This window comes from Zingiber officinale, chromosome 7A (assembly GCF_018446385.1).
Source record: "Zingiber officinale cultivar Zhangliang chromosome 7A, Zo_v1.1, whole genome shotgun sequence".
NCBI classification, from domain to species: domain Eukaryota; kingdom Viridiplantae; phylum Streptophyta; class Magnoliopsida; order Zingiberales; family Zingiberaceae; genus Zingiber; species Zingiber officinale.
The window spans coordinates 26070576-26141607 of NC_055998.1; the positions used below are offsets into that span (position 1 = coordinate 26070576).

The 71032-nt window shown below is 40.0% G+C and overlaps 6 protein-coding genes and 1 long non-coding RNA gene across 10 annotated transcripts; 3 read left to right on the plus strand and 4 right to left on the minus strand.

Annotated features, from left to right (window-relative positions):
* The first annotated feature begins 6287 nt into the window (after positions 1–6287).
* On the plus strand, positions 6288–16844 carry LOC122000008. Its single transcript, XR_006116887.1, has 2 exons — positions 6288–6802; positions 16605–16844. It is a non-coding gene; the product is annotated as an uncharacterized LOC122000008 (long non-coding RNA).
* A 752-nt stretch (positions 16845–17596) lies between these two features.
* Positions 17597–18810, minus strand: LOC122000009. The gene has a single exon (XM_042554590.1). The coding sequence runs from the start codon at positions 18799–18801 to the stop codon at positions 17659–17661; it is 1143 nt and encodes a 380-aa protein (XP_042410524.1). The 5' UTR covers positions 18802–18810; the 3' UTR covers positions 17597–17658.
* Positions 18811–20575: 1765 nt separating this feature from the next.
* LOC122001203 (protein SODIUM POTASSIUM ROOT DEFECTIVE 2-like) lies at positions 20576–22288 on the plus strand. 2 transcript variants are annotated; one of them, XR_006117296.1, is made up of 4 exons: positions 20576–21132; positions 21271–21346; positions 21443–21831; positions 21909–22288. XR_006117296.1 is itself a non-coding variant. In XM_042555828.1 (3 exons), the coding sequence occupies exons 1-3, from the start codon at positions 20635–20637 to the stop codon at positions 21595–21597; spliced, it is 729 nt and encodes a 242-aa protein (XP_042411762.1). In that variant the 5' UTR covers positions 20576–20634; the 3' UTR covers positions 21598–21907. The 2 variants fall into 2 exon arrangements, 1 of the variants encoding a protein (XP_042411762.1); XM_042555828.1 differs by lacking the exon at positions 21909–22288 and having other exon boundaries at positions 21443–21907.
* A 1213-nt stretch (positions 22289–23501) lies between these two features.
* LOC121999291 lies at positions 23502–27312 on the minus strand. Its single transcript, XM_042553991.1, has 3 exons — positions 26920–27312; positions 23682–24217; positions 23502–23526 (listed from the first exon to the last, which is right to left on the minus strand). Exons 1-3 carry the CDS (start codon positions 27310–27312, stop codon positions 23502–23504), a joined length of 954 nt encoding a protein of 317 aa, XP_042409925.1.
* Positions 27313–29761: 2449 nt separating this feature from the next.
* Positions 29762–32449, plus strand: LOC122001205 (glycine-rich protein A3-like). Of its 3 annotated transcripts, none has more exons than XM_042555833.1 (3): positions 29762–29917; positions 31580–31940; positions 32026–32449. In XM_042555833.1, the coding sequence occupies exons 2-3, from the start codon at positions 31592–31594 to the stop codon at positions 32265–32267; spliced, it is 591 nt and encodes a 196-aa protein (XP_042411767.1). In that variant the 5' UTR covers positions 29762–29917; positions 31580–31591; the 3' UTR covers positions 32268–32449. The 3 variants fall into 3 exon arrangements, with proteins under 3 accessions (XP_042411767.1, XP_042411765.1, XP_042411766.1); XM_042555831.1 differs by having other exon boundaries at positions 29798–29952; XM_042555832.1 differs by having other exon boundaries at positions 29800–29957.
* A 662-nt stretch (positions 32450–33111) lies between these two features.
* On the minus strand, positions 33112–34480 carry LOC122001204. Its single transcript, XM_042555829.1, has one exon. The coding sequence runs from the start codon at positions 34313–34315 to the stop codon at positions 33182–33184; it is 1134 nt and encodes a 377-aa protein (XP_042411763.1). The 5' UTR covers positions 34316–34480; the 3' UTR covers positions 33112–33181.
* A 1942-nt stretch (positions 34481–36422) lies between these two features.
* Positions 36423–39446, minus strand: LOC122000010. The gene is made up of 2 exons (XM_042554591.1): positions 39358–39446; positions 36423–36736 (listed from the first exon to the last, which is right to left on the minus strand). The coding sequence occupies exon 2, from the start codon at positions 36725–36727 to the stop codon at positions 36566–36568; it is 162 nt and encodes a 53-aa protein (XP_042410525.1). The 5' UTR covers positions 36728–36736; positions 39358–39446; the 3' UTR covers positions 36423–36565.
* Between the last annotated feature and the right edge of the window lie 31586 nt (positions 39447–71032).

Here is a 71032-nt window from a genome sequence, read left to right on the forward strand (position 1 = left end):
AATCCAAGATCCTTTGATGCCTACAAAATAAGAATTAAATATTAGCACCAAATAACACTAAAAATAAGATAATTTGTAATTAGGTCCAAAAATACACACAATGCACAAAATATGATGTAACCATGATTTAAACCTATAAAATTAACATCAAACCATGCATATATGAATCAAAATAATGTAGCAAAATCATGGTTATCAGGGCGCAATCTGGGTTTACGTCACCCATATTTCAGGGAGATCGTGCAAATCCCTACTCATCATGGCTAAGTGTGCCTCCATGCCTCTTAATTGCATTCATTAAATGTCATCTCGTGGCCAAGCGCCACGTGCCCCTCCTGCTGCCATCGCACGCTTGACGTGACAGACGGATATCCGCTGGTGATGTGACTTTTGGCGTTTTGAATTCAACGGCAAGATTTCTGCTTAGGTTTTCGTGACCTTAGATCGGACGACCCCGATTGACCGACCCTGGGGTTTATAAACCCGTGAGCGTCGTCTTCTCCTTTTGCGCACCTCTGTCCTGGAGCTCTTTAGCGATAAGCTCGTGCGTTTCTCGGTGACTTCCTTCCTCTTCTGTTCTTCCGGCAACATCCCAATAAACTTTCCTTCCCTTCAATCGCATCTTCTAGCCGCCTTCTTTGCTTTTTGAGATGGCGAGTTCTTCACAGGCCCCCGTCGCCACCTCTGGGCCTTGGTACACCTCTACTGAGTTCAGGTTTGACACCGGTGACGCTGAGAGCCTGATAGCCGCCTTTAAGTTTCCTTCCGATTACCAAGTTCTTCCTTCTCCTTCTGATCCATCAAACGCTCCATCGCGCGCGACTGTCTTTGTTTCTTTAGGGATCAGTTTACCGTCGGTCTACAGTTTCCCATTCACCCCTTCTTTCCTACCGTATGTAAATATTTTCGCTTCTCTCTTCATCAACTATTGTCGAACTCCTTTCGGCTGCTGTGCGAGGTCGTGGTTCTATTCTGCCTACACGACATTTCTCTCACTCACCAGCTTTTTCATTATTTTTATTATCCCAAATTATCCGAGCCGAGGACTTTTCTTTTCCAAGCCCGAGTGGGCTTTGTTTTCTTTGATAAAATGTCGACCTCTAACAAGCATTGGAGGGAGTGCTTCTTCTTTGTACGTTTCCCAGAGCGACCAGACTTTTTGACCAACTCGCAACTCGAAGTGGCGAGTCAACCTTCACTAAAAAAGTACAAGAGCCGATCGGACTACCTCAATGCAGCTTTAATGTTGCCCGGTCAAAAATATGAGATCCACAAGTTGTTGCTGGAAGGTGCCCTCTACATTTTTAGCTCGAGTCCGATCCACACAAGGCTTCTGTCCAACCTAGGTATGCAGCTCCTTCACTTTTTCCTTTGATTCTAATTGATTTCTCTTCTTTTTTCGCAGTTGACATCATGCTGCGTATGCTTCTGGCCAGAAAGGCCAAGCTTACGGATGCCGAGATCAACGCAGCGGCCACAGCAGAGTTGGAGAGCCGCGGTCTGAAGCCAATCGGCACACATGAAGACTTGCATGGCGAGAGTGAGGGGGCTCCAGATTTAGTCAACCAAGGGATAGCCAGCCGGACGCCCAGCGGTGGAGCAGTTGGTACATCGAACCCTCCCTCCGAACGACTACAGGTGATTCCGGTGGAGCAGGCGTCGGATTTGGCCTCCTCTGGGGAACCACTGATACGACACAATAGGCGCCGGGCGGAGGTATTATGTTTCATTTATTAATGACTACACTCGTTACTCTTGAGTCTATCTTATGAAATACATGTCTGATTATCTTACAATTTTCAATAACTTTAGAGCTCTTGTGAAAACTCGACAATCGAGTGTCATAAAGTGTTTTCGTTGAGATTTGGGAGGTAAATACACTTCGAATCAATTTTCACATTTACTTGCTTCTGATAGTACTATTCATCAAATCTCCTGTACAGATACTCTTGAATAAAATGGCATGGTTGAACGGAAACATAGACATCTTGTTGAAATATCCCGTTCATTTTTATTGTCTGCCAATGTTCCTAGTGCCTTTTGGGGGGAAGCAATTCTTACTACTTCTCATATCATTAATAGAATTCTAACCTCACACAATTCAGATTTGTCACATTTTGAAAATTTGTATGGGTATGCTCCTGTCTATTCCTCTTTGCATGTTTTTGGTTGTACTTACTTTGTCCTTCGTCCACATGCAAAGTGTAATAAGTTAGCCTCTTGGTCTGCTCTTTGTGTCTTTCTAGGTTATGGTGTTAGTCAGAAAGGATATTGTTGCTTTGATCCCATTAGTTAAAAATTATATGTCTCTTGTCATGTTGTGTTTTTTGAGCATATTCTATTCTTTTCTATTCTAGTTAGTTCACATAATATGACAAAGTCATATCTGCTTTGCATTGATCCTTTTAATACCGATACTGAGGAAGATTCACCCACAAATTCTACTAGTAGTTCAACTGAATCTGGTACTTTAGTTCCTGAGATATCCACTCCACATGTTTCTCCTTCTGCCACTACCCAATTATCCCTTGAGGTTGTGGATGATCCTTCTTTCCACCGTCGTCAATCCACTCGTGTTCGTAAGCCTACTAAACTACCAGATTTTGCTTACGCTTCTTATTCTCGTTCTTTTTCTTCATTTGTTGCATCTATTCATTGTCTTTCTGAGCCTAAATCCTAAAGAGAAGTTATCTATAACCCACTTTGGCATAGTATTATGGCTAAGGAACTAACTGCTTTGCATCAGAATCATACATGCGATTTGGTTCCATTGCCACCAGGAAAACATATTATTGGTTTTCATTGGGTATATAAGATCAAAACTAAATCTAATGGATCTATCAAATGATACAAAGCTTGTCTTATTACTAAAGGTTATTCTCAGGAGTATGGTGTGGATTATGAAGAAATATTTGCTCATGTTGTAAAAATAACAACTGTTCGTACTCTGATTGCTATTGCTTTTGTTTGTCGATGGAGAATATCTCAGATGGATGTCAAGCATGCATTTCTAAATGGTGATCTTCATGAAGAAGTTTATATGACACATCCTCCTGGTATTTCACACAAACCTGGTGAAGTTTGTAGGCTTCGTAAAGCGCTTTATGGTATCAAACAAGCACCTCGTGCTTAGTTTGAGAAGTTCTCTACAATGATTACTTCGTTTGGTTTTCATCCTAGTAATCATGATTCAGCATTGTTTATCAAATGTATGAGTACAGGTCGTATTCTTTTATCATTATATGTTGATGACATGATTATTACTGGTGATGATTCTGATGGAATTGCTTCCTTGAAGTCTGAGTTAGCTCATTATTTTGCTATGAAAGACTTGGGTATACTACGCTACTTTCTGGGCATTGAGGTTGCTTATTTCTCGAAAAGTTATCTTTTATATCAATTAAAGTATATATCTAATCTGTTTGAGCATGCTCGTCTTACTGATAATAGAGTTGTTGATACTCCTATTAAGATTAATGCTCGATATTCTCTATCTGATGGCTCACATTTGCCATATCTTAGTTTGTACAGAACTAATGTTGGAAGCTTGGTTTATCTCACCGTGACTCATCTGGATATTGCGTATGTTGTTCATGTGGTTAATCAATTTGTCGCTGCACCAACTACAGTTCATAGGACGGTTGTTCTTCGTATTCTCAAGTATCTTCGGGGCACTAAATTTCAAAGCCTTTTATTTTCTTCTACTTCATCTCTTAAGCTGTGTGCATACTCTAATGTGGATTGGGCTGGTGATCCTATGGATCACAAATCTACTACTGGCTTATGTATTTTTCTTGGTGATTCCCTCATTTCTTGAAAGAGTAAAAAGCAAGATGTTATTTCTAAATCTTCCACGGAACTTGAGTATCGTGCCACGATCTCAACTACTTGTGAGATAGTTTAGTTGCATTGGTTGCTTGAGGATATGAGTGTCTCTCTTCATCAACCTACTTCGTTATATTGTGATAATCAGAGTGTCATTCAAATTACACGTAATTCAATTTTTCATGAACAGATGAAACATGTTGAAATTGATTATCACATTACTCATCATCTTCAGATTAGTACCATCACATTGCCTTTTGTTTCTTAAAAACTACAGATTGCTGATATGTTTACCAAGACACATTCCGCTTCACGTTTTCGTTTCTTATCTGACAAACTCTCAATGCTTCTAGCTGTAGCATCGTGAATTTAAGAGGGATATTAGATTATATATTTATTTGTTTATAGTTTTTAGGACAATTTGAACTTTTTTCTTTTTTTTATAGAGTTTAAGATTTCTTTAACTTAACTATATAAGACCTTATACTCTGTATCAATTTTAAGATCCAATAATATGATTAGTTTTTTTTCCTTCTCTTAATTTCTACTATGATCATTAAAATTAAAATAAAAATAAAAAAAAAAAACTATTTTAACGATGAAAATAATTCATCATAAATTAGCAACACGATTTACGATTGAAAAACAAACAGTTATATCAGTAAAAAAAATTTACAACAAAAATAAATTTATCCCAAAAATTACAATAAACTTATTTCTTCGCTAAAAAAAAAATTGTCACAAAACTACACTGTAAACTGGTGACTAATATGTTTGATTTATTGTATTTGGTCAAATTTGATAACAATTTAGAATTCGTCGTCAAACTTAAATATAAGAGATCAGACGAATTTGGATGGATAGCGGGTGACTAAATTTTACGATGGATTTCAAATTCAATACTAATTTGACGACAAATTTTAAATTGGTTATCAATTTAGCGATAAATTCAAGATTAATTATCCATTTGACGACAAATTCTAAAATTATAGGAATAGGACGGGAAAAAAATAACTTTCTATGAATTCGTAAATACATATGCCCTTTAGAGACACAGAAAAAAGAAAAAAAATAATTTTTTCTTACAAAACAAATAAGAGGATTTGTCACGGTAGAAAATTTTATATAATTTTTATTTTCATTCTATCACATAAACAGGTGTTTCTTCAATTAAATGGATGAATAAGTGGACGAATAATTAAATTTTATAAAAAAAAATATCTTATTGTCTCTATGACTATGATGTCACGATAAACATCTAGACTATAAATATTTATAGTTCGATTCTAACTATAACTTATTTATAAAAAAAGAAATTTCAAATAGGAAGTAGATACTGAGATTCACCTTAAAAGTTAATGAAAAACTTAAGGGGCTGAATTAGTCATCCACAAATAATCAATAAGAGTGATCATGTTCGAACGCTGAATCAATGGATGCTAGGCACGTGGCGTTTTCCGAAATACTGATGTAGATCTCCGACCGGTCGCACTAGTTTCCGATGAACCTGCAAGGAAGTCAGGCCGGGAAGGGGTTCCCGGCGACGACTCTCCGACGCTCAAGTCAGGCAAGAGGAAATGCAAGTGGCTTCGAATACGGGAGAATGTGTGATCGCGTGAATGCGTACCTCCGATGAAGAATGAGTACCCTTATATAGGGCTATGGAGAAGTGGGTGCACATATACCGAGGTGAATACGTGTCCTCTTACCATACCTCGGTATGAGCTTGTCAGAAGAGCTTGCCTGACACCATACTGCTACAGTCCGAGCACCTCTCTGATGGGACAGCGGAACCCTCTGTCGTAAGATCCTGCGTATGGCCTAGTCGTTGAACATACCTGCTGTCAGAAGATGTTTCCCCGCGTCCCCTTGTCTTTGTCTCCTTTTCCTCGAGCCGAGCATCCATCCGCTCGGCAAGCATCGGCCCGACCGGGCGTAAATATCGGTCCGACCGGGAAGATTCTCCCGGCCACGTGCTCGGATGAGACTGTTCACAGTATAGCTGCCTTATGCCTTCGGTCGAGCGGGCTATCCGCTCGGCCAATCAACCCTGTTTAACATGAGCGTCGGAACCCCGACTCCCCGTCGAGGTGTCTTTGCTTCCTCTCGGGCCCATTCAGCCAGTCGCCCCAACTGCTCTTCGGTCGGCTGAACCCCATGTTGCCCTTGGTACTTTTGACCCCCATGTGTCATTGACTTCCCTCAAAGGGAGTCCCCCATCGTTATCGCCGGATCAAATAGTATATAGATTTATTAATTTATTTTAATCTTGTTTTTTTACTTTGTCATTTTATCTAACCAACTTCTATATAATAATTCAAAATCACGATAGTATTTATTTTTTTAAATGTTTTTATGAAAAAATTTAATTAGCATTAACTATGAATTAATTTAACAACAAAATAAATTTAAATAATTCCTTGTAACAAAATATAAATTATGACTTAATTTGAAAAAGAATAAACCAGTAAAAATTCAACCTAAATCCAATTTGACACGAACTTCACGAATTGGGAGTTCGGCACCAAATCAACCTAAAATCTCGACCCATTTTCCTCTCCCCCATCACGAAAATTCGTGAAGGGAATTTGGCGACGAACTCCAAATTCCTTGCCAATTTGGCGACGTGTTCGGAGTTCGGAGTTCGTCGCCAAATCAACCTAAAACCCTGATCCACCTCACCACCTGTCTTTGGCGAAGACAACGCTTCCCCCTCCCTCTTTGGCGACGGCGACAACCCTCCCCCTCCTTCTTGCGACGGCGACGGTGACAACCTTTCCCCCTTCCCCTTTGGCGACGGCGACATCTTGGTCCCACCAAAAGCCCACGTACCAACCCTAATCGCGTCAGAGTCACTCCATCGGTTGCTTCTACCCAACGGCGTCGCCATCTTCTCTCCTTCTACTCCACTCTACTCCGGTCCCAAATTAGCGATCGCCGTCGCTCGCCAACGTCCCAGACGAGGCGTCGATCCGAGGTGCGTTTTTCTTCTTCTGATCTGGCGAAGAATCACAGCTCCCGAGCGCTTTTCTCTTCGCTTTTTTTCGTCGGGTCTCATTTTCCCCAACTGTCATCGCTTTTCCGATTGTTCTCTTTTGCTCACTTCTTGCTCGGAAGCATAAAAATGTGTTTTTTTCCTTTGAAATCTTGTTTCTGAATGATCTAATTGGTGGACTCAGAATAGTGCACTGGTATTGATTCTTTTAGAATTCCTGGGTAGGTTTAGAGGCTTTCCCTTTGCAAATTGGCCCCCCCCCAGCCCCGGCCCCGGCCTCAGCCAACGCGCACCTCCTCCACTTCCCCTCTCTCCCCCGCCAAAAAAGACGCATGTACCCCCTCCACCTCCCCTTTTTGTTTTTTAGTTTTTATTTTATTTTTATTTTTTTTTAACACATACTTATATATACATACTTATATATTTTTAATTTTTAATTTTTTTTAATTTTTAATTAATTTTATTTTAAAATTTTTTTATTCATACTTATATATTTTAAATTTTTTTTTAATTTCATTTTTAAAATTAATTTTATTTTTAATTTTTTTCATTCATACTTATATATTTTAAAATTTTTATTTAGTTTAAATTTTTAATAATTTTATTTATTATTTTTCATTAATATTTATATATATTTTTAATTTTATTTAATTTTATTTAGTTTTATTTTTTAATTAATTTTGTTTATTATTATTTTCATTAATACTTATATATTTTTTTATTTTATTTAGTTTTATTTTTAATTAATTTTATTTATTATTTTTTAAAAATGTTATTTAATTTTATTTTTTAATCAATTTTGTTTATTATTTATTTATAAATTTTTTAATTTTTTCAAAACACCCTCTCCCTTTAAATAACGCATCTTCAATTTCCTTGATACATGTCAAAATCTTTCATCCTTTAAATTACTCTACTTCCAATCCTTGATACATATTAAAAAATTTTCATCCTTTTAAATTATCCCACTTCCAACTCTTGATATATGTCAAAACTTTTTACTTTCTGTAAATTATCTATCCTCCAAATTTTGACACATGTTAAAACACCTCTCTCCTTTTAAATTATCCATTCCAACATTTGACACATGTCTGAACCTCTCCTTCCTTTAAATTATCCATCCTTCGAGCTTTGAGTGTTGAATAACTCCTAAAATTTATAACTAAAACTGACACACGATTATAAATATATAATAAAAAATTATTGAAATAAAACATCTCCCTTTAAATCCTCCTCTCACACTTCATTTTAGTCACTCTTCATTCACACCTCCTTCACTGACATTTCATTTCTCCTTCTTCTCTAAAATATGGATGACTATTTGGGCTTATTTTCGGATAGTTGGTCGATTGAGAATGATGTTCTAGTCGAGATATCTCCAATGACAATCGCGATTATCTGATCGAATTTACCGGATCGAGTTAGTTATTATCATTGTTTTATGTATATTCATTATTTATTTTATAAGTAGAAATTATATTAAGATTGATAATGTCATACTTATCATCTTTGTTATATTTTTATATAGATATTTAAAAGTAGAAGATATGATAAATTGGGTAAAGGCAGTTGGTTTGAAGAATGGTATTGTAGTGGTTATTAAAAATTATGCTAATTTAAAAGGTGGTAAGTTACCAAAGTGTCATCTTATGTGTGAAAGAGGTGGAAAGTATAAACCGCCACGATATCTAGTTGATGGGCGATCCTTAAAAAGAAATCTGGGACTAAAAATGTGAATGCCCATTTGAGTTGCGAGGTATACCAATACCTCCGGATGGTGTGATGTGGGGTTTAAGGGTTGTTTGTGGTTTCATAATCATCGATTAGCAGAATATATTGATGGACATGAGTACCCGAGTAGGTTAAAACCAAAGAAAAAAAACAACAGCACCACATCTCGTGAAATTCTTAGTATTTTGAAGGAAAGAGATCCATCAAACACTACGGGGATCAGCGTTTATAATGCTATTTTCACAAATAAATCCGCTAAGCGGGGTGGCCTAAATTCTATTAGGTATGTCTTGGACCAATTAATCGAGAAAGAATACCTCCATAAATACCGTACAAATCCAGGCACCAACGAAATCACGGATATTATTTAGGTTCATCCAAAAGTCTAAAGTGTCTGTCGACTTTTCATCTGTGTTGATCGTTGATGCCACATACAAGACCGATGAGTATCGGATACCACTATTGGAGGTTGTGGGTATCACATCCACAATGCGAACTTACTCACTTATGTTTGCGTATCTTAGTAATGAGAAGACAGAGCAACTGACATGGGCATTAGGTACCTTAAAAAGTGGATGGTTGAAAGAAGGCATCGTTGCCATTGGTATTTGTTTCAGATCGGTTTGCGCTTATTAATGCAATTGAAACATGTTTTCCCAATGCACGTCACATCCTTTGTATTTGCACGTAAACCGGTGCGTAATGAAGAAATGTGCCCCTATGCTTGGTCCGGGTGGCAACATTTTTATCGTCGTGACACTCACTCGTTAATTCATCGACACGATGGTCTTATCGGCATAAGTGGGATGTCGTGCGCAAAGAGTATCAACGATTCGAGGGTGCTCTAAATTATCTTTGGAATACGTGGTTACACCCTTACAAAGAGCGGTTTTTTTCAGCATGGGTTGATACATGTATGCACCTCGGGAGCGATTCGAATCAAAGGTATAGTCGTTTTATAGTTTTATTATTTAAATTTTGTTCGTTATTGTAGTATTTGACTTCTTTTCAATATTTAAACACAATGCATTTTTTATATTACAGGGCAGAATCTGCACATGCGAGATTGAAGTTATATTTGGGAGATACCGTATCATCCCTACAGACGTCTTTTGAAAAAATACATAAGATGTTGAGAATTCGGTTTGGGGATATTAAAGTCGTTCGAAAAATCTCTAAACATTCCACGCCATCAACATTTACATGATGACATTTTCGATCGAATAAGGTGTCGGATTTCATTAGTGGCGATGGAGTTGATTTACGGTCAGCTAAAATGTATTGAGAAGCATCTCACGCTATCCGTCAGATGAACTGTTCTATCAAAATTGTATACGGATTGTCGTGCGGCGTGATCTTGCACATTACTTTCAGAGTAACGCTCATTGGAGGAGATTGTCGATGCACGCACGTCAGTTTAATGACGAGGGAGCGAGCGTAACAGACATCCCGTTGTTGAGATATTAGATGGGATGGATCCGTATATCGAGAGCGTATGATAAACAAGTTTCTTGATATGATTGATCCATCTCGAAGTACATTGCGAGCTCCTTCATACAACACAGAACATACGGGTAGAGATGAGCAAAGTGGACGCCGCATATCTTCTTTCGGAGAAGCATCCACTTCGGGATCTAGGGTCTCTCAACCGATTGCAACATCTCGAGGAGAGGAAGGCGTGGAAGAGGGTCGAAGGTTCTCGATACTCAAGCGACCCATGATCACTCTCCGGTTCCACCCAGTGATACTTATATTGAGAAATTACATGCCTCTGCGGCGTTATATTTCTCACATTGACTGATGGTCATTGTGGATTCGAGCAATAGCTGCACTAATTGGATATGGTGAAGAAGATTGGGTTAAAGTACGATTTGAGCTTATGAAGAGATTCAACAAAATAAGGATATATATGATCAACTTTATCCGGATCTAAATTTGGTAACCAATCTATTATTCTCGTTGAATTATTTGACGGTGGGCACGAAATATATTGGATGGACGATATGCCTTTGGGAATTGTCATCGCATCAAGGCATACATTTGGTGAGAATATTGGGAGTTGTTTTACTCACTTGCCATTAAGAACTCCTCAGGTTCGAACCAAGCGCTGGCGATCACTGAGTTTTCTTATATCCTCGTTATCACCGTTCCGACTTGGTGGTGGCGTTCGTCGTATGAAGCTAAGGATGGGTCGCTCGATATAGGCACCACCACCAAATCGTCGGGAGGCGAATTTGGAAGCGATATTGATTAAGATTTCTATTTTATATGTTTTATGTTTTTTGTATTATTGCGTACTCTTCGTTTGTAAAAATTATATTTGTTCTAAGTTATGAATGTTCATTATTAATTGGTAGTATTTTTTAGTTTTAAATATAAACTAAAATAAATAAAAGATTATAAACATATAAAAAAATATTGAAAAAAATAAAACTGAAAAAAATTTGATAAAGAAATTGATTAAAAAAATTAATAAAAAATTAAAATTTAAAAAAATCAATTGAAAAAATATAAGTATTATGAAAAAAATAATAAATTAAATTATTTAAAAAATAAAAATAAATAAAATTTATATAAAATTGAAAAATAAAGTATTGATAAAAAATAATAAATTAAATTAATTAAAAAAATAAAAACTAAATAAAATTTATATAAAATTGAAAAATAAAGTATTGATATAAAATAATAAATTAAATTAATTAAAAAAGTAAAATTAAATAAAATTAAAAATATAATTGTATGAGAGTTATTTTTAAATAAAATTAATTAAAAAATTAAAACAAAATGAGAATTAAAAAAAAAACAAAAAAACAAAAAGGGGAAGTGGAGGGGGTACATGCGTCTTTTGGCAGGGAGAGAGGGGGAGGTGGAGGAGGTGTGGGTTGACCACCCCTCTTTTTTTTTACTCATAAGACTAATCCATTACTTCGTTCTCCAGTGTTTTAATCAATATTTTTTAATTCAGTTTAATTAATTTTAAAAATACTGTTTTTTATTTTTTTTTAATTAATTTTATTTAAAAATAACTCTCATACAATTATATTTTCAATTTTATTTAATTTTATTTTTAATTAATTTAATTTATTATTTTTTATCAATACTTTATTTTTCAATTTTATATAAATTTTATTTATTTTTTTTTTAAATAATTTAATTTATTATTTTTTCATAATACTTATATTTTTTCAATTGATTTTTTAAATTTTAATTTTTATTAATTTTTTAATCAATTTCTTTATCAATTTTTTTCAATTTTATTTTTTTCAATAATTTTTTATATGTTTATAATCTTTTATTTATTTTTAGTTTATATTTAAAACTAAAAAAAATACTATCAATTAATAATGAACACATTCATAACTTAGGAACAAATATATTTTTTCCAAATGAAGAGTACATGTAATAATACAAAAAAAACATAAAATCATATAAAAATAGAAATACTTCGTATCACAAATGAGTGCGTGTCCTGTAATGAGTGACCCATCCTTTAGCTTCATACGATGAATGTTGCCACCACCAAGTTGGAATGGGTGGTGCAGGATAATGAGGATATAAGAAAACTTATATGAAGTGATTGCCGATATGAGCGATAGCTATTTCTCGACGCTCTTGATAATATTCTCACCAAATGTATGAAGTACAAGATTGTACCTTGATGCGATGACAATTCCCAAAGGCATAGCGTCCATCCAATATATTTCTGGTGCCCATTGCTCGAAATAATTCAATAAGAATAATAGATTGGTTACAATTTGGATCTGGATAAAGTTGATCATATAGATCCTTATTTTGTTGAATCTCTTCTATAAGCTCAAATCGTACTTGAACCCAACCTTCTTCACCATACCCAATTAGTGCAACTATTAGTGTGAGAAATATAACGCTGCAGAGGCACAGGTAATTTCTCAATATAAGTATCACGGATGGGTGGAACTGGAGAGTGATCATGGGTCGTTTGAGTATTGAGAACCTTTGACCCTCTTCCACGTCTTCCTCTCCCTTGAGATGTTGCAATCGGTTGAGAGACCCTAGATCCTGAAGTGGATGCTTCTCCGAAAAAAGATATGCGGCGTCCACTTTGCTCATCTCTACCCGTAGGTCGACCTCTATGTTCTGTGTTGTATGAAGGAGCTCGCAATGTACTTTGAGATGGATCAATCATATCAAGAAACTTGTTTATCATATGCTCTCGCATATATGGATCCAACCCATCTAATATCTCAACAACGTGGGATGTCCTGTTAGGTTCTGCTCCCTCGTCATTAAACTGATGTGCATGCATCGACAATCTCCTCCAATGAGCGTTGATACTCTGAAGCGGAATTGGAATGAAAAAGTAATGGTAATGTGCAAGATCATGCTCGCATGGCAATCTGTATACAATTTTGATAGAACAGTTGCATCTGCCGGATAGCTGGTGAGATGCTTCCTCAATACATTTTAGCTGACCAGAAATCAACAGAGATTTTTTGAACGACTCTTAATATCCCCGAACTGAATTCTCAACATCTTATGTATTTTTTCAAAAGATGTCTGTAGGGATGACATGATATCTCCCAAATATAACTTCAATCTCGCATGTGCAGATTCTGCCCTGTAATAAAAAAAATGCATTGTGTTTAAATACTGAAAAGAATTGAAATACTACAATAATGAACAAAATTTAAATAATAAAACTATAAAATGACTATACCTTTGATTTGAATTGCTCCCGAGGTGCATACATGTATCAACCCATGCTGAAACAAACCGCTCTTTGTAAGGGTGTAACCATGTATTCCAAAGATAATTTTGATACTCCTCGCGCATGACATCCCACTTATGCTGATAAGACCATTGTGTCGATGAATTAATGAGTGAGTGCCATGATGCATAAAAATGTTGCCACTCCAGACCAAGCATAGGGGCACATTTCTTCATTACGCATTGGTTTATGTGCCAAATACAAAGGATGTGACGTGCATTGGGAAAACATGTTTCAATTGCATTAATAAGCGATAAATCCCGATGGCAACGATGCCTTCTTTTCAACCATCCACTTCTTTAAGGTACCTAATGCCCATGTCGGTTGCTATGTCTTCTCATTACTAAGATATGCAAACATAAGTGAGTAAGTTCGCATTGTGGATGTGATATCCACAACCTTCTATGTGGCATCGATATTCATTGGACAGCTCTAGACTTTTTGGATGAACCCAAATAATATCTGTGATTTCGTTGGTGTCTGGATTTGTACGGTATTTATGGAGGTATTCTTTCTTGATTAATTGGTCCAAGACATACTGAATAGAATTTAGGCCACCCCGTTTAGCGGATTTATTTGTGAAAATAGCATTATAAATGCTTTTGATCCCCGTAGTGTTTGATGGGTCTCTTTCCTTCAAAATACTAAGAATTTCACGAGGTGTGGTGCTGTTGGCCATGTCAAGCACAAATTCTTTTTCTTTTGGTTTTAACCTACTCGGGTACTCATGTCCATCAATATATTCTGCTAATTGATGATTATGAAAACCACAAACAACCCTTAAACCCCACATCACACCATCTGGAGGTATTGGTATACCTCGCAGCTCAAATGGGCATTCACATTTTTTAGTCCCAGTATTTCTTTTTAAGGATTGCCCATCAACTAAATATCGTGGCGGTTTATACTTTCCACCTCTTTCACACATAAGATGACACTTTGGTAACTTACCACCTTTTAAATTAGCAGAATTTTTAATAACCACTACAATACCATTCTTCAAACCAACTGTCTTTACCCAATTTATCATATCTTCTCTACTTTTAAATATCTATATAAAAAAATATAACAAAGATGCATAAGTATGACATTATCAATCTTAATATAATTTCTCTACTTATAAAATAAATAATGAATATACATAAAACAATGATAATAACTAACCTGATCTGTGGTAAATTCGATTGTATAATCGCGATTGTTGTTGGAGATATCTTGACTAGGAACATCATTCTCAATTGACCAACTATCTGAAAATAAGCCCAAATAGTCATCCATATTTTCAGGAAGAGAGAAGGAGAAGCTGAGAGGGAGATATCAGTGAAGGGAGGTGTGAATGAAGAGTGACTAAAAATGAAGTGTGAGAGGAGGATTTAAAGGGAGATGTTTTGACACGTGTCAAAAGTTGAAGGGTGGGTAATTTAAGGGGAGGGGAGGTTCTGACATGTGTCAAGAGTTTAAGGGTGGGTAATTTAAGGGGAGGGGAACATGTCAGTTGAAAGGGGACCATTTAAAGTTATGAGAGATTTTGACATGTGTCGAGGGTTGGAAGGGGTCGTTTAAAGGGATAAAAGATTTTGACATGTGTCGAGGGTTAAGTGGGGTAATTTAAAGGGAGGGAGGTTTTGACATATGTCAAACATTGATGGAGGGGGTGTTTTGACAGGTGTCAATGGTTGAAGAATGACGAATTTAAATGAAGGGAGTGTTTTGACAGGTGTCAATGGTTGGATGATGGGTAATTTAAAGAGGGTGAGAGATTCTGACATGTGTTATATGTCAATGGTTGGAGGGAGGGATGATTTAAAGGGAGAAAAGATTATGATATGTGTTAATAGTTGGATGCGGATAATTTAAGTGTCAAATTAGGAATGTAATTTAAAGGAATGGAATAATTTAAAAATTATATAAAATAAAAAAAATTTGATAAAAAAATAATAAACAAAATTGATTAAAGAAATAAAATTAAAAAAATATTTAAAAATTAAAAAAATAATAAATAAAATTAATTAAAAATAAAACTAAATAAAAATTAAAAAAATATAAGTATTAATGAAAAAATAATAAACAAAATTAATTAAAAAATAAAACTAAATAAAATTAAAAATATATATAAATATTAATGAAAAATAATAAATAAAATTGATTAAAAATTTAAACTAAATAAAAATTTTAAAATATATAAACTAAATAAAAATTTTAAAATATATAAGTATGAATGAAAAAAATTAAAAATAAAATTAATTTTAAAAATGAAATTAAAAAAAAATTAAAATATATAAGTATGAATAAAAAAAATTTAAAATAAAATTAATTAAAAATTAAAAATTAAAATTAATTAAAAATTAAAAATTAAAAATATATAAGTATGTATATATATGTATGAGTTAAAAAAAAATTAAAAATAAAATAAAAACAAAAAAACAAAAAAACAAAAAAAACAAAAAGGGGAGGTGGCACATGTTCTTGATTAGCTCTAAACGATCCAACTTTATACTTCGGTTCATTGTATCGGCTTTGTACCAAGTATTTTTGAACAGACAATATAATGATAACATTGTTGAGGCCAACCGTAGATTGGGGTGCTCAATCTGACAGTTGTACATTTCCCTGATGGAGTTGTGATGTTTAAATGATCAAACTTTATACTACAATTCATTGTATCGACTTTCTACAAAGTCAGCATATTCAGTTCTATCCTTAAGTGATCTCCTGAAAGTACTCATGATGTATAATGATAATATCTTTAAGGCCACTAGGAGTTTTTCAGTTTTTGATTTGTGGGAATGGTAGACAAAAGTAGTGTCAGTTTACTAGTTATAGTAATTGTCATTGTTGATCTGCCTCATTTATTGCAAACTTGAGATTTGTTGGTTGACATTAGTTGATGAATAAAAAGTTTGAGATGGTTCAGGCTTGTCTATTTGCTATTGTTCCCAAGGACGATTTATTAAACCGAACTTGTATCGTGACTTTGATAGGATCAAGCTTATAGAAAGCTTGCTCTCTTTGGGCAAAAATAAAAAAATAAAAAAAATGAAGAGTCACTTATTTCAATAGTTTAGTTACTTGATTGATTCTGATTGTTTATTTGGGAATTCTTGTGTTAATGGAATTATTAACATGTTCTAATCAACATAGTTCGCCTCGATAAGATGTGCCTTGATTATTACTCTTGTAATTATTAATGCACTGTATTTTTTCCTCTTAAGTCATTACATGTGATATCTTAATGTTTTATTTTGTGCTGTCTGATCTATTAGCAAATATGATAAGTTTACGACCCTCCCTTTTCTTCTGATGCAGGAAGTATGGAAGGAGAGTGAAGTATCTGCCGAGGAAGAAGAGAATGATCACCTTTTGTATCTTTTCCTTGTGTTGAGACTTATCGGATAGTTTGGGATATTTGATTACGGAATATTTTGTGAATTTGCTTTATGAGTCTTGTAGAACTTGGTTTGGATCTTGTTGAATTTTTTGTATTGGTTATGTTGTGATGTGGTATTGTGTTGTTGAACTTGGTTAATTGAATATTTTGCATTGTTACTTGGTTGTGGTTATATTGTTTGATTTGAAATTATCGTTACAAATCCACGATGAAAATGGGATTCGTTGTAAATTTACAACAAAAATGAATTCGTCTTAGATTTGGCGATGAATTTGTTTTCGTCGTAAATTTGTAGCGAATCCATTTCCGTTACAAATTGTGATGAAAACATGATTTGTCCTCAAATTCGGGATGAAAATTTATTTTCATCAAAGAATTGTGTTTGGTGAATTATGTAACAAATTTTATTTTTGTTGTAAAATTATAATGAATTTGGCGATAAAATAATACTCATTATATAATTGATGACAAATTTACACATTTTTATCACAGAGTTTGACAATGACTTATTCGTGATGAAAAATTTTTTGTCATAAAGTTGGTCGCAAATTGTCTAGTAGATGTTCATACATAGTTTACCATTTATGTTCTGCATTGTATCCAAATGATTTAAGATTAGAAGCTTATTGGGATTGATTATGTTCCACAAGTAATCGAGTGCAAAAATGATCATCTCTTCTTTGATGAAAACTTTCAGAAAGAATTTGTAAAACCAATCACGGTATTTTTGTTTTAGTCTAAAACAAATCACGGTAGTGATTAAATTGAGACAACATGAGAGGTAATATAATAATATGTACATTAATTTTGAGTTCTAGTGAGTCTAATCAGCAATCGAAGTTGTTGTTGAAGAGGACCAACGGAGCTTGCCATGGAGGATGATCCTGCTCCACCGACTCGGGCTCAAAGCAAGACAAAGGCACGGCGCCAAACATTTTCTCCACAAATTCCATCCATGGATCCTCCGACTCCTCATTCCACCGACTCGGGCTCAAAGCAAGACAAAGGCACGGCGCCAAACATTTTCTCCACAAATTCCATCCATGGATCCTCCGACTCCTCATCAATGCAGCATAAAGCCATGACTTCTTGTTCCCCAACATCCCACGGCTCCTGATCAATGCACGGCTCCTGATCAATGCAGCTTAATGCCCCAACATCCCACGGCTCCTGATCAATGCAGCTTAATGTCCCAACATCCCACGGCTCCTGATCAATGCAGCTTAATGCCACAACATCCCACGGCTCCTGATCAATGCACGGTTCCTGATCAATGCAGCTTAATGCCATGGCTTCTTGTTCCCCAACGTCGGCGAACGGTGCAATTTCGCCGGCGCTCAAGGCCTCCACGAGCCAGTTTAGGGTTTCGTCCTCCGCCACTGTCTCCACCGTGCCTACCGCCTGTTCGACCGCCTGCAGCGGCGGCAACACAAATCCTATCCATGGATTCTCCGCCATGTCCACCACCTGTTCGACCGCCGGCAGCGGCGGCAACACAAATCCTATCCATGGATCCTCCGCCATGTTCACCACCTGTTCGACCGCCTGCAGCGGCGGCAACACAAATCCTATCCATGGATCCCCCGCCATGCCCACCACCTGTTCGGCCGCCTGCCGAGGCAGCTCCACCGCGGTCCTCGCCTTCTCCCTCTCGACCCTGTTGCGCACCAGCGCCAGCTTCATCTCCGCCAACCGCACGAGCTCCGCGGCCTGCTCGATTCCCACGTCGCGCATCCTCCATCCGCCTCCGGACAGCACTTCGTGCATGAGCAGGCTCGCCTCCAGCTCCCTGTTGCCGCGATCCTGCCGGATGAGCTGCTCCCGCAGCTTGGCCGCCCGCTGGCGGAGGAACCCTTCCTGGTCCGTCTTCTTGCGACTCTGATCCGATTCCGGCACCGCCCTGAACCGCGCCGTCACGCGCGCGGCCTCCGCAGGCGAAGGCCACACCTCCGGCGCCTCATCCTCCAGTCCGTAAACGACGGCGCAGGCGTCGATGCTACAGAGGGTGGCGAGCTCGCTCACCTTCTTGAGGAGACTCCGCTTCCGCTTCTTGAAGGTGGCGCGGCGCGTGGCGTCGTGGGCGATCCACCCGAGCGTAACCTTCTTCCTCGGCATTCTCCCAAGAATTCTAAACCTTCTCCGATCATCGAAGCCTAATTTATAGGCAACGGGCCGACTCCTAATTCCCGTTGGATTGAGAAAACAATCCAGGTAGAATTCTTGATTCACAAAATAAAATCTTTTAGGCAACGGTCACAAATTCTAATTCCGTTAGGATTCAAGAAAGAATTCTTATTCCGGTAAGATTCAAGGAAGAATTCAGTCTAAAAACATGATTAAAAAAATTAAAATCTTTTTGAATCTAACAATAATGATTAACTCGGCATTAATAGTTGTGTACAAGTGATGTTTAGTGTCATGCGAAATTCTGCAGTAACCAAATATAACAGCACTGTTTCGCATTCTGATTTAGTGTTGTTTAGTCCATCGTTTTCCTTCCATTTTCTATTAATGATCTAAAAATTAGAACCCCAATTGTCTTTATCCTTAAGCCATAATCTAGTGTTTCCACAACTAAACGGGGCAACTTCTTATATGAGTTCTCTCTTTTCTAGTCCTTCAAATTTTGGGAACACATGAGTGCATCACTTCTGTATCTGTATTTAGTTGCCATTGATGTTCTTTTACACCAGTTCAAATTAATTAGAGGCATTGCTTGTGATTCTAACCATTGCCATTCGAAGTGGATCGCTTAACAGTGTTAGTAAAAGACTTTGAAAACGTTTGTGAACATTGCATATTTGCATTCAGGTTTATGGAGTGCTTTCTTCAGAGTTCAGCCTTGCTATTCGAACTGTAGTTCATCCGATGATTTTTTTTTTCCTGAAACATGGAATTAAAGTGAAATAACCGAATCCTTGTAAGTATAATTTTTGTAAGGTTAAGGTGCCATCCTCAATTCCTCATTAAGCCTTCACAATTTTATTAAAATATTGACATTTTGAGTTCAAGCTCCGCATCAAGCTCAGTGTCCTGCCTAAATTTTCTTCCATTCGATGCATCTGTAAAATTTCCCTTTTCCAGGCGAAAATAGTCTCATAGTTCCCTGAATTATTTGGGACAAGAATCTGATGATGGGGAAGGGAAAGGAGAGGCATCTGATTCCTTAAGAATGATGGACCAAAATTCTCAGATAATGGAGGAGAAAGGCCACCCACTGTCTTCATCAATTTCTTCCTCCCTCTTCATCGCAGTATAAGTGGAGCAGGAATATCATTGTTCTCAGCAGTTCCTTGGAATATATTCTGAGTGACCGAAGAGTCACTATGAATCTCTGCACAGAGCATGCATGATCTTGTTCTTGATGGTGCATTAGAAAAGCAGGCATATGCAGTCCAGTAACTATTTTGTTCTATCAGAAAAAAAGAAGAAGAAGAAAGCCATTGGATTCTGCTGTGAAATCTAGGCCTGATATCATATGAAAATCCAGTGTTTAAATTTTATGACTAGTTAAACTTTGACAGCTTGCTGTTGCTCCTCAATCATATGTTCTCTTCTGGGGTTGTGTCCCTTGAACAGTCCAAGCAGCATTAAATTGAAATTAAGACTGGTGGAACATGACCAAGGGGGAAGTAAGCTGGTAAAATGGATATTGTAGAAAAATAAAAAAGAATGTATACTTGTTATGTTTATCGATGTAGATCCCGTCACGTAACGACTATTAGAATATAAAATTGTGGAGCATTTTAAGTGGATTAGGAGAGAATATTAATTATAGGCGAGGAAAATGTTTTTTAGGCCTATATGTAGGCATGTAGCTGAAAAATAATTAAAATTCGTGAGCTAAAAAAAATATTGAAAATTGACGGATATATAGGAGGAGAAGTCTTCATCCTTTGGCTACGTCTTCCTCTTTGCTTTGGACTTGTGTGAGCGCCGCCGCCAGCCATGGCTTCCCTGCTCTTCAAGGACAAGAAAGGCGGCGGCGGAGGTGTCAACTTCTCCTGCGTTTCCCCTGCCTCCGCCGCCATCTGCACCAGCATCGACCTTCGGTCCACGGTTCAGCCTGCCGGCGGCGGCAGCCGAGCCCTCGACCGGCACACGCTCCACCTCCGCGACCCACGCCGGCGGCCCAAGTCCACCGCGGTTGCGTCTGTGTCCCAGGTGCCGTTGAGGTCCAAGACAGTCCGGCTCAAGAGCTCGGAGAGACCGCGCGGCGGTACGGTCAGCGTCCCGGGGTCAGCGCGGTACCTGCTCGGCGGCGACGAGGAGGAGGAGGACGGCGTCACCATCGACGGCGACGCCTACTTGGAGGAAACAGAGAAGGATTTGGCTCCCTTGGTGTCGCTAGACCCGCCGACGCTGAGAGCGCTGATGAGCGAACCGGTTGGATTTAACGCCTGCTCTGTTTCCGCCGCCGCCGCCGCCACTAAAAGGCAAAACCAGGTTCGCTACTCTCCCAAGTTGAGATTCTTTTTTTTCCTGAAAAAAAAAACAAAAATTTACGCGACAAAATCCGATCTTTTAAGCTCCAAACGAGGAATTAACTGATTTTTCCCATCCATTAATTTGGATTCACGTCAGGTTGTGGCGCTGAGAGTGTCATTGCACTGCAAGGGGTGTGAAGGGAAGGTGAGGAAGCACATTTCCAAGATGGAAGGTGAATGATACCGATCGATCATCCCAAATTAAGCTACAGCATGATCTCAGTTCTCGAAGTTTAATCTCCATTTACTCCTTTTGGCTTCGTGATTAGGAGTGACATCATTCGAGATCGACTTCGCGTCCAAGAAGGTGACGGTCGTGGGCGACGTGACGCCACTGGGAGTCCTCAGCAGCATCTCCAAGGTGAAGCACGCCCAGTTCTGGCCATCTCCTGCTCCACCATCGGATTCCCTGTTACCACAGTAATTTCAGAGCTCGATTTCTGTTTTTTTTTTTTTAAAAAAAAAAAAAAGCAAAATATTGCTGATGATCGTCCAAAAGAAGGAAGAAGATGAATTGATGGAGTAGAACAGGGCTGGACCAAAGGTGAAGGAAGCAGGACGCTGGATTGTAGGTTAAAAGAAACAAGAGAAAAACAGAGGCAGAGTCGGTTTGTTCAGGTTTCAGTCGTTTGTCTAATCTTGTTGCTTTGGGAGACGAGTGAGTGTGTGCCAATATCAATTTAACTTGTAGTTGCTTCTTTCGATGAACTTATAATCTATCAAAATCTGAGTCAGGATCAGTGTGACGGGTTGAGTTGGCCTGGAGAGGATCGCATCGAAACAGGCAAATAGTAAGGTTGAACGGGTGTCATGGTTCGTACACTGTGCTAAATCGAGGACCATGAGGGCAAGAAAACAGAGCAGACGTTTTGGATCGTAGCTCATGCATTGAAGGAAGCATTCATGTTTGTTTGGTGGTACAATCGCATATAATTCCCTCATCAGCCTTCAATTATTAATTTTCTGACTGTTAGCTGGTGAATTCTGCAGGAATGTTAATGACTGTTTACTCGGCAATTTTATTTTATTTACTTGTGCACAGTTCAAGTACAAATGTAATTAAAAAATTAATTATGTGAAGGTCGATTATTCCGTAATTTATTTCTTTCGTATAATTCGGGATATGTATTTTTTTCTATAAAAGTACAAATCTAACCTCAGGCGATTCCTGAAGAGAAAAATAAATAAATAGTTGATGAGGAGTTCTTTTCCTGGAAAGTAATGCATGAACAACAGGATCAATCAAGACGTTACAGATAAGCACGAACGCTTCAACAGCTAAGCATTCATTTCAAATGGAACGCTTGGGTACCAATTTTTGTGTTTTTATTTTTTGATTAAAGGAAAATTAATAAATATTTGTGGTTGAAAGGAATAATAATGGATAAAAATTAAATAGATGTACTTTTTATTGAAATCGTGCATTTATTATATGATAGTATCCCATTTAGTCGGTCCATTTTTATTTTTAAAAAATATTTTTTTAATTTTCTATTATAGTATCTGTTATAATTTTATAGTTGCTATATAATTATATCTTCTAGTGTGGTTAAAGGTGATGCGTTGGCATGGCTCTATGTCCGTCTCAAGGTATTTAAAAGGGAAATAGAAATCAAGCAAAGTCTCGTTAGATAGGATAAACTTTATTCCACTAGGGATTGTTCCTTGGGATGTTTCGTGACACAATTAGATCCTCTGTGAAAGATGAATATGGTAACATTAAATTTGGCATGATTTATTTAATTATATAAATATTTTTCATCGATCATTAGGATTAATCAAGATTAATCAAGAGGAGATAAATTGGGAAGTTATAGTTGACGATTAACCTTACCATTATAGCAATATCTACTTCACCCAACTCAACTGAGGGCACAATTGTATCATCAATAAAAAGAAATAATTAATTAATTAATTGGGTAACATTGAGCTTGGCATGATAGTATAATTGTATCATCTATGTGGTAAAAAGTAATTCGCTCATCTCTAGTGCCCCCACCAATTCGTCTCTATGCCAATACGGAAGAGGTAAATTACAAATGACTAGTAGCCATTAGTGTAAATGACCAAAGTATGAAAGAAGACATATCGTAAAATTTTGACGCAAGACCTCACACAATTGTATCATCTATGGTGGCAAAAGATGAATACGCTTGCCCCTAGCGCCCCCGTCAATCCGTCCTAAGACCAATACGGAGGAGGTAAATCATGAACGGTTACTAGTCTTGGGAATAACGACTAGCACATAAAAGAGGTATTTAAACCTCGATTATATCGAGATTCGAACCCCTGACCTTATTATGATAATACAATGGCGGATCTAGGAATTTAATCATGGAGGGGCGGCCGCGATCTGAGCATGGCGAATTTTTTTTAACAGTTAATAACTTCTATGTAATTAAAAAAAATAATTTAAATAACTTGGCATACAGGAGAAAAAGGTATAATATTATGAAAAAAAACTCATACAATAATATTAAAATATTAAAGCAGTCTACTAACGAATACGTGACAATTGCATTCTTCGAGACTCCATGTTCTGAAAAAGACTGTAAAATTAGCTCATTGTCGACAGTATTAAAAACATCTTTCTCGATATAGACTGCTAAACTATCATTCATCCATTCATCTCCAATCTTGTTTCGCAAATCTGTTTTGACAATATTCATTGCCGAAAACACTCTTTCAACGGTTGCAGTAGCAACTAGAAGAAGTAAGGCTAGCTCAATCATCCGATAAACCAAAGGAAACACACGGTTCTTCATTGTTTCAATCATTTTCTTTGCAAGAGCTCCCAAATCTGAAATGCCTTCAAACCATTCATCTGATCTGACGTCATCAATATATGTTTCAAGCTCTTGTTCAACCAACATACGCTCATTCCAAGAAAAATCATCCTCATAAAAATGAGCCAGACGCACTAACTTCTGTGCATCAAATCTAGAGAACGAGTTCCTAGGATCAAGGCATGACATATTAATCAACAAATCTGTAGTTGTTTCAGAGAAACGGCTATCCATCTCCTGTAGAATAATATCGATAACCTATAATTTAAAAATCAAACAACAAAAGTAAAAATTAATAAATATTCTACAGTTTAAAAGAATTTAATTGACGGTAAACAAAAAAAGAATTATGAAATTACCTCACAAAAGATTTCAACATGGCAGTAGTGATAAAAATTAACATTTTTTCCATCTCTCTTCAAACGTCTACGGCTGTTGATATTATCTGTCATATTAATTATTTCAATGGAATGAGTATTACAAAACTTCTTCACATCCTCAAGTAAAATATCCCATCCAGAATCTCTCAACTTTTGCAATTTGCATTTCACATTATTGATCAAACGCATCGCATTCACAATATTTTGATCTTTCTCTTGTAGAACGGTTGACAAATGATTTGTGATTGTCAATATATGTTTCATCAATAGTAGAATATGTTGGTGCAACCTTAGGTCAAGGTTGACCTGGTTGACCCGACTCGAGGTGACTTGACTCGAGTTGTATTTTGATGTTTGACTTGGGAAGATTGTCGGTGCAATTAGGTCAAGGTTGACCTAGTTGAGTTGCATGTCGATGTTTGACGAGAAGAGAGTTGTATTCTTGATGTTTGACAAGAATAGGTGTTTGGGAGATTGTAGGTGCAACCTTAGGTCAAGGTTGACCTGGTTGACCTGATTCGTGAAAAGTCCAAGTATGGAGACTTGGCACTGGAAAAGTCCAAGTACGGAGACTTGGCACGGGGAAAAGTCCAAGCAGGTAGCTTGGCACGCGGAAAGTCCAAGTATGGAGACTTGGCACGGGGAAAGTCCTAACTGGGATGTTAGGCAGTGTGGAAAGTCCTGGTGAGTGAAGCCAGGCAGTGGGAAAGTCCTAACTGGGATGTTAGGCAGTTGGAAAGTCCTGGTGAGTGAAGCCAGGCAGTGGGAAAGTCCTAACTGGGATGTTAGGCAGTTGGAAAGTCCTGGTGAGTAAAGCCAGACAGTGAGAAAGTCCTAACTGGGATGCTAGGCAGTGTGAAAATCCTAGTGAGTGAAGCTAGGTGAAAGTCCTGGTGAGTGAAGCCGGGCAAGGGAAAATCCAGATGGATCAAGGATGATCGGACATCTGGTGTTGAGAAGGTCAAGTAGGTCAAGGGAGTGACCGGATACTTGACACGAAGAGAAAAGTCCAAGTGGGTCAAAGGGATTGACCGGACACTTGGTGAGGAGTCTTAGCAGGTCAAGGGAGTGACCGGATGCTAAGCATGATGTACCAATAGGTCAAGGTTGACCGGATATTGGTTTGGAAGATTTGGGACTTGGTTTGGGCAAAAACCAAGTTCTGGATCGGTCTGCAGACCGATCCAGCGATACGTTTGTGTATCTGATCGATCTGGTGACCGATCAGATAACAAACAGAAGGCAAAGCGCAGTTCTGTGAGCTTATTGATCGGTCTGGGGACTGATCAGCATGAAGTCTGATCGGTCTCCACGACCGATCAGAGACGCAGCCGAGAGAGGTGGGATCGGTCTGTGGACCGATCCAGCTGTGGCCTGATCGGTCCACAGACCGATCAGGAAACGAACAGAAAGTTGGGAAACTTTCTGTGGAGCAATCTGATCGGTCTAGGGACCGATCAGCCCAGGGCCTGATCGGTCCCCAGACCGATCAGAAGGGTCCTGGACCGATCAGGGTGGAGCCTGATCGGTCCACGATTCGACCGTTGAGTCACAACGGTCGCTCCGTCTTCTCCGCTGGTTTCTGTCTTCACTGTGCAGGCTCGCAGGTTATAAAAGGAGATCAAGGCTTTGGTGCTTCTTCTACTTTTCTTTTTCCTTCTCTTCTGCTGAAGATTTGTGAGCTGCGATAAGAGCTCTGTTGAGTTCCTTCCGAAAGCTTCGCGTGAGCTTCCCCGACTGGAACAGCTGCTGCTGTTAGGGTTTTTGAAGCTGCTGCTTCATCCGGACTCCAGTCGACGAGAAAGCAAGTTTGGTAGAGTGCTTGTGTATTCTTATTGTATTTCTTGCTTATTCTTTGTACTTGTACTCCTGTTTGCTGTTGCAAACAAGTGTGGCGAGGTTTCTCCACCCAGAAGGAGTTTTTATTAGCCGGTTTTCCGGGGACTCATCCACCGACGGATTGATTGGGTTCGTCCACCTTACGGACACGCCGAGGAGTAGGAGCATCATCTCCGAACCTCGTACATCACTGTGTTAAGGTTTGATATTTTTCCTTTCGTTTCTAGTTTATTTTTCCGCTGCGCTAACGAATTGTAGGAAGAAACGAGCGATTTGGGGCGGCTATTCACACCCCCCTCTCTAGCCGTGTCCATCGATCCTAACAGAATAAACACAAATTCATACCTCTCCATTCTTTCAACCAAAGTTCTACTTAAACCCTTAGAAGAACGATCACCATCATCAATCAAATTTTGAAGAACTTCTATAACAGATGGCCACATTTGTTCAATACGACATAAAGTTGAATGATGAGACCCCCATCGTGTATCTCCAGGTCTAGCAAGACTAGTTTCTTGGTTTAGTCCTCTACCAGAACTAATCTCTCATCTTTCAAGAAGTTTAACTTTTCTGTCATGTTCAAATTGTCGAAGTTTGTCGGCCCTTTTGCAAGATGATGCAGATGTATTCACAATCGAACCAACAATCCACATGAAATCACAAACATATTGATTTGCTTGAGCAACAGCTACAACCACTAGCTGGAGTTGATGAGCAAAACAATGAGCATACAATGCATACGGATTTTTTTTCCATTATCAGTGATTTTAATCCATTAAATTCTCCAGACATATTAGAAGCACCATCATATCCTTGACCCCTCAATCTCGCCACTGACAAACCATACTTAGCAAATAAAGAGTCGATTGCCTCCTTCAAACAAGCAGTTGTAGTTGTTGCAACATGAACTACAGCCATAAATCGTTCAATCACCTCTCCATATTTGTTCACATATCTAATAACAACTTCCATTTGCTCTTTCACTGAACAGTCACGAGCCTCATCAAGTAGTAAAGTGAACCACCTATCTCCAAGATCAGCTAGAATAGTATTTGTGGTCTCAACTGCACAAGCATTCACCAATTGCTTATGAATTTTTGGGGCAATCATTTGATTATTTCCAGGTGCATTCATTCCAACAACTGCCGCAACTTCTGGACACTCTGAGCTATACCATTTGAGCAATTCTAAAAAATTTCCTCTATTGGATGCTGTCGAAGACTCATCGTGCCCCCGAAAAGGAAATCCTTGTAACAACAAAAATCGAATTACTTTTAAAATGGAAGTCAAGCGTTTGCGATAAGCAACTTCAAGCTCATGTTTCCCCGATGAAAATGAATACTCCACACTTTGTCTTTGATTCTTGAAACCTTCAAATTGTATTCTTGCCTCATTGTGCGCACTACCAACTCCACCTACATGCTCATTGAATTTTTCAATTGCTTTTTTCCAATTTATGAAACCAGATCTTGTAAACACATCATCTCCTCCAAATCCTATATTACTAGGTCTAAAAAGATAACACCAGAAACAAAAGGCTGCATCCTTTGAAACACTATACTCCAACCAATCACGGTCTTTAAACCAAATCTCTCTGAAACATCTATTGTCTTTACCCATTTTTTTTCTTGGAAAATTATGGGCTCGAGGTTGACAAGGGTCCATAGCAACATATTCTTTTCGAATACGATCTCTAGCACCAACATCATACTCTTCAATCAATTTTCGTAAACCAGGATCAGCAACAATTTCTACTTCACTACTCAGATTTTCAATATTTTCAAATAAAATTTGCGGAGGAGGAGGAGGTGGTGGTAGTTGTGGTGCAGGAGTAGATTCTTCATCCCGAACACTAGACGATTCAATTGAACTCCTATGCCTCTTTGCAAAATATTTCAACATTTTCTATAAATTATAATGTATGGGAAAAAATTATCAATATAAAGTGATGTGAACAATTTAACAATAACACAATTAAATTATTTAGTATCATTCGACACAATTCTTTTAAAAAATAAAATTAATTTAACATAAATTATCAATATTCACAAATTACAATTAACTAACAACTAATAAAAAAACTAATTACATATTTAGAGTTTATACAAAAATTAAATTACAAATTATCCAACCATTAAATATACAAAATCTAAATTTTTAATTATCCAACAATCAAATATAAAAAACAACTAAACATTTAAACAATCAAAATTTTAGCTTGTTAATTGTATCATACATTGTAATCAAGAAACAATCAAACAATTATTAATAAAATAAAATAAAATCTACTTACCTGAATGAAGGCTGAAGGCGTTTGGACTTTTTTCGCAAGTAAGAAGATGGATCAGAAAGGGTTCCTCTTTTGTCGGCACTCGGCAGAGAGAAAAAGGCGCAAGAAGATGGACCTGGAAAGGTTCCTCCTTTGATCGGCACTCGGCAGAGAGAAAAAAAGCTCTGGGCGCAGGGCTTTCAGTTTCAACTTTGCCGCTTTAGTCGGCGCTCGGCGGAGAGAAAAAACAAAGGGCAAATCGTAAATCACACGGTTCTGTGAGAGATAAATAAAAATATCAAAAATATAAAAAATAAATTGAGGAAATGTGTCAACATGACAACATGCTTCACAATTAACAAAACGGAGGAGAGAAATAAAAATATTAAAAAGAAACCTTTGTATATGGAATTATGGAAACGTGTCAACGTGGACGTGGACCACGTGGTTCACAATTAAAAAAAAGGAACCGGCTTCAACTCTTTGTTTTCTTCGCTAATCGCTCGATGGCCGACGCTCGTGTTTTTTCTCCGGCTGGAGGCTGCTGCGGCCTGCCGCCTGCTTGTGAAGAGTTTCTTACCTCCCCTGCTCCTCAATTTTTTTTTTTGCTCCGCAAGCAAGGGGGGGCGACCGCCGACGCTGCCCCCCCCGGTACATTCGTCCCTGTGATAATACTTTATGTACTAGCCACTAAATTATCCTGAGAAGACATAACTATAGTATTTATAGTGACAAAAAATGAATACATTCGCCCTCAAGACTCCCGTCAATCCATTCATGGGAAAGAGGTAAATCTATGATCCTATGCATGGTATATAACGATCTGATTTTCTAAGTGCCGTAACATAATATTCGCTGACAATATCATAGTTATCAATATTAATTACAAATATTTTTTTTTATTTAATAACCGATAGAAATCATAACTGATGAATTATTCGTATTATAACAATTATGATTAGCATGGGTGAGAATTGGAGTATTTATTTTATAACGGTTACGAAAAATAAAAATATACGGAAATGAAATAGTATTATAAATAAAAAAAAAACATTCTTTTAATTATTTCAAAAAAATACAGTGCTTTTTTTATTTTTTGTTTTTGTTTTTTATCCAATAATTGTTTTTCTTTGTCCCGAAGATAATAATAATAATAACGACGATAACAATGATATTTGGATATGTTTGCTTCGTCTCGACGTTACGCGTGGCGAGCCAAAAGGTTTACTGAACTCGCTTTATTTCTACCCGAAAGGTACCTCTCTTTCCTCGTCGGTCCCGCGCGTTGGGTCACTGAGATGAGGGAACGTAGAGTGCCGATCATGGAAGTTCTTAGAGAGTACGCGTCGAGTGCGCGTTACCAAAAAATAGTGGCGGTGCCTCTTTCGTCTCCATCTATTCCTCTTGTTCTTCTATATCTTAGCACAGCGGGTTGATCCATTTTCTCTGATAAGCGAGGAGAAAACTTAGGTAGCCGATCGGTATCGTATCGTCAGAAATAGCCTGTTAGGTTTCTCTCTTCTTGTTGCTTCTATTGGATTAAACTCTGTATTTGTTCCGCGATGATCTGGTTTTCGAGATCGTGACATTAGGGTTTTTTTTCTGTTATTTACTTCTTAGATCATGACTGGTATTCCAAAAGTTTGATTTTGATGAGAAAATCTATTTTCAAAGATTGAAATCTGCCGAGCCCTAGACGAATCTATATCTCGTCGTCCTCTAGCTTGCCACTCGAAAGCCGATGCCTTTTTCCCTTCTTTGATTTATCTCTAGATGCAAACCGTTTTCCTTCTCATCATAAAAATGTGATTTTTTTTTTTTTTTTGCTTCTGTTTTGTTGAAGTTGAATGGGTAGCAAGCAATGAGAGTCCGGATAATGGGTTTGGTAGGATCACTTGTATTGTTTTGGTGACCAATTCTATTACCTTTCGCTACGACTTGCAAGTGGCACAAATAAAGCTTGAAAACGAGTGCCAATTTTAACTAAAACTATCTTGATGTTTATCTCTTTATAGTTTATTGTTTTATGTCTCTTTCAATCTATTTAATTATTAGGATATGGGTTAGAATCTGGAAATATATTTGCCAAGCCTTACTGAATACTGCCGATGAAAGACTGCTCATCATCCATACGAATTGTTGACCCTTCCTTTTTGTTTGGTTTTCTTTTTAACTCCTTCAATACTTTGTCCTGGTGAATAGAAGCCTTTTAGTTTGGGTTTGCCTCTCTATTGCTATTATATTTCTGTTCACTGTTGATGCTGTCTTAGTGTAATTTTGCTATGTAATAGTATCATATGAATGTAATGAATACAATAGGGGGAATGGATAGATTGGAAGTGATTCATTTCAGGAGTAATATTCAAGATTTTTGAGTTTTGCACAGTTGGATTGTAAATCTTAAGCTAGTGGAGAATTTAAACAATCTAATCTGTGTAGAATTTGTTTCGAGTTCATACCACTTTTTAAGTTTGGTAAGATATTGCTAAATCAACGGCTTAGATGATTATAAACAAAATCCCTTTGCATGGGACTTTGATTCTTGTAGCTGAATAGCTGATCCTGAATTTCTGTTAGGTATGTGCAATGTTTTGTCGTTGAACTAATGCTCAAAAGGCTCAATATCGTCCTCATATGATGTTAATTCTCTGATCATCTTTATAGTGCGCCTCTTCTTGCAAGTGATGTGTAATTCTACGTTAGCTTTGTGTTTATTGCAAATGCTTTTCGTTTATAACATTTCGGAGACGGGATAAAAAAAAATTATATTCAAACATGATAAAAATATTCTCCAGTTGCTCTAATTGAATTGGATAGTTAGGGGATAGATAGAACAAAGAGAATTCTTACCATGGAAGTAGTTTAAGCGATTGAATACAGTGTCTCATTGAACAACTAAGATCGATCAGGTGATACCAAATAGTTGTAAACCGACATGGCTTGATGATAATGATGGTGATGGTGCTTTTGAACATGCTTCTCTCACACAAGTAAATTGGTCTCTGTTTGGAGTCTACATTGATTTTGCACTGTTTTATCTTCAATGTTTCATATAATATTTATCCTAATTGGTAAGAACTTTCTTGGAAATCACTGACAACAAAGTTATATATATATATTTCCTTTTTGTAGTGAAGATTGAACATGGGAGGTGGAAAAGATAAGCATGATGAATCAGACAAGGGTTTATTTTCAAACTTAGCACACACTATTGGTGGGCAAGGATACTACCCTGGAGGCTACCCTCCTCCTCCAGGGGCATATCCACCACCACCTGGTGCATACCCACCGCAAGGGTATCCACCTCAGGGATATCCTCAAGGCCATGGCTATCCTCCATCGGGATATCCGCCTGCCGGATACCCGCCATCAGGATATCCCCCTGCCGGATACCCGCCATCAGGATATCCCCCTGCCGGATACCCGCCATCAGGATATCCGCCTTCCGGATATCCACCGGCTGGATATCCTGGTCCATCAGCTCCACACCACGGTGAGTCCCATTCTTGATGACCAACATTCACATACCAAGTTTATAGGTGACATGGTGTTTACCTGTGGGCATATTCTGGATACAGGAGGACATGGATCCAACCACACGGGGGCATTGCTGGCCGGTGGAGCAGCAGCAGCAGCTGCTGCCTATGGCGTGCACCATTTGTCACATGGGCATCATGGGCAAGGGATGTATCCCCACGGATTCGGCCACCATGGAAAGTTCAAGCACCACAAGCACTACGGCAAGTTCAAGCATGGGAAATTTATGGGAAAGCATGGCATGTTCGGAGGCAAGCACAAGTTTTTCAAGAAGTGGAAGTGATGCAAGTTAATATCCTGATGCTTGGTTTGGAAACTATGGCTGTATATCCATACGTTTCATTGTTGGAGAGTGTTGCGCTTTAAATTTATTCAGTTGGGATTTAGCAATCTGGATGCTCGTAATTAACTCTGTTTTCTATTTTTAATACAATAGATAATATATCTCGTGAACTTTATATTCTACGGAGTTGGTTATCCTCCTGCTATGCTTGACGATCTGGACCATTTTGTTATATTTGTAGTGTCATGCTCTGCCAATTGATTAATGTTTATCATCTGTTTGATAAATGGTACTTTGTATGTAAATTGGTTTTATATTCACCGATACGTCTGAATCGTCTTGAATTCTGACATTGATACACAACGATATCACTCATCTACAAAAGGTATTAGACGATAAAAAAAAACTGAATAATTTAGTTGAGGGAAATAATACAAACCTCATTATTTGAATCAATATAAAATTATATAAAACTAATTTCATATCTTTAAAAATAATTGAGTAAAATATATGATAAAAAATGTTAAGTTATTGCACAAAAAACTTCTTTCATGAATAAATTCCTGGCATGTTCTATCGTTTTTATATTTTATGTTTGTTTAATGTTCAAGTTGAAAAGAGTAGTGTCATATTGTCGACTCATTTAGTCCAACGAAAAACGAGAGAGCCTTCATGGGTCATTTTTGAACAGATAAACTCAAAATTCTTCCTAAGCAGGTCCGAATCCGAGTATTTGCCCAAGTTAACAAGAAACAAACAAGATAGCATGCCAAACACAAAAATTATACAAAAATATGAAGAAAAACTTGTACTCCAAGTGACAACATTTTGTTTTGGTCTAAAACAAATCACGGTAGTGATTAAATTGAGAGTATAATAATATGTACATTAATTTCGAGTTCTAGTGAGTCTCATCAGCAATCGAAGTTGCTGTTGAAGAGGACCAACGGAGCTTGCCATGGAGGGTGATCCTGCTCCACCGACTCGGGCTCAAAGCAAGACAAAGGCACGGCGCCAAACATTTTCTCCACAAATTCCATCCATGGATCCACCGCGTCCTCAGCAATGCAGCATAAAGCCATGACTTCTTGTTTCCCAACATCCCACGGCTCCTGATCAATGCACGGCTCCTGATCAATGCAGCTTAATGCCCCAACATCCCACGGCTCCTGATCAATGCACGGCTCCTGATCAACGCAGCTTAATGCCCCAACATCCCACGGCTCCTGATCAACGCAGCTTAATGCCCCAACATCCCACGGCTCCTGATCAACGCAGCTTAATGCCATGGCTTCTTGTTCCCCAACGTCGGCGAACGGTGCAATTTCGCCGGCGCTCAAGGCCTCCACGAGCCAGTTTAGGGTTTCGTCCTCCGCCACTGTCTCCACCGTGCCTACCGCCTGTTCGACCGCCTGCAGCGGCGGCAACACAAATCCTATCCATGGATCCTCCGCCATGTCCACCACCTGTTCGGCCGCCTGCCACGGCGTCTTCACAAATTCTATCGATGGACCCACCGCCATGCACACCACCTGTTCGACCGCCTGCGGAGGCGGCTCCACCGCGGTCCTCGCCTTCTCCCTCTCGACCCTGTTGCGCACCAGCGCCAGCTTTATCTCCGCCAACCGCACGAGCTCCGCGGCCTGCTCGATGCCCACGTCGCACATCCTCCATCCGCCGCCGGACAGCATTTCGTGCATGAGCAGGCTCGCCTCCAGCTCCCTGTTCCGGCGATCCTGCCGGCTGAGCTGCTCCCGCAGCTTGGCCACCCGCTCGCGGAGGAACCCTTCCTGGTCCGTCTTCTTGCGACTCTGATCCGATTCCGGCATTGCCCTGAACCGCGCCGCCATGCGCGCCGTCTCCGCAGGCGAAGGCCACGCCTCCGGCGCCTCATCCTCCGGTCCGTAGACGACGGCACAGGCGTCGATGGCGCAGAGGGTGGCGAGCTCGCTCACCTTCTTGAGTAGACTCTGCTTCCGTTTCTTGAAGGTGGTGCGGCGCGTGGCGTCGTGCGCGATCCACCCGAGCGTAACCTTCTTCCTCGCCATTCTATTCTGCAATTAACCTTCTCCTGTGACATCCAAGCCTAATTTATAGGCAACGGACTCCTAATTCCCGTTGGATTGAGAAAACAATCCCGTTAGAATCCTTGATTCACAAAATAAAATCTTTTAGGCAACGGTCACAAATTTTAATTCCGTTAGGATTCAAGAAAGAATTCAGTCTAAAAACATGATTAAAAAAATTAAAATCTTTTGAATCTAATAGTGATGATTAACTCGGCATTAATAATTGTGTACAAGTGTTTACTGTCATGCGAAATTTTGCAGTAACCAGATACAACCGCACTGCTTCGCATTCTGATATAGTGTTGTTTAGTCCACCCTTTTCGTTCCATTTTCTATAAATGATCTAAAAATTAGAACCCCAATTTTCTTTATCCTTAATCATTTTCTATAAATGATTTCTCTCTTTTCTACGTCAGCGTCCCGGGGTCAGCGCGGTACCTGCTCGGCGGCGACGAGGAGGAGGACGACGGCGTCACCATCGACGGCGACGCCTACTTGGAGGAAACAGAGAAGGATTTGGCTCCCTTGGTGTCGCTCGACCCGCCGACGCTGAGAGCGCTGATGAGCGAACCGGTTGGATTTAACGCCTGCTCTGTTTCCGCCGCCGCCGCCGCCGCCGCCGCCACTAAAAGGCAAGTGATCCAAATAAAGCTTGAAAACGAGTGCCAATTTTAACTAAAATTATCTTGATTTTATCTCTTTATAGTTTATTGTTTTATGTCTCTTTCAATCTATTTAATTATTAGGATATGGGTTAGAATCTGGAAATATATTTGCCAAGCCTTACTGAATACTGCCGATGAAAGACTGCTCATCATCCATACGAATTGTTGACCCTTCCTTTTTGTTTGGTTTTCTTTTTAACTCCTTCGATACTTTGTCCTGGTGAATAGAAGCCTTTTAGTTTGGGTTTGCCTCTCTCTTGCTATTATTTTTCTGTTCACTGTTGATGCTGTCTTAGTGTAATTTTGATATGTACTAGTATCATATGAATGTAATGAATACAATAGGGGGAATGGATAGATTGGAAGTGATTCATTACAGGAGTAATATTCAAGATTTTTGAGCTTTGATTTTTGCACAGTTGGATTGTAAATCTTAGCTGGTGCAGAATTTAAACAATCTAATGTGGGTAGAATTTGTTTCGAGTTCATACCACTTTTTAAGTTTGGCACTACGGCAAGTTCAAGCATTGGAAATTTATGGGGAAGCATGGCATGTTCGGAGGCAAGCACAAGTTTTTCAAGAAGTGGATCGAAGTGATGCAAGTTAATATCCTGATGTTTGGTTTGGAAACTATGGTTGTATATCCATACGTTTCATTGTTGGAGACTGTTGCGCTTTAAATTTATTCAGTTGGGATTTAGCGATCTGGATGCTCGTAATTAACTTTGTTGTCTATTTTTAATGCAATAGATAATATATCTCGTGAACTTTATATTCTACTGAACTGGTTGTACATGGTGATGTTATCCTCCTGCTATGCTTGACAATCTGGACGATTTTGTTATATTTGTAGTGTCATGCTCGGCCAATATTGAAAGATTAATGTTTAATAAACAGGACAGATACTTTGTGTTTATCATTTGTTTGATAAATGGTATTTTGTATGAAAATTGTTTTGATATTCACTAATACGTCTGAATCGCCTTGAATTCTGGCATATCGATACACAACGATATCACTCATCTACAAAAGGTATTAGACGATAAAAAAAATGAATAATTTAGTTGAGGGAAATAATACAAGGCATACTAATTTTATATCTTTAAAAATAATTAAGTAAAATATATGATGAAAAATGTTAAGTTCCTACGCAAACACCTTAACTTCTATCATTCATTTGAATAAATTCCTGGCATGTTCTATCGTTTTTATATCTTATGTTTGTTTAATGTTTAAGTTGAAAAGAGTAGTGTCTTATTGTCGAATCATTAGTCAAACGAAAAAGAGAGAGCTTTCATGGGTCATTTTTGAACAGATAAACTCAAAATTCTTCCTAAGCAGCTCCGAATCCGAGTATTTGCCCACGTTAACAAGAAACAAACAAGATAGTATGCCGAAGCTCAAAAATCATACAAAAATATGAAGAAAAACTTGTCCTCCAACTGACAAAATTTTGTTATTCACAAAAACGTGAAATCATACTCAAGAATCCCTGCACGTAAGGTATTGTTGTGCGTGTGAATTGGCACCACAACAACGATACGGAAAAGAAAGACATTACGGCTAATCTCTATCCCTCTTCCTGTATTTGTCTTCCCATCCCTTCGCCTTGTAAACCCATGTATTGACCAGCTCCTTCACATTGGGGACGTTGTAATTTTGGGCAATGTAAATGCCGCAACCTGTTCCCAGTAAGAAAGACAAGCTGCTTGTTATTATTCCCATCTGACTGTTCTGAAATCAAAATAAAAAAAAAATCGTTAAAACCAGGAGAATCGAGGGGCACAAATCAAGTTCAAACATATGCCTCAATTGGACTGGTTTCTATGTTAGCAATGGTAAACATTACTGTATCACGGGTATCAATAGTTGATACAATGTTGTCTTCATATGAGAGGAGGGAAAACACTAGTAATAAGGATGCTACAAAAACTAGTATTCTCAGATACATGAAAATCATTTTGGCATTATTAAGCTCTAATTATTAGTCAACAGCTTTGATAAACTTTGGTAACCCATTTGTTTTAAAATTTTAATTCAATACTTTTTATTGTTATGTGTTGGAAAGTGGGCAATGTCCCAGATGACTCAGTATGTTGATAGGAGAGCTCAGATCAATGGATTGTAATTTGTTGTTGTTATTAGAATTTCTGTACAGACCTATTTATTCTCCTATGGTTATGAGATTTACTTCTAGTTTAGGGATCATTTCTATTTCTTAGTTTCTTTTTTGAATAATTATCCTGTATTTATTCCTTTTAAAATGATGAAATAGATGTGCCAGTTATTTCCCAAGATCCAATTCTCAATTGTGAGATAAATGAGCTAAGTGGAAGAGAATTATAAGATTAACACTGATTTGAAGTATGCAGAAGCCTACTAAATGTGACATGGAATGGTAGCAACTTGTACTTTTCTGGCCGAAGATCAAAATTCTAACACAACACAACAATATTGACCATGCAATTTGGCCACCATGTAATTTAATGGGAAGGCATAGCCGTAAAATGCAGAGATTATACCTTCAGCTACTAGTTCCTGCTTCTTAGCTTGTTTAGCCACACTAACAATTAAAAAGATTGAATAACCTAGAAATTCCACTCAAATGTTCCCCACATAAGGAAGCAATAGAAAAAATAAAGTGTTATAAGACAGCTCTACTCAATCTCCAGATTGATTTAATAGCGTTACCCAACTTAATCTAAGGCTTTGCAGTTAAGAAGCTTGTTCTAATCTCTGAAATGCTGCAGTGAATAAGATCAGCTATTGAAGTGAATACCTTACATAGTTTTGACTTAGAGTAGAAGTTCAGAAAACCAATAATTTGGTTTGATTTATGACAAGAATTCAACCAAACGGATCACAGGAGACAGGACCTAGGGCGGAAGCATGTCCCCGATCAATTGTTGCATTGTTAACATGTCTGTACCAAATATTGTTTGATAAGGTATTACAAAGAACTAGGTTTTGACAAATGCTTGTTATCAAGAAATATCAAGCATAGCCATTACATAAGAACACAACGTAAAGCTAAACAAAATTGACTCAGAAAATGATAAGCTGACATTCAGAACCAAGAAAAAAGCCTTTGTTCAGAAATTGAATGCATTTGTTCAACCTGAAGAATCTCACCAAGCTTAAAAAGTTATTCACTGCAACATTTCTCATCTAAAGGTTAAGGAACATAAGTTTCTTTATGTGGTTGAATGGAGTTGGCAGAGAATGCATGCCTAAGGCATACAGGTGATTTTGTGTGGGATGGTAGATTGGCAAGAGATGTATAGTAACCATGGGAAAACAAATGAGAATGATGAAAGAGAAATTATTCTCTAAGTTGTGTCATGAACTGATTTCAAATAATTGTAGATTTAGATGCGCTTGGAGTGCCACATTGATCTTTTCTTTGAGTTGTGTGATTTCAATATCACAACTTCAGCATCTGTTCAATGCTAGGTTGCCTTCCAGCTCCTGTTTCTACCAAAGTTTAGGCTCCACTCTTCTCCTAGAACCCACTCCTACCCATCGACGACAATTCCTCCCTCTTCCATCCTACTCATTTCGTCCTCCCCTCGTGCATATATATATATATAGAGAGAGAGAGAGAGAGAGAGCAAGAGAGAAAGGGTGAATAATCTATTATCCAACAAGTTTTAATTAACTTTCCATACAAATGCTAAAATTGATCTACTCAGCCATTCATCTTTTCATCACAACTAACAAAGTCAAAATGACCCATATGGGACTTATTCCTCTCAATTTCAAAGTATCTTTCAATCCATCGTTCAACTTATCTGTTCATGTAAGAATTTTATTTAACTTTTCCTCTTCTTTTTAGGTTTATTTTGATTGGCGAAAATTAAAATTTTTGCTTTCCTACGAGAAATTTCAGGGATTCCATGATATCATGATAGCCTTGGTTATTTAACATCACAAAGAGAACTCCAAACATCAACGACAAATTACATGAAAATATCATCCAAAACCAATCATGGAGTAATAGTATTCCCAGAGAGATCCATGAACCAAGCTCTAAATTCGATTCGGATTTGATAAATCTCTCAGGTGTTCGGCGGAGATGGGAGATCTATGAAATACAAAATTTGAATTCTCATTCAATACCCACAAACTTCAACATGGATAAAAAAAGAGGCCAGGAAATAGCATGAATCCAGCAAGAATAAATTCTATGCAAATCGACATGAATAACCGCATTAAGAATTTACAACAACAACAACAACAATTAAGCTAGCCTCCCTTTACTTCTACCAGAGAGAGAGATCAAAATCACTTCCCCCCCTTTTTCAAGCAAGCAAACCACGCAAGCAATAAATCGAGAAAGTGAATAGAAATCTCACCCCTTCCTCAGGTGGCTAAAGAGAGGAATTCGCTAGAACGCCGCCGCTCGTCGCTGCCGCCGCCGCTGGTGGTGCTGCGCGTGCGTATGTAATCGATGATGCCACCCATTATTAATACGAGTTGGGTTCTCCACGGGCCGGGCCCATAAATGGACCTATATACTTCATCATGTCGTACAAGTCCGAAATCGGGCTTAAATTTTTTTTTTTCCAAAATAAAATCTGTTTCCAAACTTATTATTTGAATTTATCGATTGCCATCAACAAATCAATAGAATTGCTTTGATCTCATCAACAAATACCATGATCTTCTTGATTGTCAACTATTAACATAAAGACCGTTAATTTAACATTCACGAAACAACAAATATCTATGCCTAAGTAGTACTTCTTCCTCTAATTTGAGCATGCATAGACATGCATGACTGCGTGCCTCAAGCTGTGTGCATTCTTTTCAGCTTCCGACCTGGAGAATGAAGCGACGACGACGACGACGACGTCCCTCTCACACTTAAGTCTGTCGATCTTTGCTCAGAAATCATGCATCGAGGAGTCTGCGAATGGGCTCCCAATGCGATCTCGTCGAAGGGCGAGAGCAGGCTGCTAAATACGTGTATTTGCGACGTGGGTCCGTCTCTTGCTCCTGCTTATTGACACGTAGCGAGAGCAGGAGGCTCGTTCGCTGCATGCACTACGCCGCCACAGCCGACTTTAGAATTGTAAAGAGCCAGATAGGATGATTGGCCCACAGCAAACTTCTTGTGTAATCCAAAATTTAATCCTAGATTCTGAAAAAGAACAAACTACAGTTTTATAAATTAAATTAAATTAAAATTTAAATTTAAATTAGGCTTTTTCTTATAAAATATGTTTTTCAATGGGAAAACAGTCGCAAAAATGATTTCCAGATGACACGACGGACTTGTTCGGTGGGCCGTATGCATATTTGGAAGGCGGTGGTAAGGTTGTTAATTTTCTCAAAGATAATGGGCAGTGGCGTAATGGCGATAATAATAATAAAAATGGATAAAGAAAAAAAAATGATAATCTCAATTAGGGAAATATGTATTTGATTTTTTCGATGATAAAAAAATGTGTGGCTGATATTCATGCTTAAGTTGATAGGAGACAATACCTTTGCTCTTTCAATTACTTTTTCTCGAAATAATTTAATGTAAGTATTTTGGATTAATTTTAATGTGGTCAACTAAATTAAGTTATATTTTATTATGTTTAATATCTTATGTCTAAGTGTGCAGAAGCTTAGGAACACAGGAGTCAAGCAGAAGATGCGGCTAGCGAGAAGGATGACACGGAAAGTGAGTTGACGAGCTCAGCGCATCTGAAGGACGACGTGCTACATAGGAGTACACCGGTGGACAAGAAAGATATGTACGACGTTTGAGGAACGAGAAGGCGGGGAGAAAGCCTATTCGAAGAAGGTTGAAAATGGGTTCGGGTGAGCCCAATTTCAGACGATCGGAATATCATCCAAGCAAGCAGGATCGAAAAAGATCAACTTGGAGGTTGATCTTAAAGACCTGAGGCGCCTCATTTGTGATTAAGGACGCCTCAGGTACTAGAGTAAATCTGCAAAATTTCAGTGTCTGAGGCGCCTCCAACGACATTGAAGGCATCTCCAACTAGTCAGAGTTGTTGGTTAACCGTTAGAACGTGGATAAAACTTTATCCACGTTGGAGGTGTCTTGGATGACCTTGGAAGTACCTCCAAATAATAGTAACTTTTTTCCAAAAGTTATAAAAAATTCTCTGGAGCTAAGAATTTAATAACAATCATTGTAATCATTTCCTAGCCAGTTTGTGAGCTTCTAAAGTCTATAAGAGGTTACTCTTCCTTCAACAAAGGAGAATTTCCAGTGGGCTTTGTAACTAAGTAATTCTTGTGTCCTCTTACTTATTATATGCTTGTTTCTTTTAATTGTTTAATTAATATTGTATCCTTGCTAAGTAAAAAAAAAAAGTAAGAGATTCCTAACTTTTTTTTTTAAGTTATCCCCCCCCCCCTCTCCTCCTCTAGCTGGCCTAATGCAGACCAACAATTGGTATTATAACCCAACTGTCTGACTAACCACCGACTGAAGTAATAAGACGATGGTCGATTCAAGTATTCATCCACCAAAGTTCGAAGGAGATTTCACAATGTGGAAAAAGCCAATGGAAGTATTTTTTAAAACAATACGATTTTGTAGTACTTAAAGACCAACATAGAGTAGAGAAGGAGTATCTATGTGTTGGTTAGTCCTAGGAAAATCGTACCGGTTCCATTGTACAAAATTTTGTACAAGTGTCGAACCTTTCCTTAAATAACCTATTGTGTTCTTTAGAAATTAAATTAGGAATCGCAGACGAAACTTAACATTATTGATTCCAAATTTAACTTATTTGTTCTTGATGGTTTAGATTTGGATTGCAAGCGGAACTTAACACTATTGATCCAAATCCACCTATGTTATTAATTTCATTAAATATTAATTTCCAAAATTAGCTTCCAGGACTGCATGGCGAGGCACATGACTTTCTTGGATATGAGAGCAACCACCACCGCCTAGACAAAGCCTTTTAAGGAAAGCTAATATTTAATTTCCTTAAATAACTCTAGGTTAACCAAAAAGAACAATCGAATCACAAATTCGAAGAATAAAGAAAACATAAACTCGAAAAACTAATTCGAAAAATTAGATCTAATATCTCTTGTGTTTGGAATTCTTACAAAGAAAAATAACTAGCATGATGCGGAAAATAATTGCTAATTATACCTTCTCTTTGTATGCTAATGACCTCGAGATCTTTTGTCGTATTTCTCGCTTCGCCTTGGACGTCGTGTGGGCGACGATCCTCCAAGATGAATACCACCCAAAAACTTTCTTCCTCTTCCTCTAAAATCCGGCCACCACCACCACTAAGGAGAAGAGAGCATAGGGAAAGGGAGAAGAGAGGGCCGACCACACCAAGAAAATCTCCAAGCAAGAGAATAAGAGTTGTGTCTCATGAGGCCTCCTCACCCCTTCTTTTATATTACTTACTCAAGGCAAATAAGGAAAGACTTTTTACAAAAAATAAAATATTCCTCTAGTTTTTCCTTTTTTCTTTTATTTTTCCTTTTCTTTCCTCTTGATTGAATCAATCATCAAATATCAATTTGATGATAATTTATTTTAATTAATTTTGGTCGGCCCCTTGCTTAGGCACCAAGCAAAGTGACCGGCCACCTCATCAAGGGAAGAAAAAATATTTTTATAAAATTTTATAGTCCCTTATAAAATTTTACAAACTCTCTTTTAATTTCCTAAAGTATGAGTTAAAAAAAGAAAGTTTTAAAAAATTAAAACCATGTTTTAAAATTTAAAATTTATCTTATAAAATTTCCTTTTTTAACATGGTAATAGAAAATTTAAATTTTAAAACTTCTCTTCCTTTTTTCTTAAACCATGAGGATGGTTAAAAAAGAAAAGTTTTAAAACTTTTAAACTTTCTTTTAAAACATGTGGCCTAATTCAAATAAGGAAAGTTTTATATTTTAAAATCTCTCTTTTAAAACTTGTATATTTCTACAAAAAGAATATTTTAAAAATTCAAAACACCCCTCCTTATTTGAATTATTATGGCCGGCCTCTACATGCTTGGGCACCAAGCAAAGGGCTGACCCTTTAAGAGGAGATGATGGCCGACCATTGCTTGGTCACCAAGCAATGGACCGACCCCCTTCTTGGACACCAAGATGAGTCTTTATTTGGATGGACTTGAGGCTTTAATGAGGCTACGACAGAGACCTAGAGGAGAAATTGGTTTTGGCCTTCCGATGAGCTTGAGTATCCCGTGTTCGGCCCGAACACACAACTCAAATTCATCGATAATAACTCATTCCACTAGAGAGTTATTATCGCACTACCGCACCAATCCCAAATTACATTATGGGCTCCTTCTTATTATGAGTGTGTTAGTCTCCCTGTGTTTAAGATAATGAATGTCCACTAATTAAGTAAGTTACTGACAACTCACTTAATTAATATCTAACTCCAAGAGTAGTACCACTCAACTTCATTGTCATGTCGGACTAAGTCCACCTGCATGGTTTAACATGACAATCCTTATGAGCTCCTCTTGGGAACATTCTCAACCTAGATAACTAGGACACAGTTTCCTTTTATAATCAACAACACACACTATAAGTAATATCATTTCCCAACTTATCGGACCTATTGATTTATCAAGCTAAATCTCACCCTTTGATAAATTAAAGAAATAAATACTAAATATATGTGCTTGTTATTATATTAGGATTAAGAGTACACACTTCCATAATAACTAAGGTCTAGTTCTTTTATAAAGTCAGTACAAAAAGAACTTACCTAAAATGGTCCTACTCAATACACTTAGAGTGTACCAGTGTAATTTATTAGTCAAGATATATAAACTAATACTTAATTACACTACGACTATTCTAATGGTTTGTTCCTTTCCATCTTAGTCGCGAGCAACTATTTATAATTTATAAAGAACTGACAACATGATCTTCTGAGTGTGACACCACACACCATGTTATCTACTATATAAATTAATTGAACAATTACATTTAACAAATAAATGCAGATATTGGCCAATGTTATTCTTTTATTTCAAAAATAAATGTGTACAAAAACTAGACTTTTAGTATACATTCCAACACTGTGGACCCAAAAGGATCAAGCTGACTTTCGTGGTGAATGACAAAGCAGATTTTCATTTGTTGAGCCTTCTTCCATCCCAAGAAGTCAACCAAATCGTAACATACAACTCAACAAAAGAATTTTGGGAGAAGTTGCACGAAGGTACATCGGAAGCTAAACTCGCTGTTGGTGCAGGAAGCATCCGACGATCGAACCTAAGTTTTGATAATGGCAAAGGATTCAAAGTTAAGGTGTGTTGTGATCTAACAGTCTGAATGAGATTGCAGGAAAGTCCTAACTGCGGTTAGGCAGGTGAAAACCCTAGGGGGTGGTAACCCTAGGTCCTAGGGGGTGGTAACCCTAGGTGGAGAAAAGTTCTAGCTGCGGTTAGGCAAAGGGAAAACCCTAGAGGGGGTAACCCTCGGTCATAGGGGGTGGTAACCCTATGCGGAAAGTCTTAGTGGGTCGAGTGCTTCAGGCAAAAGCCCTATTGGGGTAACCCTAGGTGGAAAGTCCTGATTGTTAATACAGTCTGACCTGACTGTTGTTTTGATGTTGATACTGATTTAAGTTTGTATCAGATATTAATTAAACTCAGACCGATTAATGATCAAGGTTGATCATGTGGAGAGGAAAAGTCCAAGTACGGATACTTGGCACGCGAAGTCGGAGAGGGCTTGGTAGCTCGTTCTCCGGACTAGGTCAGAGAGGGCTCGGTAGCTCGTTCTCTGGACCAGACGAAGTCGGAGAAGGCTCGGCAGCTCGTTCTCCGGACTAGGTCGGAGAGGGCTCGGTAGGTCATTCTCTGGACCGGACGGAGTCGGAGAGGGCTCGGCAGCTCGTTCTCTAGACTAGGTCAGAGAGGGCTCGGTAGCTCGTTCTTTGACCCGGACATGGAAGTCGGAGAGGGCTCGGTAGCTTGTTCTCCAGACTAGGTCAGAGAGGGCTCGGTAGCTCGTTCTCTGGACCAGGAAGACGATAGGATTTAGGGCTGGGAAGCTCTAAAACCAACAGAGGCATTGGATCGGTCTGTTGATCGATCCAGTGATACTTTGGCCGTCTGGATCGGTCCGTCGACCGATCCAGTGATACCTTAGTTATCTAATCGGTCTCGTGACCGATCAATAACCACACAGTAGCTCTCTGTGGGTTATCTGATCGGTCTGGTGACCGATCAGTAAGAAGCGATGGGATTCAGAACAATAGGGGGATCGGTCTGTGAACCGATCCACCTATAGGCTGATCGATCCACAGATCGATCAGCATCATCCCAGACCGATCAGGATGTGTCCTGATCGGTCCAAAGGGCCATGGATCGGTCTGTTGACCGATCCACAACGATGTCGTTTGTCTTCTGCTATTTCTCTGCGATTTCTGATTTATCTGATCTAACCATCTGCTGTAAGCTTTTTGAGTTACAGGTTGCAGGTGTCGTGCCAATGTTTAATTTCAAATTAACCTCCATCAGAAGAATAAGACCAAGTGCTCTTTCTATTGTGTTTCACTGCAAATGGCGCAATTGGAGCGTCAACGTTCACTGGCTGCGATCAGTTGGCAATAGCTTGACTCTTGCTTATTGGTTCGAGCTCAGAGAAACCAGTGAAGACCATGGATGGTATTGGTGTGAGTTCAGAGAACCAGATGAGGAGGAAGAGTGATTGGTGACGCCTGAGTTGGTCGCAGTGATTCGATACAGGTGACAGTGATTTGGGTCTGGCTGAAGACAGTGAGAAAGCAGAGGAATAAGAAGAAGGAAGAAGAGAGGTTTGGGTGTGGATTTTGAAAAACTCTCTGTCGATCAAGCAAGAGCGCTGTGTTTTTGAGCTCTTGACTGAGGAACTTCTTCTGTCTTTGTGCTTTGCTTTCATCGTGGCTGTAAGTTTATTGTTCATTCCTTTTAGCCACTAAACTCTGTAAGTCTTGTGCTTCATTTCAAATCTTTTCTGAGACTTTGTGGAGAGGTTACTCCACCGAGAAGGAGAGATACTTAGTCGGAATCTGTCCGGGGTGTGATCTACCGAAAGATCAAGGGATCGTCCACCTTACGGACACGCCGAGGAGTAGGGGCAAGTTATCCCCGAACCTCGTACATCCTTGTTGTGTTAGTGGTGGGTTGTTTCTTTTCCTTGCATCAGTTTTCCTTTTGCTTATTTCCGCTGTGCTAACAAACGTTTGTGAGGAGATTAATTGAGTTTTTAGAGGAGACTATTCACACCCCCCCTCTCTAGCCATCCGAAGGTCCTAACAAGTGGTATCAGAGGAGGCGCTCTTCATCCGGATTAACACCCTAAAGAGCAAGAAGATGGCTATGAAGGAAGGTTTTAGCACCAATCGTCCACCCTACTTCGACGGAGCGGACTTCCAATATTGGAAGAGCCGTATGGAGTATTATCTCAAGACTGATATCTCCATGTGGTTCTCGGTGAAGGAAGGGTTCACACCTCCGAAGGACGAAGAAGGTAAGGAACTAGAGTCGTCAAGGTGGTCCGCCGAGCAAACTCGCAAAGGACAAGCTGATGCCAAGGCGGTGGTCACTCTACAATGTGGGATAGCCAAAGATCAACTTGTCAAGGTAGGTTCATTTATGAGCGCAAAAGATTTGTGGAACAAGCTCATCGAGCTCCAAGAAGGAACCCGAGACTCTCGGATCGCCAAGAGAGACTTGCTCCTAAACCAACTACAAAATCTCACCATGAAGGAGAACGAAACGGTAAGTGAACTACACGGAAGGTTCAAAGAGATCATCAATGGTCTTCATTCCGTAGATGAACGCGTAGAGAATCGCGATCTTGTAAGGTACGCTCTCAAAGCCTTTCCGAGGAATGTCTTGTGGTCATCTATAGTAGATGCCTATAAGGTCTCCAAGGACCTTTCAATTGTTAAATTAGATGAATTCTTTTGTGAAATGGAACTTCATGAACTTGCTAACAAGGGTCAAAAAGAGAAAGGTATTGCCTTAATTGCAGGAGAAAAGAGCAAGGATGGAAGAAGGAAGAAAGAAAAGAAGAAGGAGAAAGAGATTCCTACATCCTCATCCTCCTCCGAGTCCGATGATGAAGGTGGATCATCATCAAGCGAGATGACCAACTTCGTAAGGAGAATCATGAGAAGGAGTCGGAGATACAAAGGGAAAGGTAAGTCTATTGATCAAAATGTTGATAAGACTAATGTTACGTGTTATGAGTGTAGCAAGAAAGGACACTATCAGAGCGAGTGTCCAAAACTCAAGAAGAAGGAGGAAAGGGCCAAGAAGAAGAAAGCTCTCAAAGCTACTTGGGATGAATCCTCCTCAAGCTCATCGGAGGAAGAGAAGAAGGAGAAAATCACTCGTCAATTAGCGCTCATGGCAAGGGAGGAATCGGATTCCGGAAGTGATACATCAGCCGCGGCTTCATCATCTTCGGATGATGAAGATGTAACTTCTCCTCACTTAGAAAAATGCTATAAAACTATTGCACATTTATCTACTTTGCTTAAGAAATCAAAAACTGAAATCAAATCATTAAAAGATGAAGTAGAACACTTGAAGACTCTTAGGGAAGATGAGGTTAATGACCTACATCAAGAGCTTCTTGAGAATGAAAACAAAGCCTTAAAGAGTGAAGTTGAGAAACTCAAGAAAATGCTTGAGAAATTCTCAACTAGCTCTAAGACCTTAGATATGATTCTAAATGCCCAAAGGGCTGTCTACAACAAGGTTAGATCAACCTAAGGAGTCTAATTTCATTTTCCTAGTGTCTAGAACCCAATTTCATAGATCACATGCTTCTAGGGTTCATGAGACTAGGAAGGGTGTGACCAAGGCATGGGTTCCTAGGTCTTTCATTGTAGATGCATTAGGTCCCAAGATTTGGGTACCTAAAACATCTATCTTTCGTGTCTTGTAGGCATTTGTCAAGGGGGAGCATCTATCAATTTGGTTTGTTGATAGTGGATGCTCCAAGCACATGACCGGGGACAAGTCACTCTTTACTACCCTTCAAAACAAAAATAGAGGTAATGTGTCCTTTGGTAATAATGGTAGCCTTAAGGTTATAGGAGTTGGAGATATTCATATATCCGAATGTCTCCAAATCAAAAATGTCCTTCTAGTCAAGGGGATGACCTTTAATCTCCTAAGTGTCAGCCAATTGTGTGATACGGGTTACACAATTGAGTTTCATTCAAGTCAATGTTTGGTCAAACACATTGACACACTTGACATGGTACTAGTAGGCACAAGGGTAGATAACATTTATCAAGTATTTTTTAAAAGTGCTACTAATGCCCCTGCTAAGTGTTTCATGTCAAAAGAAGAAGAATCATGGCTGTGGCGTAGGAGGTTGGCCCATGTAAATATGAATAATATTCGAAAGCTGGCCAACAAAGGATTAGTGCGAGACTTATCAAGCATCAAGTACCAAAAGACAAAATTATGTGATGCATGTCAAAAGGATAAGCAAACAAAAGCGTCTCATAAAGGTAAAAGCGCTGTAAGTACATCTACTGCTTTAGATTTATTGCATATGGATTTGTTTGATTACAGTAATGTTATTTCATTGAATGGAAGTAGATACTGCTTAGTGATCATTGATGATTTTACTAGATATACATGGACTTTCTTTTTGAAAAATAAGGATCAAACCATAGATGTTTTTGTTTCTTTTTGTAGAAGAACTGAAAATGAAAAATCAACAACAATTAAAACAATTAGAAGTGATCATGGTGGAGAATTTCAAAACCATAGATTTTTAGAATTTTGTCAAGAAAAAGGATATAGGCATGAGTTCTCTACTACAAGGACCCCACAACAAAATGGGGTTGTGGAGAGAAAGAACCGAGTCTTGCAAGAGGCTGCACGAAGTATGCTCAATGAGTACTCACTACCGAGCTACTTATGGGCTGAAGCTGTAAATACCGCTTGCTATGTGCAAAACCGAGTCTTGATACATAGGTTTTTAGGAAATACTCCCCATGAACTTTGGTTTGGGAGACCCCCTACAATTAAACATCTTAGGGTGTTTGGTTGTAAGGTGTTTATCTTGAACACCAAGGATCATCTTGGAAAGTTCACGGCTAAGGCTGACGAAGGGATACTAGTCGGGTACTCTCTCATCAGCAAAGCCTATCGAGTCTACAACAATAGGACTAAATTGATTGAAGAGTCCTCGGATGTAGCATTTGAAGAAATTCCTAAATCAAATGATCAATCAAGGGATGTAGGAGAAATTCAATTTGAATTTAGAAATCTAAGTTTAAATAATCAAAACATAGAAAGAGTCGAAATTGACTCCGATGATGATGAGCAAAGGCAAGAGAGGGCTCAGTCTGATCCTTTGCCTGATACTGAGCCCTTGCCTGTGTCTAGTGAGACCACTCATGAGGCACCGCCAACACTAAGGCAATCTAGGATAGCCTCTAGTCATCCCCAAGACCAGATTGTGGGAGACATTCAACAAGGGGTTAGGACTAGATCATTCTTTAGAAATGAGTCTAATGAGGTCGCCTTGATCTCAGAAATCGAACCAAAATTAGTTGATGAGACATTGCACGATCCTGATTGGATCATAGCTATGCAAGATGAGTTAGGTCAATTTGAAAGGAGCCAAATGTGGGACTTAGTTCCTAGACCTAAGAAGACCACCATTATTGGAACCAAATGGGTCTTCAAAAATAAATTAAACCAAAAGGGAGAAGTCATAAGAAACAAGGCAAGACTTGTAGCCAAGGGCTACAGTCAAGTCGAAGGCCTCGATTATGATGAGACTTATGCTCCTGTGGCTCGATTAGAGTCCATTCGTTTAATGCTAGCTTTTGCTGTACATAGAGGCTTCAAGCTCTATCAAATGGACGTTAAATTGGTCTTCTTAAATGGTTTCATTAAAGAAGAGGTCTATGTTGAACAACCACCGGGGTTTGTGAATACCGAAGCTCCAAACCACGTGTACAAGCTCAAGAAAGCTCTTTATGGGCTTAAACAAGCACCTCGAGCTTGGTACGAAAGGTTGTCAACATACTTACTAGAAAAGGGCTTTGTAAGAGGTCAAATAGATACAACACTATTTCTACGTAGAGATGGTGAAGACATATTTGTAGCCCAGGTGTATGTCGATGACATAATTTGTGGCTCAAATAACAAGGGCTATTTGAATGAATTTATCACTCACATGGAAAGTGAGTTTGAGATGAGTCTGGTGGGAGAATTGACATTCTTCCTTGGACTTGAAATCAAACAAACTCGAGATGACATTTATGTCCATCAGACAAAATACACTCAAGAGATGCTCAAGAAATTCAAAATGAGTGACTCTAAGGAAGTATCCACTCCAATGGCGACGAACACTCACCTTGACAATGATGAGAATGGAAAACCAGTTGATCTAATGCAATATAGAAGCATGATCGGTAGTCTTCTATGTCTCACAGCTAGTCGACCGGACATACTTTTTGCTGTGGGCATGTGCGCTAGATATCAAGTATGTGCCAAGGAATCTCATTTAATTGCAGTTAAGAGAATTCTGAGATACCTTAAGGGCACAATTAGAGTAGGTCTATGGTACCCTCGTACGGAGTCTTTTGACTTGATAGGTTATACCGACTCCGATTATGCTGGGTGCAAATTGGATCGGAAAAGCACTAGTGGGGGTTGCCAATTTTTAGGTTCATCATTGGTTAGTTGGTCAAGTCGGAAGCAACATTGCGTTGCTCTCTCCACGACCGAGGCTGAATACATTGCCATGGGAGAGAGTGTATCACAATTGTTGTGGATGATCCACACCCTAGAAGATTATGGGCTTTCATATAAGGGAGTGCAAGTGTTGTGTGATAACATCAGCACAATAAACTTAACAAAAAATCCAGTCCATCATTCAAGGACCAAACATATTGAAGTGCGTCATCACTTCATTAGAGATCACGTAGCTAGGGGAGACATTGCACTCACATATGTTGAGTTAAAGTCAAACCTAGCCGATATTTTCACCAAACCTCTTCCGGAAAATGAATTTAGTCATTTGAGGAGAGAATTGGGAATGTGTTTGGCTCAATAGGTCATTAGGATCGCGTCATGATCAATAAGGACAATTAAAACGATAAAAAAAGGGGGAAATTAATTTGGGCAACTTGGGAACATCTCACACAAACTATAAGGTTTAACAAATTATTTTTGTTTGCTAGAAATGGGGTGAGATGCTAGGATCAGCCGAATTATTCAAAATGTATCATGCATCCCTTGAATAATTAGGTTGAAGAGACATAAATTTAGTATGGGGAAGACCATTACATAATTCATGTGTATTTGGTTCCTAGATCTTACTCATATATTCCAACCAAGGAAACTTGGTTGGACCTTTACCTAGAAATTATGTAACTTTGGTTGATGGACTGTTTGATACTTTTGATCGATACTTTTCATGATTTTGATTGAAACTAGGACAAGTCCTTGAAATAATGATAGCAATTTGGTTATATTTTGACAAACTTGAAACTGAACATAACAAGGTCGAAAATTTCAGTTTTCAAGCTTTGAGTTGTCTGTTTTTCTAAATTTCTGAAACTTTCTGGCTATAAACAATTTCAGACCATAATCTTTAGGAAATAGTTATGGTTGTAGATTCTTCAGGTTCTAGGTATTGAATTTGGAAGTTTTACTGGAGAAACTTCTACGAATTATCGAACACCTCTACGAATTTCAGTTACTGAAATTACTGGAGAAACTTCAGTATTAGACACTGATCGGTCTACAGCCCGATCAGGAGAAGGTGGATCGGTCTGTCGACCGATCCAAAAATCTCTCCAGACCCTTCTGTTTGTAATCTGATCAGTCCAGGGACCGATCAGGTTCGCTTTGTACGCCAGGAAGCCTACTGATCGGTCTACAGGCCAATCAGGAGTTCCCTGATCGGTCCGGGGACCGATCAGGTCAGTCTGGTACGTAGAGAGGGCTACTGATCATTTTCTGATCGGTCTACAGACCAATTAGGAGGTTTCCTAATCGGTCCAGAGACCGATCAGGAGGTTTCCTGATCGGGCTGGTGACCGATCAGGAAGTTTCTGATATCTCCTGATCGGACAGCCGTCTGATCACTTCAACACCTGGACCCTAGCCAATCTCTCTTAAATCTTCCCGATCCTTTCTCCTCTCCCTTCATGCTGAAGCCCTAGCCGACACTTTCCTACACCTCAACTCTTCTCTTCTCTTTGCACGCCGAAGCCCTAGCCAAAGCCTAGCCAAAAGATACTTCAATGGCACCAAGGTAACTCCATACTTCCCTAGAACTACTCACCTTGGCATTTCAGTTTCATTTCTCACCGTATCTGTGCATGTTGTTTTGGATTTCGGTTGTTGGTGGCTCCGGTGCTCACTTATTTGCCCCATTGTATCACATTGTTAAATCTTAGGAAGAAACAAGTGGGTGAAGGAACCTCTAAGTCGCCTGAGAAGTCTAAGTCTAAGGCTCCCTCCTGACCTCAACCATCTGTCTCCGGGAGATTCCCAAACCACCATTTTGAACAAGCCTTTAAACAACGGACCTTCAAATTGCTCCCTTGTAGGTCTGTGGATCGAAAATTCATGGACGAATTTTGTCCATCTGTGTCAGAAATCATTGCCTATTACAAACTTGATTCACTTGTCTATTTAGAACGAGATATCAATTATGACTTAGTATCTGAGTTTTATAACAATCTTCATCAAACTAATGATGTAAGTTATAAAACAAAAGTTGCTAAACAGACTCTTGATTTCAGTTTCTCAGCCTTCTTTGATTATCTAGCTTGCCGTAGGTGTTCAGGAATGTCTTTTCTATATATCCTGATTTACCAGACCCCTTACCTTCTCCCTTTGATGTCTCATCTGACTCCATTTATGAGTATTTCTTCGGACATCCTAGACCAGGTGGACTAGATGAGTTAGTGTTGATTTTCCTACTTTTGCAGCCTTGAGATTATCTGCCCCAGATTACATTCTCTTTAAGATTGTCACAAAGTGCCTTCTGCCAATCACATCTAAACCCTTGTCTGAGATCCGACCATATCATTACTTGATGCTTTATGGATTGCATCGACGTCTCGACTTTGACATCATGTCTAGCATCTATTCTTCGATCATCTCCTATAGTGAGCCAAACAGCTTCACTGTTTATATGCCTTATGGGCATATAATTATATATTGGCTCGAGACCCTTCAGATTGATGTCTCCAAGGGTAGAATAGTCAAGATGGTCAGGCAGGACTGCAGACTTGGGAAACAGGCATTTTCCAAGTCTAGCATCATAGGACAGAATGGGGAGGTTCGGTGGAAGGATGGGAGAGCACTAGGTGAGTTACCACGGGCACCTCCACGACAGGTTGCGGCTGCTCCTGTTACTGCTCCTCCTGCTGCTGCTACTGACGATGGAGAGGCAGATCCTGATCTGCGCTGGCAGATCCTGATCTGCGCTGGCAGATCGCCGAGCTGGAGAGCCGCATTGATCAGCACGATGAGCTGCTGGTTGTTGAGCTCCACGGGCTGCGCGTTCAGATTGACCAGCGCTACGATGATCTACGCAGTCAGCAGTTGGCGACACATCAGGCGATTATGGGATAGATGGCAAGATACCCACCTCCACAGTATTTCCCGGGCTATCCATCCTCTAGCAGCGACATGCCACCTTAGGGACCCACTCCTCCAGCTGATGATGCTGATGCTCCTCATGATGAGGAGGTTGATTGATACACATTGTTCTATGTTGTCATCTATGTTTTGGATGTTGTTTGTTGGATACGTATGTCTAACCTGGATACTTGCTGATTTCATATATTTATGCTGCTCATTTTCTTATTTTTCTTTATTGGCTATTAATATGCTGTTCATATGTCATGTCTTGTATGTTTCTTATTTCTTTATTACTGTCTTATAATACACTTAGAGGGCATTCTAGGTGGATTAAGAAAAAGACAGTATGGGCTAAGGGGGAGTCCTTTAACGTTTTCTTACATAATTCACACCTTTTCGGTGTTTGACAAAGGGGGAGAAGATAATTAAGTTTAGAGATAAATGAAAGTTTGGCTTTAGGGGGAGGATCTTGATTCCTCTATCCTTACATGGTGTTGTATCTGTCTTAGGGGAAGGATCTTGATTCCCCTAAAATTAGGGAAATATGAACATTTCTGATCTAAACTTAAATCGTGTTGTCAAACAACAAAAAGGGGAAGATTGTTAATATAGTCTGATCTGGCTGTTGTTTTGATGTTGACACTGATTTAAGTTTGTATCAGATATTAATTAAACTCAGACTGATTAATTATCAAGGCTGATCATGTGGAGAGGAAAAGTCCAAGTACGGATACTTGGCATGCGAAGTCGGAGAGGGCTCGGTAGCTCGTTCTCCGGACTAGGTCAGAGAGGGTTCGGTAGCTCGTTCTCTGGACCGGACGAAGTCGGAGAAGGTTCGGCAGCTCGTTCTCGGGACTAGGTCGAAGAGGGCTCGGTAGCTCATTCTCTGGACCGGACGGAGTCGGAGAGGGCTCGGCAGCTCGTTCTCCAGACTAGGTCAGAGAGGGCTCGGTAGCTCGTTCTCTGACCCGGACGTGAAAGTCGGAGAGGGCTCGGTAGCTTGTTCTCTAGACTAGGTCAGAGAGGGTTCGGTAGCTCATTCTCTGGACCAAGAAGACGTTAGGATTTAGGGCTGGGAAGCTCTAAAACCAACAGAGGCATTGGATCGGTCTGTTGACCGATCTAGTGATACTTTGGCCATCTAGATCGGTCCGTCGATCGATCCAGTGATACCTTAGTTATCTGATCGGTCTCGTGACCGATCAGTAACCACACAGTAGCTCTCTGTGGGTTATCTGATCGGTCTGGTGACCGATCAGTAAGAAGCGATGGGATTCAGAACAATAGGGGGATCGGTCTGTGAACCGATCCACCTATAGGCTGATCGGTCCACAGACCGATCAGCATCATCCCAGACCGATCAGGATGTGTCCTGATTGGTCCAAAGGGCCATGGATCGGTCTGTTGACCGATCCACAACGATGTCGTTTGTCTTCTGCTATTTCTCTGCGATTTCTGATTTATCTGATCTAACCATCTGCTGTAAGCTTTTTGAGTTACAGGTTGCAGGTGTCGTGCCAATGCTTAATTTCAAATTAAGCTTCATCAGAATAATAAGACCAAGTGCTCTTTCTGCTGTGTTTCACTGCAAATGGCGCAATTGGAGCGTCAACGTTCACTGGCTGCGATCAGTTGGCAACAGCTTGACTCTTGCTTATTGGTTCGAGCTCAGAGACACCAGTGAAGACCATGGATGGTATTGGTGTGAGTTCAGAGAACTAGATGAGGAGGAAGAGTGATTGGCGACGCCTGAGTTGGTCGCAGTGATTCGATACAGGTGACAGTGATTCGGGTCTGGCTGAAGATAGTGAGAAAGCAGAGGAATAAGAAGAAGGAAGAAGAGAGGTTTGGGTGTGGATTTTAAAAAACTCTCTATCGATCAAGCAAGAGCGCTGTGTTTTTGAGCTCTTGACTGAGGAACTTCTTCTGTCTTTGTGCTTTGCTTTCATCGTGGCTGTAAGTTTATTGTTCATTCCTTTTAGCCACTAAACTCTGTAAGTCTTGTGCTTCATTTCAAATCTTTTCTGAGACTTTGTGGAGAGGTTACTCCACCGAGAAGGAGAGATACTTAGCCGGAATCTGTCCGGGGTGTGATCTACCGAAAGATCAAGGGATCGTCCACCTTACGGACACGCCGAGGAGTAGGGGCAAGTTATCTCCGAACCTCGTACATCCTTGTTGTGTTAGTGGTGGGTTGTTTCTTTTCCTTGCATCAGTTTTCCTTTTGCTTATTTCCGCTGTGCTAACAAATGTTTGTGAGGAGATTAATTGAGTTTTTAGAGGAGGCTATTCACACCCCCCCTCTCTAGCCATCCGAAGGTCCTGACACTGGTGTCGCGAATCAGGTGAAAGACTGGACCAGCCGGGAAGCGGAAGTCCAGCAGAAAGTCCGAAAGCATCAACCACCGAGCAAAAGTCCAGTTGATCTGGAGGATCGCACTGGCATCAGGTAAATCTCCTGAGTGGAGTAGGTGAGGACGCGTTCCCGTAGAGGGAACAGTAGGCGTCGGGTCGACCTAGAGTTTCCGGTCGAAAATCCGAAGTCAGACCCGGATAGTCCGATGACTGTCAAACTTCATATTTATGATATTATATGTGCTAACTTTTGTTTTGCAGGATATGTTTGTGTTTTGGATCTAACATGTCTTGCAGGTACGAAAGAACAAGGTTAAGCCTCGGATAAACAGTGTCCGAGGCGCCTCCATGGAGCTTGGAGGCGCCTCGGGTGCAAAAGATGAGCTGGCTGCGAAGCAGGCTTGGAGGCGCCTTGAAGGAAGCTCAAGGCGCCTTGGACTAGGGGTGGCAATTTTTGACCCGACACGAAAACACAACCCGAACCGAACACGAAAAAATCAGGTTAGGGTTGGGTAGTTTCGGGTTCGGGTCGAAATCGGGTCGACCCAATTGACCCATTTAATAAACAGGTCGAGTTCGGGTCAACCTGAAATGACCCAACTATAACCCGCGAACCCATTTATAATTATAAATTTAAACTAAAATTATAAATTTAAAAAAGTTAAAAACCCTAAACATAGAGATGTGTTATTGATTGCAATGTTGCTATGGTTTATCATTTATGATATGGATTTTCAATTTATGTAGATAAATGTTATTTTAAATTTTTAATTTAATATACAAAATTTCTTTATTGAATTCAGGTCATGTTTGGGTCAAACGGGTCAAATGGGTCAAACGGGTCAAACGGGTCAACGGGTCAAACGGGTTAAACGAGTCAAACGGGTCGGGTTCGGGTCAAGTGCAAATAAACAGATCAGGTTCAGGTTGAATAGTTTGACCCGAATTCATAATCAGGTCGGGTTCAAGTTGTCATTTTCTAACCCGCCAACCTGCCAACCCGAACCCGTCAACCCGAACCCGAACTGAATTTCCACCCTTACCTTGGACTGGTGGATGAAGGCGCCTTGGAGAGCAAAGGAGGCGCCTTCTCTCCAAGGCGCCTTGAACCTAATAAGGTTCGACCAGTTCAGCCCTTATCTCAGTGTGTGACTCGGCCAGCATGGAGGCGCCTTGGATGACTTTCAAGGCGCCTTGAACACCCTTTATAAGAGGGTCTCGACCAGCAACTCAATACAACTCATTTCAAGCAATCCTTCTGCGACTAGCTGCTAACGACACGATCCCGAAGTGCTGCGACGACCCCCCAACGACCCGGAGCTCCGAATCTTCAGTTATTCATATTGTCGTCTGTATAATTTAATCATTTTTTATTACTTATCATACTTCACTTGTAATTCTATTCGAGCTATTAGTTGTTGCCCACGGTAAGCGATCAAGGATCGCGGGCCTTCGAGTAGGAGTCGAGCTCGGCTCCGAACGAAGTAAATACCCTCGTGTTTGTGTTGTTTTTCTCTTTTATTTCGCTGCGTTACTCAAGTGTTTAATCGAACGATTTACGATTCTGAACCGAGTAAAAGCCACGAGCGCTATTCACCCCCCTCTAGTGCTTCTCGATCCAACACTCGCAAGACGGGACCGACTCCGGAATCAACTCAACAGTCTTCGGATGGAAAAGGAAGAGACGATAGCCCACCTACACGCAAGAATCAAGAGGCTAATCACCGGATTAACGAACCTCGGAGGAACGGTAACTAATTGGGACTCACAAAGGTATGTCTTAAATTTGTTCCCGAGAACACCAGAATGGGTGTCTATAGCAGATTCTTACTATATATCAAAGGATCTCAAGGTAAGTACTATAGAAAATCTATTTTCAACTTTCGAATTACACGAGTCTCGATGTGTAGGATAAAGAAATGAGCCAAGTCAAAATCTAGCTTTGCAAGTCAAGAAGGACGAACCGGACACATCCCTTGATGAAAATAAAAGAGCATACATGGTAAGAAAATTTTCAAAATTCCTTAAGTCTAGCAGTTTTAACAAGTTACATGGCTAAGAAGCCTCTTCGAGGAAAAAGGAGAATAAGATGCTATAACTACAATGAAGAAGGACATGTAACAGACAATTGTCTAAAATTGAAGGATAAAGGCAAGGACAACAAGTCAACACGATCAAAGCACAAGAACTTTAAGGCAACGTGGGATGAATCGTCGTCATCCGAATTAGAGGTCAAAGCATATGTCGAACTTGCATTAATGGTAAGTCACCAAACGGAGAGCATCGATGAAGGGGGAGCTACTCGAGAGGAAAGTAGCGATGAAGGGGTAGAGTCAAACTTCGAGATCGACATGATAAGTGAGGTATGCCTTCTTCCTCTTACCAACTTTATAAAGGTATAAAATTAATATATGAGGAGCTGCTTGTTTGGGGGGTTTGGAATGGAAATGAAACTAAACTTGTGCTTGGTTTGGGGAAATGAAGGTGGGACTCATGGATTCATTCATCTAAATAGAGGAATGAGCCATTCCCCACTAATATGAGGGGTATGAGTATTATTCCCATTTCAATAATATTTACAATCATTCCCATATCCTTTCTCATTCCCTTACCAAAACCAAGCGCCCCCTGAATCTTTATGCAAACTTAAAACTAAGAATTATAAATTTAAAAGGGATAATTTAGACTTTAGCTAAAGTATGCCCTTTAGAAAATTTTAATAAACTAAAAATTAAAAATGATAAACTAAAAGGTCAATTAGAATAATTGAAAATGAATTCGGCATGTTCAAATTTGAATATTTCTCATGTTAAATATAATTGTGGACTTACTAGTATTTACAGAATCATAGGGGTAAAATTATAAAAGTATCAAAAAATAGCATTTCGAGAAAATTTCTAATAAATCCTGTAGGTAGAAATTTATTTTGGATTCTTAAATCATGTTTATCCTTATAAAATTAATTTCATATGCTTAGATTTATTTTGCTTGAATTATTAACATGTTGGATAAAATTAATTATTTCGTATATCTTTTATTTACATTTTTACCTTTTTTTTTTTGTGAAAAATCAAATTATTATCTATTTATAGATTTTTTTAATTTTTTTTGACATTTATATTATTTTTTAGGATTTTTTTTAACTAAAATTAGATTTTTAAAATTAAAATTATTTCGAAATTGATTTTTGAATTTTTTTTTTATGATAATGAGTTAGGTTAAAACTTTCAAGATTTTTTTTGTAATTATTTTTTCTTTTTAATTTTTGATCGAAAAATATAATTTAAAATTTAAAATTCTTTCAGAGATAAATTTTGAGATATAATATTTTTTTGGCTAAAAAAGTTGCAATTTTAATGTTGAGAAAAAACAGCAAGAATTTATTAGTTTAAAATTCATTTTTAAACATTTAAATTTGAAAATAATCATTTATGTTTAAAAATAATCATTCGGGTTAAAATAAAAATATTTGTCGTGAAAATTTTTCCTCATCCTACTTTTTCGGTTTGACCATGACAAAAAAAAAATTAGAATTTTTCGAACCTTAAAAAAATTTTCAAATTATTTTTCTTAAATTTGGCTATTATATCCCAAAAATTTGAATATTTGAAAAATAATTCTCTGAAAATTATTTAAACTTGTTCATTAGTGGGTTTAGAAGGTTAATATTATTTGAAAATTCTCTGAAAAAATTTAAGATTTTTTTCACTATTTATCCTATTTTTTTTATGTGATTAAAGGGGAGAGAAATTTAGTAGATTTAGAAGGATAATATATTAAAAATATATATATATATATATATTTTTGCATAGTGTGTTGCAATTCTTTTCGTATTTAATTGTAAAATTTTTCTTGTACTTGATATTTCATATATTATTTTATTATTTGTTATCCTAACTTAACTTGGATTGATTGACATTGAAAAGAAGGAGATTGTAAGTATCCCGAGTTAGTTTTGATATGATCAATTAAGTCAAGTTAGATCCCGTTGTATTTGAGGTCTTGTATTTAAGTGTGCAAGAGCTTAAGAACATAGGAAATCGAGTGGAAGATGCAGCTAGCAAGAAGGATGACATAGGAAGAGAATTGACGGGCTCGGTGCATCCACAGGACGATGTGCTGCGGAAGAGTACACCAGTGGATGAGAAGGACCTACGTTACGTTTGAGGGATGAGAAGTTGGGGAGGAAACCTACTCGGAGAATGTCAGAGTTGGGTTGGGGTAAGCTCAATTCTGGACGATCGGAGCATCACCCAAGCAAGCGAATCGAAGAAGATCAACTTGGAGGTTGATCTTGAAGACCTGAGGCGCCTCACTTGTGATTGAGGGCGCCTCAAGTGCCAAAGTAAATTTATCGAATTTCTATGTATGAGGCACCTCCAATGTGTCTTGAGGCGCCTTGGATGAAAAAGGCACGGAGACGCGTCAAGCAATCTCGAAGGTGCCTCAAGAAGAGGCACAGAGGCGCCTCCAACAATATTGAAGGTGCCTCCAACCAGTTAGAGTCATTGGTTGACTGTTGGAACGTAAATAAAACTTTATCCATATTAAAAGCACTATGGGTGACCTTGGAGGTACCTTCCAGTAAGGGTAACTTTTTTCAAAGATTATAAAAAGTCCTCTAGAGCTAGAAATTCAATATAATCATTTCCTAGCCTGTTTGTAAATTGATGTTCCTTGCTTTAGAGAAAGTCTCGGTAGACAAAAAAAAAAAAACCCTAAGGGTGCGTTTGGTTTAAGTTATCATAAATAACCTTGGTTATATGATTACCAGGTAATCATATAACCAAGGTTATGGAGAATAAAACATAACTAAATATTGTTTGGTTAACCTAGGTAATGCAACAAAACTGATTTATTTGAAGGTTTTAACGAATAACCTAGTTTAATAGTTTACTGTGTTATCCTCAATTACAAAATCAATTATACATAGTAATAACCTTTTCTTTTTCACTTTTCCTTTATTTATTTTTTTTGTTTTTATTTTTTAAATTTTTAAAGTTTTTTTAATTTTATGTTTTTATGTTTTACGTTTTTTATTTTTAATATATTTTTAATTTTTTCACGTTTTTCTATTTTTTGTTTTTTCTATTTTTTAATTTTTTTAACATTTTTTTTATTTTTTAAAGTTTTTTCATTTTTTTATATTTTTTTAACATTATTTCAATTTTTTAATTTTTTTAAAGTTTTTTTTTTAATTTTTTACGTTTTTTAATATTTTTATATATTTTTAACGTTTTTTCTATTTTCAATGTTTTTTTTTATATTATATATATATATATATATATTTTACATTTTCTTTTTTTCTTTTTACATTTTTTTCTATTTTTATTTTTTTAATTTTTTTTTTCATTTTTTATGATTTATTATTATTTTTACGTTTTTATTTTATTTTATTTTTTAAAATGTTTTTCTCTTATCAGATTTATTAAAAAAATTCGTCAACTCCGCATTGCATGCCCATAATTTGGAATGGATAATAACCCCAAATCAAAAGCACCTAAGGCGACAGGCGATTTTGGGCGAAAGGGGTGATTGCACGCCCCTCCTCCTTGCGGCGACGACCGCTGGTGACAGCATGCCGCCGGGGGTAGATCTCTCCCATCCTTCTCATTTTCCTCCACTAGTAGCAGCCAACCTCAAACCGGTGGAGTCTCTTCCCCAAAGTTCTCAGGAGGCGAATCCAGTGCACCCCTCTTCATATGCGGCGGCGTTGAGGCCGGCGTCACCTCGTGCATCAAAGAAGAGTTTTCAGGATGTTGGTGAGAATTTCAAGCAGCCTTCTATATATAACAACAAGCCGGGCATTTTCTACACAAAGGAGGAGGTCAATGGTATATCTAAACCTGACCAATTCTTGTTAATTGGGAAATTCTCGGGGTTAAGGCCAAGGCCATAGATTGTGTTTCAAGCTTTTAAGACTATTGGGCTTTTTTTGTCACACCTCGGGGAAGTCCCTGTCTGAAGAAATTTATTTGTCTGGTGTGATCTGAAACCTGATGCCCTCGGGCCACATATCCAGGCCAGGAACACAATAATAATACATCACACATCCGAATATCACAGTTTAATAGTGAACAATTAATGCGATGATAAAGACTCACCCTCTCGACTACACCCATAAAGCTCAAACATACTACTCCACTACACCCATAAAGCACAAATCCGACGGAATAAATCCACTCACCTCTTACAGTCAGGTGACATGCGATAAAACAAATCGAGATGAAAGTCGTGACGATATCCGTATAGTAGCGTCTGAGTCGGATGTATCGAAACAACCTGAAGTCTAATAAAGGAGAAACGAAAGACCAAGCGTCCTCGTGGATTGCGAGGACTAGCGCTGGAACTCTCGGACGTCAGCGTGAAAATAGCGGAGGAGGGTGTGAGTCGACACCGTGGTGTCGGTGATATGCGTAATAAAGAAAATAACATTCGGCGTTAATCGTACGCGTCTCTGTCTGAAGGATAAATCTGGTAAACAGCAGCGGGAAAAGGGTATAAAGTGTCGTCGACCGAAAGTGTCGTAAATCACTGTGTCATGCACCCGTATAATCGTCGTAAATCGTGAAAAATAAATAAATCGTCGTATGATCAAATGTAAATAGTCAGCCGATCGTCATGATAGTGAGATCGGTGGGTGAGTGCACTCTATGATCGGCTGCTCACGATGGTGGTAGTGGGCGGGATCTTATCGCTATCCTCCTGCTAAATCATGGCGGGGGCTCGATGCTCTCGTCTCGTGATGCGATGGGGAGGGATCACTGCGTCTTCCGCGGTTGCGTCGCACTACGGTCGGACAGCGGACAGAAAAGCGATGTCTTACGCGTTGCGTCGTCTCTACCCGTGGCGGACAGCGAGCAAGCGAGATGGCCGGCGATGTGCTCAGCAATAATAAGCGGTATCGCGGCGTACGATCGTCGAATGGTGCGTGACCTAGCGTGATATCACGAGCGATTAGCAATATCCGTATATAAATATAAAATGTGTGGACGATGATCGAATCGAAGATACGGATCGGATAAGGTATCAAAACCTAGGTCACGAACATAATATATAACGTGGTTGTGTCCACCACTGTGCGTGTATAATCGGATAAGGACTAACATGATGTGCATATGAATAAGCAAACAAGCGTATAACGGATCGGGTAGTGATCGTAAAGCGAATGAAATACGATCATTCTATTTGTTAAAATATTACTATGCATATCGAATGACGTAAAGTCAAGTACCTCGAAAGAAAGTCGACCGGTCCAATTCGTCGTCGAGGCTCGTCTCGCATCAAAGTCTTGTGTCACCAATATATATACTTTTATTTAGCTAACATTCAAAGGAATGACCAAATAAAATCCTTAAGGCTAAATTAGGGTAAAACCCTAATCAACCTAACCATCGAGTATAATTCATCTACAACAAAAATGATCATACCTAACTAATATCAAATTCGAAATATGACTATAATTTATCATGTATCAAAACGTACCTAAATCATTCCATAACCTATTATGTATGTAACAATTCATACCTAAAACATGTATCAAGAGCGTACAATTGCTACTGGAACGAGATTAGCTACTGGATGATATTTCTGCCGGAATCAAGGAACCTTACATAACAGAATTTCAGATCCACAGAATAAAACCTCACTCTTCTTCTCCAATCCCGTGACCTAAATCCTCGGCCAAGAAATAGGAGGATCAAGAACAGAGAAGGAGACCTAGACCTATATCACGAATAGGATATAACACTTACCTTCCAGAGTCGGCTAGGGCAAAGCTGTGTAGTCGCGACGACTGATCGGAGCCGACAAAAGAGATCTAGGGCACGGTTGCACAAGGAAAATGGCTCGGGTGAAGCTAGCCCCTCTCTCGAACCTCTGGCAGAAGACTCTTGCCGGCGATCGGGTTGGTAGCCGCAGAACTAGGTTAGCGCCTGGGCAGAGGAGGCAGTCGGCGGCGCACTCTTTTGCTGAGGACAGACGGCAATGTAAAATACCGGAAATGGGAGAATTACCGTGACAGAATTTTTCAAAATTTTTAGAAATTTTCTGGGAATTTTTCGGAGACCGTATGACTTCGGTTACGGGGATAAATTTGGGCCCGGGAAAGGCCTGTTTTGACTACTCATTTAAGCGAGGAGAAGTTTGATTTTTCTTTTATTTATTTTCTTTCCTTCATTTTCTCCGCCTCCTCCCCGTGTGCCCGAGGCTTCGCCCGACACCATCTCTACCGTGCCCTAACCGCTCGAGGCGGTTCTTCATCTCCTCCTCTCCTCTCCCGAGCTTTTCCCCATCTCCTTTGCTCGTCTCTGCCCTAATCTCTTCACGTGATAGCTATCCCCGACGCCGACTTCTTTTCCTCCTCTTCTCTCCCGAGCCGCACACCGCCGGCCGCCTGTCCTCAGCAAAAGAGTGCGCCGCCGACTGCCTCCTCTGCCCAGGCGCTAACCTAGTTCCGCGGCTACCAACCCGATCGCCGGCAAGGGTCTTCTGCCAGAGGTTCGAGAGAGGGGCTAGCTTCACCCGAGCCCTTTTCCTTGTGCAACCGTGCCCTAGATCTCTTTTGTCGGCTCCGATCAGTCGTCGCGTCTTGGCTGAGGATTTAGGTCACGGGATTGGAGAAGAAGAGTGAGGTTTTATTCTGTGGATCTGAAATTCTGTTATGTAAGGTTCCTTGATTCTGGCAGAAATACCATCCAGTAGCTAATCTTGGTCCAGCAGCAGTAAGGTAAAGGTTTTGGTGTATGGATTGAGTTGGCACGCTCTTGATACATGTTGTTTTAGGTATGAATTGTTACATACATAATTGGTTATGGAATGATTTAGGTACGTTTTGATACATGGTAAATTATAGTCATGTTTCGAATTTGATATTAGTTAGGTATGATCATTTTTGTTGTAGATGAATTATACTCGATGGTTAGGTTGATTAAGGTTTTACCCTAATTTAGCCTTAAGGATTTTATTTGGCCATTCCTTTAAATGTTAGCTAAATAAAAGTATATATATTGGACACGAGGAATTTGTGTGAGGCGAGCCTCTGTCAATTTGCGTTGGACTTTTCTTTCGGGCGGTACTTTGACTTTATCATTTGATATGCGTAGTAATGTTTTATGATAGTAATGATTGTTTTCTCGTTGCTTGATTGATCGGATTACTGTACGTATTGTTTGTTTATTTGTCATCATCCTTGTCATCTGATTATCTGTTTGTTATAGGGTGGTGAGAATGACCGTGTTATATTATGTTTAGGACTAGGTTTTGACTTATCGATCATGTACCTTTGATTTGATTCGTTTGTCCGTACCGTATTTATATGTTTATATATTGATATTACTATCTTTGGGATTAATATTGTCGTGAGCAATTCGCCGTTAGCGTGATTCGATGCCGCGATAGTGCCTCCGTTATTGTTGAGCGGCCGTCGATAATCTCATCTGTTCGTGCTGGCCATCGTGGCTGCGTGTAAGCATCGTTTTTGCTCTTCTCTTCGTTTAGTCTCGGGCGTGGTGCGTGGTACGTGGGATCCTCGACCGTCGTGGTGTCTGGAGATGAGCGTTGACTCCCAGTTATGAGGTAGGGAGATAGGTGTACTCGACGTCGATCCGCACTCGTGAGGCGGTGTTGAGTCTGCGTTGTCGCCACACTCGTCTCACCGTTGTGTGAGATGGTGATGGCGTGGGACCGTGATGCATCGTATCGTGATCGTTTATTAATGTTTCTTCGTTACTGCGTTTAGTCGTATGATTGCGTCATGAGGTTATGACTGATCGGCGACCTGTACTTATACCTGGTCTTTGGTCTGATCGGTTTCTCTGCTGTGTTTTTGCATTTATCCTTCTGTATCGAGGTATGGCATGATTAATGCTGAATGTTATTTTCTTTATTATGCATATCAGTTGATACCCGCTGAGTGTTGGACTCACACCCTCCTCCGTTGCTATTTTCATGTTGATGCTGTCCGGAGAGTTCCAGTCGCTAGTCCCCTGCAATCCACGAGGACGTTGTTGGTCTTTTGGGTTTCTCCTTTATTAGACTTGTGTTGTTTTGATACATCTGGACTTGTATCAGTTTACTATATGGATATTGTCGATGACTTTCATTCGGATTTGTTTTACTCCATGTCTGCCTAGACGGCAGAAGAGGTGAGTGGATTTATTCCGTCGGATTTGTGCTTTATGGGTGTAGTGGAGTAGGAAATATGTTTTGAGCTTTATGAGTGTAGTTGAGTAGGTTTGTTTTTGAGTCTTCTTATCATTGCTTTAGTTGTTCACTATTAAACTGCGTGGATGTTTGGATGTGTGTTATGTTTTATTATTGTTATTGTTTCGGCCGTGTTGGCCGATGTATATATGGCCCAGAGGGCATTGTAGAAGTTCAGTGTCACCGTCTTGGGAAGTCTTTGTCAGGATAGGACTTCTTCGGGACTTCTTGATGACATTTGTTGATATCGAGGGCCCGGTTGGCGATACTTGTGTTGATTTTTGTTAATTTTGGTTATCGATACGATTTATTGGTATCGAGCTGTTATATACTGCTTTTGGTATTACGGATATTTGGGTTAGCCAGTTTGCGAGTCAATGGGTATTTATTCGGATGTACAGTTTCCATTATGTTTATGTTTGGACTTCGTTTGGTTATATGGATTCGGTGATTTTCTTGTATGGAATTTTGAGGTCGATTGAGGCTGGCAATGACGGAACATCTCTGAGGCAAGAATAGGTATGATGTTTATTTTATAATTATTATACTTGTAGTAATATCGTGGTATAACTTAACATATGAGGAGATCTGCGAATAGGCTGCGAGGCGTGGTCTTTGGCGACCAGCGTCACGGGACCTTGGGATCTCTGGACTTGCAGAGATGCCTACTAGTGTTGAGCTTGTCGATCGAGACGGCTCGGGATATTCGGTAGCGTCGGACTCTGGACCCAGATGGCTCCTATGGAGGTACCTACCTCATTTGTCTGGAGTGTACCCATCCCTATTGTATTCCGGTACCACCGAGTCTAGGCATACCCTTGCTCGTGCCCAGCCCTCGGCGTGCAGGCACCACCGCCACTGGACCTAGTGTGCAGGCACTAGTGGCACTGTGCCCCAGTACCTCATGTATTGCCACTTTGCACAGTGATGGGTTGCTCCGTCAGTGCCTCACCCTCAGTGCATCCGTAGCGGCCACCTCTTGACCACTGCATCGCCATGCGTATCTCCAGTTGCTCTGCGGCCAGGGTACCTCCCGGTCTGTCGGTACCACAGCACCAGCTCGGTGGTTCACACCTTTTGATATTGTCGGCGCGAGCCAGGATTCAGCGTTGGCGGTCGATCAAGTCGATTTACACTCTTGGAGACCTTGATCGTGTGGCTCTGTCGTGGATAGAGACTATGGGCGGACCTTCTTACATATGGCTTGCTCGGTGGTGAAAGCGGTGGCCTTTTCACTTACGGGACGAGAGGCACAGTGGGTTACTCAGTGTTCCGTCGTGAGCGAGAACATTACTTGGGCGGGTTCGGAGGGCTTTTGAAGTCGCTTCTTCCGAGCTTATCGGATGGCTCATTGGCGAGTTCTGATGCGATAGAATAACCGGTCGGTGAGAGAGTATAATCTGAGTTTGGTGATTGGCGTTGTCGAGCTAGTTGTTGAGGCGATTCGCGTATCGTGATTTATTGAGGTGGATGGACATTTACAAGTAAGGCTTGTCGGTTTTGGAACACGTCTTACAGAGACTTTGGGCCGAGCCCTCGTGATTGAGTCGACAGCGAGGCGTTTACGGGAGAAAAAGCAACAGGTCGGATATCTGGAGATTCATTGCGAGCTCTGTGGCGTAAGTAGTGATCGGCGGATCGAGGTATACGGGTATTCGTAGGCCTCGAAGTCGAGGCGATCTTCCTCGGGGCGTTTCGGTCTCCATGAGCGGAAACAACCCGCCAGCAACGTTATTTGTTTGGATGTGGGTTGATCATCACCCGGCCGCTCTACAGGCGGTTTGCTTTATTATTTTGGGCACCAGTCGAGATTGCCGCGGAGCTCGTGTTGCTCCGGAGTTACTTTCGGGGAGGGAGCAGCCTGATCGATCGGGGCTCGGCGAGGAGGCGGAGATTTCCACCCTCGCATCACGCGTCGGGGAGCTTCCCCTTGGTGTTGCATTGACATGCTCGGACAGGAGTACCCAGTACTCCATGGTACCCAGGCTCAGTTAGGGACCTCGTTATCGACTCGAAGCGGTGCGACTGACCCGGCGAGCTCGATGTCAAGCGGTCCAGGCCGTGATCAGATGTCGATCGCGCCCTCTCGGACTTCTACAGCACGGTATCGAGTCACCGCCTCGATGGCGAGCTCTACCGGAGCGGCGATCGCGGCGGTGTTACCACCTCTTCCTCCATGAGGGCGGCGTATTCGTGCGGTCACGAGAGGATGTCGGCGAGCAGCGGATCCGTTTTTCATGATCGATTTGTTATCATTATCATTGATATGCTGATAATTCTTTATATCTCGTACTTTTATGCGGGAGATTGGTAGATTACCCACTATTAGATCGCGGTACGTAGTCTCTCTGGTCAGGTGACACCGTGGATGTCACGAGGTCGAAGTTGCCGGTTAGATTTTGGCAACATGTCATACGGTGGATCTTTTAGTATTGAAAATGAGTCGATTTTGATATTATTCTTGGCATGGACTATTTATCGGCATATCGTACCCTTTGTTGATTATCGAGCGAGGGTGGCGTTAGGCCTCGAACCCGACCCTCGTGAATTTCAGCATCGAGAGGCGACCAACTCGATCGTTCGTGATTTTGATATCTTTGATTAGTAGTGGCAATGATAGTTGACTCTCCGATGTGCGATGGTCAAAGTACCCGGATGTATTCCGGGCTACAGTGCCTCCGGGCAGTGGAGTTATTATTGGGTGATTTGGGGCGGCGCCGGGAGGCGGACACGGTAGCTCTCTGAATACATCTGGGTACTCGGACTCGGCGTAAATCAGTCTCTGTCGTCATATCAAAAGATAACCTGACAACCGTGCGACGGCGGCACGGGTGCAGATGGCTGAAATGATCGATGTAGGTGGTCTCGATGCCGATGTCTCGAGGTTGGGGCGAGGCGCTGCTCTCGTCTGACGATCACGATGGCGATAAGCGATCCGTGCGAATAATATCGACCATTCGCTCAAAGATCACCGTGATATTGCCAATGCGAACGCTCGACCTCTGGTATCCGTAATCGCCGGGCGGTGAAAGCGATCGTCTCCGTGTAATAGTGGGTAATCTACGATCTCGCGTCATGCGGATATAAAGAATGTTTGCTACTGGTATCTGCGGTATCGGCGGATGATAAAGCAATCGTCTGGCAGCTCAATGTCGACTCGCTTCCTCTCGGTGACCGTGTCGCCCGATCTCTTGTGTTACTGCGGCTGCGCTGGCGGCTGCCGCTTGATCTTGTCTTGTGCTCGGACGAACGGCCCGATGTGGAGCCGTCGATCGCAGGCGATGCTTGCGCGGTTCTTGTCGGTCGAGCGGGCTTCTGGTCTTGTAGATCTTTGGGGTGTCCGTCGGCGTCTGCTGCGGTGAAGGCGTCACGTGACGATGGTGTCGCCCTCGTCGAGCCCTGTTGTCTCTGGGGAGCGGTATGCGGGCCTTCATGACATCTCATTTCTCTGACGGATGCGATAAGCTGGCATCGAGCGGTGAGATGATGATCTGGACCACGTCTGGCGGCGGTGTTGGCGGGTGTTCGGTGCTGTGGAGGCAGGAGAGCGCCACGACCTGAACTCTGACTCTCGGTACCGGTCTGGCCGGCTGTGCTGTATCTTCGTAATGCTGCAGCTGGTCTGTCCGGATGTCGACCCGTTGACTCGCGCACGTCCGGGCGGCTCGAGACGATTCGGTGTGAAGCTGTCAGTCGGGGTAGTGTTCCCACGACTGCCGTAATCGTCGACCGCGGGCATGGCTGTTGCGTCGTCGGCGCCCTCGTGACAGGCTGGGCAAATGCGGCGATCATCGAGCTGCGTTATACTACGTCGCCGGCCGATTGTCGCGAACAAAATCTGCGTGACCGTCGATGGCTCGTGGGCGGCTCTCAAACCTCAGATGCGGCAGTATTACGCTCGCCGTGGTGGAGCGGTAACCACCGGTCGACCTGAATCGTAGTGGCGACCGTGCTCCGGGTAAGGAAGGTCGCTCGTGGTCTCTCGTGACGGCAGCTCTGATCAGTCTCCCGGAAGAGTGTCGACTCTTCGTCGACTGCGCTGGAATCTGACATCTTGTCGCACAATGATGTGTCGGGCAGTGCTGAGCTGGGCGGGAACCCTTGGGTGGTCTTCGGTGGTGCCTAAATGGCAGGGAGGTACTCCTGTCTTCTTTGTATATGTTGGGCGTCTGTGGTGGCGTTGTGGGGTCGGCGTGGTGTGCGGTTGGATCTGCGGTAGGTAGTCACAGGATGTGGGCGTGTCGCCGGGTGCGGTCTTCTGGTATCTGATAAATGCTGAAGCGGGTGCCTGTGTCGAGTGTGACTGGGTCAGTGGTTGAGATATGCAGCCGTGGGCTGGTGGGCTGTGCGGTATCTTGCGCCGGTTCCACAGTGCTGGAAATACTGATAGGGATGTGCACACCAGTGCGAATGGTACTGCCTCAAGCCGTCGGGTCTGAGCCCGATCGTCCATGATATCGGTGCGTCATGGTGACGGGCTCGACTGCAATGAGCGTCTGGCGGTCTAGAGATCGAGGTCTCGTCGTGGCGAGTCGACACCCGCGTCTCGCGGCTTCGTGGTGCGATCTCCTGCGTATGTGGGGTTATGCCCGCGAGATATTCAGTGATTATAAAATAAACATCAGTACTATTTGTCTGAGATGTTCGTCATTTTCGATCTCGATTGACCTCGTCGTTCGCGAAAATCGTATAATCGACGGTCGGCGTAATGAAATCCGTGTATCGAGTAAATGCCGGTTTGACTGTAACGAGCTATGATATCGGGGCACAGCGATATCGTAACGGCTCGATACGATGGGTTGGTGTCGGATAAATCTGGTAAATCCGTGCGAAATCGCTGTATCTCGACAGCTCGATGCCAATAGATTGTCCGCGC

What these genes read in the sequence shown, in the direction of transcription:
- LOC122001205 (XM_042555833.1), top strand. Translation starts at nt 31,592, where the DNA reads ATGGGAGGTGGAAAAGATAAGCATGATGAATCAGACAAGGGTTTATTT. An exon ending in TCCATCAGCTCCACACCACG is followed by an intron (nt 31,941 to 32,025) that starts GTGAGTCCCATT and finishes TTCTGGATACAG; the next exon opens with GAGGACATGGATCCAACCAC.
- LOC122000009 (XM_042554590.1), bottom strand. Translation starts at nt 18,801, where the DNA reads ATGCCGAGGAAGAAGGTTACGCTCGGGTGGATCGCCCACGACGCCACG.
- LOC122000010 (XM_042554591.1), bottom strand. Translation starts at nt 36,727, where the DNA reads ATGGGAATAATAACAAGCAGCTTGTCTTTCTTACTGGGAACAGGTTGC.
- LOC121999291 (XM_042553991.1), bottom strand. Translation starts at nt 27,312, where the DNA reads ATGAATGCACCTGGAAATAATCAAATGATTGCCCCAAAAATTCATAAG. An exon ending in TGATAATGGAAAAAAAATCC is followed by an intron (nt 24,218 to 26,919) that starts GTATGCATTGTA and finishes TTTAAATTATAG; the next exon opens with GTTATCGATATTATTCTACA. An exon ending in TCGAAGAATGCAATTGTCAC is followed by an intron (nt 23,527 to 23,681) that starts GTATTCGTTAGT and finishes CGCCATGCTCAG; the next exon opens with ATCGCGGCCGCCCCTCCATG.
- LOC122001204 (XM_042555829.1), bottom strand. Translation starts at nt 34,315, where the DNA reads ATGGCGAGGAAGAAGGTTACGCTCGGGTGGATCGCGCACGACGCCACG.
- LOC122001203 (XM_042555828.1), top strand. Translation starts at nt 20,635, where the DNA reads ATGGCTTCCCTGCTCTTCAAGGACAAGAAAGGCGGCGGCGGAGGTGTC. An exon ending in CCACTAAAAGGCAAAACCAG is followed by an intron (nt 21,133 to 21,270) that starts GTTCGCTACTCT and finishes GATTCACGTCAG; the next exon opens with GTTGTGGCGCTGAGAGTGTC. An exon ending in GCACATTTCCAAGATGGAAG is followed by an intron (nt 21,347 to 21,442) that starts GTGAATGATACC and finishes CTTCGTGATTAG; the next exon opens with GAGTGACATCATTCGAGATC.